This window comes from Elaeis guineensis, chromosome 10 (genome assembly GCF_000442705.2).
Source record: "Elaeis guineensis isolate ETL-2024a chromosome 10, EG11, whole genome shotgun sequence".
In the NCBI taxonomy this organism is placed as follows: domain Eukaryota; kingdom Viridiplantae; phylum Streptophyta; class Magnoliopsida; order Arecales; family Arecaceae; genus Elaeis; species Elaeis guineensis.
The window spans coordinates 51521451-51593539 of NC_026002.2; the positions used below are offsets into that span (position 1 = coordinate 51521451).

The following is a 72089-nucleotide window of genomic DNA, read 5'->3' on the forward strand; positions in this document are numbered from 1 at the left end:
AGTAAATAGGTCGGCCAGATTCTCCCTTCCATCAATCTTCTAAAGGTCGATGTCACCTCGATTCATGATCTCCTAGATAAGGCGATAACAGTGCAGAATATGTTTGATGCGCTGATGGGATCTCAGCTCATTGGCTTAAGCAATGGCTCCATCAAGACAGGACCATCAATGGAGGGTGCCATTTCGAGCTCATCGATGAACTTTCGCAACCATACAGCTTTCTTCACAGCATCGAATGCCGTGATATACTCTGCTTCACAAACAGAGTCTGCCACAGTATTCTGTTTGAAATTTTTTCAATAGATTACTCCATCATTTAGGATAAAAATATAATCTGACACACTCTTACTATCATCGTAGTCTGACTGAAAGTTAGAGTTGGTGAACCCTACAAGTTCAAGTTAGTTTCACCATACACAAGCCATTGATCCATAGTATTTCTTAAATACTTAAGAATGGTCTTTACGACCTTCCAGTGGTTTTCTCCTAGATCAGACTAGTATCTACTCACTATCCCTAATGAGTATGCTACATCTAATCTTGTATATGTCATGGCATACATAATAGAACCCACTACCGAAGCATATGGAACTCTACTCATATGCTCTCTCTCTTGAGGAGTTGTCGGATAATCTTCTTTCGAAAGAAAAATTCTTTGGCCTATTGGAAGATAGCTTTTCTTGAAATTCTTCATACTGAACTGTTTCAGCATAGTATCTACGTACGTGGATTAGGAGAGCCCGAGTAGTCTCTTAGATCTATCCTTATAGATCTTCATCCCTAGGATGTAGGCTGCTTCTCCCAGATCCTTCATGGAGAATTATGACAAAGCCACACTTTTATTCTCTGTAATATAGGGACATCATTCCTGATTAAGAGAATGTCATCCACATACAACATAAGAAATACAATTATCAAACTATTTGCCCACATATATATACAAGGTTTCTCTCCATTCCTAACAAAGCCATACATTCTGATAATCTTATCAAAATGTATGTTCCAACTCTGAGATGCTTGCTTCAATCCATAAATGGATCTCTGAAGCTTGCACACCTTGGACTCATCTATGGATATGAATCTTTCAGGTTGTATCATATACACCTCTTCGTTCAGCTCTTCATTTAGGAAAGCTGTCTTCACATCTATTTGCCAGACTTCATAGTCCAGATATGCTACTATTGCAAGCATAATCTGAATGAATTTGAGCATTACCACAGAAAAAAATATCTCATCATAATCAATACCATAATACTGACGATAATATTTGGCAACCAAACAGATTTTATAGGTCTCCACCTTCCTTTCTGTGCCCTCTTCCTTTTGAAGATCCACTTATATCCTATGGGCTTTACCCCTTCAGGTGGGTCAACTAATGTCCATACATCGTTGACCTTCATCAACTCTATTTCGGATCTCATGGCTTTAAGCCATTTGTCAGAGTTAAATTTCTGTATTGCATCCATGTAGGTGATCGGATCCTCATTGTTCTCATTGAGTTTAACAGGATCTCCATCCCAGACTAAGAAACCAAGTATCTATCCAGCTGACGTGGTACTCTACCGGATCACCTTAAGGATGCTTGTTCATTGGGCTCTGTTGTGATCCAGGTGGTGTGCCCAAGGCCCAGGGGACCAAGGCTAAAGCCAAGGTCCATCATTCATGAGGGCTTCATGGAGGCTCTAGGGCTAGTTGGGCCCTAGGTTGAAAGGCTGTGAGCCTTTCGGGTTCTTGAGGCCTAGGTTATGTGGGCCTCAAGGGACCAACTCTTTATGGGCCAGGTCTGGGCCCAAGATAGGTGAGATTAGGTCAAGTCATGGGTGTACATGGGCTTGGGTTAACCTAATCTCCTAAAGAGTTGGTCAAGGGAGTTTTGGGTTTGGGTCACTTGACCCTGTGTTTATATATACATGTACTTGTATAGGTTTGATCAAGCCAAGAAATACAAGAACTCTTTCTCTCAAGTCTCTCTCTCTCTTCTCCCTCTCTCTACAGCTATTCTCCATGCCCCAGGAGCAAGAAACCCTAGGGTTTCTTGCCACCAGGTCCATAGAAGAAAAGAAAAGCAAAGGAGGCGCTAGCCCCTTCCCCCTTTGTGCCGCCAACTCTCTCTCCTCTCCCTCTCTTGCAGCCACCCAAACATCAGGTTCAGAACCTCAAATCTCTTGAGAAGAGGTTGGTACAAGTTTCTCTCAGATCTGGAGTTGATCTGAGATCGTTTGAGGCACGGGTGAGATCTTCATCAATAGATCTACAGGAAAGGTTGCAGTAGGATAGATCTGTAAGGTCTGTCTCCATCTACCTTCTTCCCTATCTAGAATATCCTGATTTGAGATCTATGAATTGGAAGACCTTGGTCCAAGCCTGATCTGGTTGGGTACTAGATCTTGAATTTTTTAGAGGTGATTTTAGAGGCATTCTTTATCTGGAACGAAAGGCTGATGAAGAAGACAGCAACCAGGCTGATTTCGTCAAGGGCCTTAGATCGAGTCCAGAAGTCTCCAGACTTGTTCGTTGCTGGTTCTGCTACACCCAAAGTCCATGGGAGGAGCCAGGATCATGCTCTAATAGTTGGTATCAGAGCCACGATGGTGAGGAAGCAGTTTCAAGCATGAAAAGTTGAAGATCCCAAGTGCTGAAAATTTTCAGCAAGGTACCATCAAGGTATATTCTACACTTCTTGATTTTATATTACTTGTTTGGCTTGGATCCAGTCATGGGCAGTAATATGAAGGTTGATGTCGAGAAGTTTGATGGCAAAAAAAATTTTTTCATGTGGAAAATCCAGGAGGAGGATCTTCTGGTGCAAGCAGATCTGGATCAGGCTTTAGATGAGAAGCCCGAGGGAATGATAGATAGACAGTGGGCATCGTTGGAGAAGAAAGCATGCTCGATGATCAGAGAATGTTTGGCAGATGCGGCGTTGTATTCAATGCTGGAAGAAAAGACCTCGAAGGGTCTTTGGTCAAAGTTGCACACCATGTATATGGGGAAGAATATGTCAACAAGCTAATGCTGAAGAAGAGGTTGTACAGTCTTCGAATGTAGGAGGGATCTGATGTGATTGGCCACATTCAGAGGTTCGACCAGTTGTGCACGGAGTTGATGAATATCGGGGTGAAGTTGGATGAGGAGGACAAGTCTCTGTTGCTTTTGTGTTCGCTGGCAGGATCATATGACTCTTTGGTGACTACATTGCTCTACGGCAAGGAGACTCTAGAATATGAGGACATGGTCTCGGTGCTGAGGTCTAATGAGCAAAGAGAAAAGTTGACCAAAGATCGGGCTCCCTAGGAGGGTTTGGCAGTAGGGGAAAGGACAGGTAGAGGCAGAGGCAGAAGTAAGTCCAGGGGGTGGTCCAAGTCCAGGAAGGGAAAGAAAGAGATGAAATGCTTCAAGTGCAATGAGTTCGGGCACTTCAAGCGAGAATATCCACTATGGAAGAGCAAGAAGGGAGAAAGAAGTGGCTCAGAATCAGTGAGTGCAGTTGCTGGGCAGCAGGTGGAGGATGATCTACTTGTGGTATCAGATGGTCACAGGCATTACACAGAGGAGTGGACACTAAACTCTGCGTGCTCACATCACTACACACCACACAAGCCTTGGTTTGCGACATACACCAAGACAGATGAGGGATCAGTGACTCTAAGCGACAATCATCCTTGCAAGGTGGCTGGGATAGGGACAGTCAGGGTGAGGATGTTTGATGGGATTATGAGGACATTGACAAATGTAAAGCATATCCCGGAGCTAGAAAAAAATCTGATGTCACTAGGCTACTTGGAGCGCAGTGGATACAGCTTCAGCAGTAGGGCTAGAAGTGGAGTATTAAACATCTCCAATGGAGCTATGGTGGTGATGAGAGGCAGGAGGTTGGACAATAATCTCTATCGCATGGAAGGATCTGTGGTGACCGGAGAGTCTGATGCAGTAGTTGCAGCACAGGACCAGTAGGGGGCTTACAGGATGTGGCACTACCGCCTAGGCCACATGGATGACAAGGGGCTGAGGGAGTTGAGCAGGAGAGGACTCATCTCTGATCTGGAGGATGGTGCTACAGGGGAGATCTGTGAGCCTTGCCAGATGGGAAAGCAGAGGAGAGTTCAGTTCAACATCAGTACAGCCCGCAGTGCAGCCCCTCTGGAGTTAGTACACACGGATGTGTGGGGACCAGCCCCAGTTTCAACTAGGAATGGGGCCAGATACTTCATGACCCTGATTGATGATTTCTCAAGGAAATTTTAGATTTACTTCATGAGAGAGAAGTCAGAGGTCTTCACCAAGTTCAAAATCTGGAGAGCTGAGGTGGAGAAGGAGCAGGGGAGGAGCGTGAAGTGTTGTAGGCCAGGCATCCCTCATGCAGTGAGTCAGGATAGCAGGTTCATGGCACAGCCTGGCAGGGAGCACTGGAGAGCTCTGAAGTGGATATTCAGATACCTGGCGGGTTCAGTTGGAGTTGGCATCTGCTACGGACAGCGAGGAGGTGCAGTGGGATACTCTGACATGTCCAGGGAGGCTCAAGGATTGATTGGCGGTTATGTAGATGCAGACTTCGATGGAGATGTGGATACCCGGAGGTCTACGACAGGCTATATCTTTAGCCTGTATAGAGGTCCTATTTCTTGGAGATCAAGTCTGCAGCCTATCACGGCCCTATCCACTACAGAGGCGGAGTACATCGGGCTGACAGAAGCAGCTAAGGAGGCAATTTGGCTGAAGGGTTTGTTGACAGAGATGGGCCTTACTCAGGAGGCCATTAGAGTGCACTGTGACAGCTAGAGTGCACTTCTACTAGCACAGAACTCAGTCTATCATGCAAGGACAAAGCACATCGACATTCAGTATCATCGGATCAGGGAGCTTGTGGAGGATGGCGAGGTGGAGCTGGTAAAGGTACACACCAAGAAGAACCCAGCTGATGCACTTACGAAGGTACTTCCACGGGATAGCTTTCAGAGATGTGTTGAGCTAATTCGGCTGATGGACAGAGTGGAGCTGGTTGAGGCCTTGGGACACCAAGGTGGAGATTATTGTGATCCAGGTGGTGTGCCCAAGGCCCAGGGGACCAAGGCTAAGGTCAAGGTCCATCATTCATGAGGGCTTCATGGAGGCTCTAGGGCTAGTTGGACCCTAGGTTGAAAGGCTGTGAGCCTTTCGGGTTCTTGAGGTCTAGGTTATGTGGGCCTCAAGGGACCAACTCTTTATGGGCCAGGTCTGGGCCCAGGATAGGTGAGATTAGGTCGAGTCATGGGTGTACATGGGCTTGGGTTAACCTAATCTCCCATAGAGTTGGTCAAGGGAGTTTTGGGTTTGGGTCACTTGACCCTATGTTTATATATACATGTACTTGTATAGGTTTGATCAAGCCAAGGAATACAAGAACTCTTTCTCCCAAATCTCTCTCTCTCTTCTCCCTCTCTCTTCAGCTATTCTCCATGCCCCAGGAGCAAGAAACCCTAGGGTTTCTTGCCGTCAGGTCCATAGAAGGAAAGAAAAGTAAGGGAGGCGCTAGCCCCTTCTCCCTTTGTGCCGCCAACTCTCTCTCCTCCCTCTCTCTCTTGCAGCCACCCAAACATCAGGTCCAGGATCTGAAATCTCTTGAGAAGAGGTTGGTACAAGTTTCTCTCAGATCTGGAGTTGATCTGAGGTCGTTTGCGGTGCGGGTGAGATCTTCATCAACAGATCTACAGGAAAAGCTGTAGCAGGACAGATCTGCAAGGTCTATCTCCATCTATCTTCTTTCCTATCTAAAATATCCTGATTCAAGATCTACAAATTGGAAGACCTCAGTTCAGGCCTGATCTAGTTGGGTACCAGATCTTGGATTTTTTAGAGGTGATTTCAGGGCGTTCTTCATCTGGAACGAAAGGCTGATGAAGAAGACAGCAACCAGGCTGATTTTGTCAAGAGCCTTAGATCGAGTCCAGAAGTCTCCAAATTTGTTCGTTGCTGGTTCCACTGCACCCAAGGTCCATGGGTGGAGTCGGGATCATGGTCCAATAGGCTCCAGGTTTGATCTCATCAAAACTGATTCAGATTCAATCATTGATGTCGGTTCTTCTATCTGTCGAACTTCGTCAAGCTCGATTTTAGAGGTACTTATTCCTTCACTAAGAATTTTTTTTTCAAAAAATATGCCTTACTGCTGACAAACACCTTTTGTTCAGCAAGCAGGTAAAAGTAATATTCCCTCATTTCCTTAGGGTACCCTACAAAATTATACTTATCGGACTTAGGATTGAGTTTGTCAGTTTGTAATCATTTAATATAAGCTGGGCAACCCCAGACCCCAAAGTAAGAGAGGTTCAACCTATTTCCTGACCATACCTCATATGGTGTCTTACTAACTGGCTTGCTCGAAACATTATTGAGCATAAGATAGGCTGTTTCAAGTGCATATCCCTAAAAGAAGATTGACAGAGTTGCAAATCCCATCATGGATCGAACCATATCCAACAAGGTTTGATTTCTCCTTTTTGAGATGCCATTATGCTGTGGTGTCCCTGGAGGGATCCATTGAGAAAGAATCTCATTCTCTCTTAGATATGTCAGAAATTCACTAAAAAGGTATTCACCTCTTCGGTCAGATCGAAAAATTTTAATATTTTTTTCAGTTTATTTCTCTACTTTATTACGGAACCGTTTGAACATTTCAAATGATTCAGACTTGTGTTTCATCAAGTAGACGTACCCATACCTAGATAGGTCATCTGTGAACGTGATAAAGTAGCTATACCCTCCTCTGACATATGTGCTCATGGGTCTACGTACATCGGTATGTATCAAACCCAGCACATCACTAGCTCGTTCATCTTTTCCAGTAAAAGGTGACTTGGTCATCTTTTCAAGCAAACAAGACTCACAGATAGGTAACGATTCATAATCATATTTATCACGAATTTCTTCTCGAGCCAACCTATTTATCCTGTTCTTGTTGATATGACCTAGCCAACAATGCCAAAGGTAGGCATCTGTGACATCATCTATTCTAGGATGTTTATTTGAAATGTACATTACATTAGGCTGAGATACAATGTAGATACCATTGTTCAACTGTCTACATAAAATTGTAACACTATTCAAAATGATATCACAAAAGTTTTTCTTTATTGATATTTCATAATTTGAATTGGCCAAAAGGCCTACAGAAATAACATTCGAAAGAAAACTAAGACTGTAATGACACTTATTAAGAATAATATACTGAGACTCGAATACAAGCTTGATGATTCCTAAAGCTAGAACTGGAACTGATCTTCCATCTCCAATATTTAAGAATTTCTTGCCTTCTCCAAATCTCCTAGTGACCTGAAGATCCTGCAATGAATTACAAATATGAATAGGGCTTTCAATATCCAATACCCAGGTCATTGTATCTATAAGAGAGAAGTTACAAGATGTTATCACATAAGTACCTTGTCCAGCAACTGATTGCTTCTTCTTCTTTGGCCTGTTCGGGTTAAGGAAAGCGATATATTGAGGATAATTTCTCTTCCAGTGACCTTGCTTCTTACAAAAGAAGTACTCTGCCTAACTTTGATCAGTCTTAAACTTGACTTTCTAGGACTGACTCCCAGCACCAGGCACCTTCTCATTCTTCTTCTTTTTCTCTTTCTTAAAGGGACGACGACTATCCGAAGAAGATCCTCCCACTAGATTCACTGTCTCTTTGTGGAGCTAGTGATCTTTCTCAAAAGTCTGTAGCAACCCCAACAGACCGTGGTAGTTGACTATAGGCTTCGTCATTCTAAAATGATTGAAGAACGGCAGGTAGGACTTGGGAAGAGAGTTCAAGATCGCATCTTTCCCTAGCTGTTCATGCAAAGGAAAGTCAAGTTTGCTCAATTTTTCAATCTGCTTGATCATGTATAATACATGATCGGTAATAGATGCATCCTCCCTCATTCGGATATTGAAAATGATGCAACTAGTCTTGTGCCGCTCAACATCATCAGGGGTACCAAAAAAATCCCTCAACACTTGAAGCATTTCCTCTAACTGAGCTTCTTCAACTTTCGACTGAACTCGTCATTCATGGAGGCCTGCATGATGCAATGAATTATGGTACGGTCATTGAGTCACTTCAAATAAGTATCTTAGACAGCTCCTTAGACGTTAGGAGCAGGCTCCTCAAGTGCTGGATCCATTATCACATAAAGGATCCGCTCGTGCTCTAAGACAATCTTTAATTTTTTATATCAATTATCGAAATTTGATCCAGTAAGCTTTTCACTATCCCACAGTAATCGGAGTGACAAGTTTAAGGCCATATCTGCACACACAAAAAAATAACAAAGCCTAATTAGTATATGAATTTATTAATCCTAAAGACTTAGACTTTAGTCTAAAGGTCCTCCCACTATTTTATATGAATTGGTAGTCTCTACCTCCAATTTGAAGAATTATCTTAATTTTTTAGTAGGTACTAGAATTCGCACAGACTACATATAGGCCCGAGGATGGCTCGATCAATCCATATGCACTTATGGGTAGGTTCTCAACCAATTATTTCTTCAAACAACTTCTAGTATTTAATTTAGCCTCAAATTTTATTTCAGTAGATGATGAGCCTCCACTGAAAATTTTAGTTAGGTCAAATCATTAACATGAACCTACTCAGTGATTCTATTTAATGAGTGATCATGTCCGAGGATGGCTCGGTCAACCCAACCATCATCAGGTAGTTCATCAGAGTCATCATATGATAAATGATAATTCCATCATTCAGAGAGAACATCAGACGGATGGTGCCTGCAATGTCAATCAGAAATAATGGATCCATTATCACTCACCTTAATAGGAGGCTATGATCTAGTTATCACCATAACCAACTCATTTTAAGGATCTAATAATTTAAAGAATTTATTCAATTTAAAGAAGAGAGAAAAGAAGAAAAGATCAATCAGTAGACCATAATCTTCTCACTGACTTCACCAAGTCACTGAATCAGATTAGGTTATGCTGATTGAACTGGCACCTAGATCAGTCACACTGATCAATCTTAATGGCATGGGCTAACTCAAATCACTTAGCGATCTAATTATAATCTAGTTCACCAATTTGGTCAGATAAGTGAGATCGATGGGAGAGTCTGCTAAGCTTGCCTTAGACACCATCGAAATGGCCAGGTAAGCCGCTCTTAATTAAAAATCTTCGATCGAAATGCCAAACTTATCTTAGATACCAATTGGTTAACTAGTTTCAATTTGACCAACCTAATGATTCGGATTCAACCACTGAGCCACAATCAAGGTCCATTTGATCTAATCAAAGACATGGACTTGACCATCTACAACTATTGTACTAGAAAAATATTAATTAATCTAATTCAATATTTGGTTAGACTTAATCAATTTTCCTACATGGTCAATCAATTCTTTGATTCAACCTTAGGTCTAACCCAATTAAAGAGAAGGACCTAATTTGAGCTAATCCATGCCTTATATTTTATGTAATACCATAGATCTAAATCATAATTCTAAATCCAATCAGCTTGATACTTAATTCTCAATTAAGTTTTACATCAATATGGTTAAGGTTTCAAAAATAATTTTTCATGTAAACTTTTTACATCAAGTCATAATTTTTTTTTAGATCAAATCTAATTTTTTTATGATTTTAGATCAAAATAATTTTGACTAAACAAGATTAGATGTAACTAACTATCTTCGTAACTTGCATCATATACAACAACACCTAGAATTTTAAGATCTAAGATTTTGCAAGAAAGTAAGTTTTTTCATTTCACTTTCTTCTTCATGGGACCTCATAGTGGCACCCCTACACACCATGAAGAGCACCCCATTGAATGAGAGGAGAAGGTCATAAAATCCTACTTGCTCCTATGACCGGACGGCCTAGTGATTACCCAATCCAAGTACTTTGCTACTCAGAATAGCTAATCTAAATAAATAATAATCAAATCTAAAAATAAACTAATTTATATCTAATTTAAATCATTAATAATTAGATCTAATAACAAAAAATAAGATCTAAAGTCATATTATTTCATATCAAAATAATCTGGCTCTGATACCAGTTGAAGAAAATTTACAGTAGTGCAGTACATGCAATTAAAAAATTTTATGTAGTAAAAATAATAGATTAAATAATTTAATTTTAATTATATATATAAGATTTAATCTTAGACTACCATATCAAGATCTTTGATATAAAAAATATATGCTTTAGATCTAAAAATAAAAATCACATGAATCTCATCGATGCTGAAATTCTATATTTAACTATTAGATCTACCATAGGAATCAAAATAAGTTAGAGATCATTACCAAATAAATTTTGATCTTAATCCCCTCTAATCCAATGGTTGGAGAGGATGTTTCTCAGATCCCTCATAATCACACAAAGTTGTCTGGCCTCTATGGATAAATTCACTCGAAGACTGGCGTAAATCAGGGGCTCGAAGATGCTAGTTTGCGAACAACTTTGATAGCTGAACTCTTTCTTCTTCTACAAATACCTTGGATACTTTAAAGTGATTGGAGATCTAGAGGAGGAAGAGAGGAGGAGGAGAAAAGGCTCTATAAATAAAAAATCTATAAGAGAATTGATCATGGGACGTCCAAGAGAGGGGTCCCCTTTTTATAGACTAGGAATTAGGACTTTCCAAGAAAGGATGCCATGAATCAATACCAAAACCCCTTTTTGGCATCTCCAAAAATTCCAAAAAAATTATTAAGATGTGGAGAAGAAATTTAGAGTCTGACATGCTAAAGTATTCCTCAAGAAAAATAAGAAAAATAAGAAAAAAAATAATATAGCTTCAACAATATATCATATACAAAAAATCTCTTTCCTAGTCTACATCTTATCTCCAATTCGGATCGCATTCGAATTAGGCAAGAGATAATATTATAACTCATCAACTATAGCCGACTACCCTTATTGGATTCTCTCTCATGATGCTAAAAATTACAACTCAAATCCAATTAGGTGTGGAGAAATTGGCATGGATCCAGATGTGGCACAAAAGATAATGATAGAGTCCTAATCTGACTTGGACTCTTCATTTCTAATTCAATTCTAATCCAAATCAAATTTTGATTGAAACCACTGATAGAAATGAACCTAATATAATTAAAAATCTAAATATCTCATCAAATTCTTAATTCAATTAAAAATTAGCTAAGTCTAAATCTCGATCGAATTAGGATCAAATTTTTTTTGTAATCAGATTTGATCATATCAATCCCAATCTGAGTCGAACTGAATCTAATTCAATTAGACTTGTTTCAAAGCTCTTTACTCAATTAAATTGAGTCAATTAGTAATCTAATTACTAATTAATTCTCTATAAATGATAGAGTTTCAATCTCAGTGGGACTCTCCCATAGAGTTCTAATCCAAGTAGGACTCTTCACCAGAGTCACAATCTAATTGAACTCTTCAACTATCAGATCTGATCAAATCATCTAATACGTGTGATCCCATAGGTTCAAACCTAAGTCGATAGTGTAGGAATAACTTTCTATACCAATCAATATAACCATCTAGCAATGATGATCCGATGATCGGATGGGTCGAAGTGTTGCAAAGCAATATTCTAGAACCTACTGACGTATGGTTACCGTATAATTCATCTCTTTGACCTAAATGCTTAAGATGACTTAGAATTTAACTGTCAACCCTAATTAAGTCAACCACATTATATTTTAACTTTTCAAATCTATCTCATGGATTATCTTGATCAAGATTTTGCTAAATTGAAATACACTGATGCATATCTCCTATCAATTTAGAGGGATCAATTCTATCTTGATTCACACACCAACTTGATAAGTACTTGACTGCACCTAATATCCTTCTATCATTAAGTTAGAAACTTAGATAGTCTGATATTAAAGTACAGTGAGTTACTTACAAGTCACCGTAGTGGTCTCAAGTCAGAGGGACACTTATATCCATACCCTTCACAAGCTACTCTTGACAGTAGAGTGCTCGACATATGGTCACGTTTGATGTGAATATATTCTTACATTCTATCTGTATGCCATAATAGTGTCTCCACACTCTTTGATTAAGAGGACAACCAACTCATATGGCGCACAACGACCTACACTTGATATCGCTATCATCCTAGTAATAGCGTATCATTTGATCACGAATAATTTTAAGGACTTAATGATAAATCCTCCTTTGTCGATTAATATATATAGTCCTAAGGACTTCATTACAACACAGGAGTTCAAAGATGGTCAATTTATAATAAAAATACCAAATAATTTTTATTAATAAAAATTCATATACAGTTTATAAGATGAGACAATCATCTAATGATTGGCTTTGGGACACATTTTCCAACAACCAAAAGGTCTCTCTCCCTTCTCCTCACCTCCCCTCCTTCCTCTCTTCTCCTTCACATGCCCAAAGGTTGGGCATCCCATCTTCCACACTCCAAGAGTAGAGGTGCTGTCAATCTACAGCAAAGAACATAGAGAAAAAGCTGCAAATCAAGGAGTTGATCTCACAGTCCAGATCAAGGAGTTGATCAAGATTCTCAAAGCTGAGATTCTACTTGGAGAAGAAGAATTTATTATGAGGAGATCAGTTTGAGATTGATTCTAGTGGATATCCGTAAAGATCGGACACATGTGCAGCTTGAGCATTTATGAATCTGTGATTATCGGTAGCGGTGAATATCTATCCATGCTAAGATATTGAGATTTGATCTAATACTTATTTTAAATTTTAGATTATATATTTATTTTCTCCTGGGCCTTGGGTAGGATTAGATTTGATCTTATACATATGGGATTAAAGGATTCAACCCGTTTGTTTTCTGCTGCAATCAAAAAGAGTTTTTTAAAATATACACATGCTACCTACCCGATTTTTAACAATGACTTGGTGAAGTCAGTGGAAGGATTATGGTTTATTGATTGATCTCTTCTCTTCTCTTAATTCATAAATTAAATTCTCTAAATTATTAAGTTCTTCAAATGAGATAGTTATGATGATAACTAAATCATAGCCTCCCATTAAATTAGATGATAATGGGTCCATTAGCATGATGATCATTGGAGGCCAAAAGGTCGGGTGCTCATCTACTATTGCAATTATCATTCATAATATGATGACTTAGTCGAGTCTCTCTAGCAAGTGGTCAAGTTAGCCGACCAAAGTCGGACTTGATCATTTGGTAGTTAGTTTCTTAAGTATGATCATGTTAATGGTTGGACCTAACTAAGATATGCAGAGAAGATCAAAATCAACTGAAAAGTTATCTGGGGCTAAATCAATTATTTAAAATTATTTAATAAAATAATTAGTTAAAAAATCTACCCATAGATGCACATGGGTAAGCCGGTCAAAGTCAGACTCGTGTGTAGTATGTGTGGATTCTAGTATCTACTAAAGAATTAAGATAATTTCTCGAATTGAAGGTAGAGGCTATCGATTCATATAAAATAATGAAAGAATCTTTAGACTAAAGTCCATATCTTTAGACTTAATTAATTTATATACTGATTAGGTTTTGTTTTTCTTTATGTAGTCATGGCCTCAAACTTGTTGCTCCGATTACTATTGAATAGTGAGAAATTGATGGGACCCAACTTCGATAATCGGTATCAAAAATTAAAAATAGTCTTAGAGCACGAGCAGATCTTATATGTCCTTACAGATCCGGCACCTGAAAAGTCTGCTTCTAATGCTCGTGGTGCAGTTCGAGACACTTACTTGAAGTGGCTCAATGATCACATCATGGTACGTTGCATAATGCAAGCTAAGATGAATGATGAGTTCAGCCAAAAATTTAAAGAAGCTCAGCCAGAAGACATGCTCAAGGTGTTGGACAAGTCTTTTGGTACTCCCAACGATGTTAACCGGTACAAGACCAATTATGCCATTTTCAATGCTTGGATGAGGGAGGGAACATCGATCACCGATCATATATTGTACATGATCGAACAGATCGAGCATTTGAGCAAACTCGACTTTTCATTACATGAACAGCTTAAAAAGGATGCGATCCTGAACTTCCTACCCAAATCCTATTTATCATTTCTCAGTTATTTTTGAATGATGAAGCCTGTAGTGAACTATCACGATCTGTTGGGGTTGCTACAGATTTTTGAGAAAGATCACTAGCTCCACAAGGAGACAGTGAATGTAGTGGAAGGATCTTTTTTAGGTGGACGTCGTCTCCTTAAAAAAGAGAAGAAAAAAAATAAAAAGATGTAAAGTGCTGAGAATCAGAACCAAAAGCCTAAATTTAAGGTCGATCAAAGTCAGGCAGAGTGCTTCTATTGTAAGAAGCAGGGTTATTGGAAGAGAAACTATCTTCAATATATAGCTTTCCTTGACCCAAACAGACCAAAGAAGAACAAACAATCGGTTGCTGGATAAGGTAATTATATAATAATACCTTGTAACTTCTCAATTTTTAATACAATAATCTGGGTATTGGATACTGGTAGTCCTATTAACATTTGCAATTCATTGTAGGAACTTCAGGCCAGTAGGAGATTTAGAGACGGTGAGAGATTTCTGAATGTTGGAGATGAAAGATCAGTTCTAGTTCTAGCTTTAAGAATTATCAAGCTTGTATTCAATTCTCATTCTATTGTTCTTAGTGATTGTCATTTCTGTCCTAGTTTCTTATTGAATATCATTTCTGTAGGTCTTCTAGCCAAAGCAAATTATGAAATTTTAATAAAGAAAATCTTTTGTGATATCATTTTGAATGGTGTTCCTATTATGCATGGACAGTTGAACAATGGTATCTATGTTGTATCATGGTCTAATGTAATGTACATATCTAATAAATGCCCTAGAATAGTTGATGTCACGGATGCCTACCCTTGGTATTGTAGACTAGGTCATATTAACAAGAACAGAATGAACAGATTAGCTTAAGAAGAAATTTTTGATAACAATGATTATGAATCGTTACCTACCTATGAGTCTTGTTTACTTGAAAAGGTGACTAAGTCACTTTTTACTGAAAAAGGCGAACGAGCCAGTGACGTTCTGGGTCTTGTACATATTGATGTATGTGGACCCATGAGCACTAGTACCAGAAGAGGGTACCACTATTTTATTATGTTCACAGATGACCTATCTAGGTATGGGTATATCTATTTGATGAAACACAAGTCTGAATTATTTGAAATATTTAAATGATTCTATAATGAGGTAGAGAAACAAACTGAAAAGAATATTAAAACTCTTCGATCAGATCGAGAAGGTGAATATCTTTTTGATAAATTTTTAAAATATCTTAAGGAGAATAGGATTCTCTCTCAATGGACATCTTCTGGAATGCCGAACATAATGGTGTGTCAGAAAGAAGAAATCAAACCCTGTTAGACATAGTTCGATTCATGATGGACTTTTCTAGTCTACCGATCTCCTTTTAGAGATATACACTCGAGTCATTTTGCTATGTACTTAATAGGGTTTCTAGTAAATCTGTAAGTAAAATACCACATGAGATGTAAACAGGATGTAAGTCAATGCTCTCTTATCTTAGGATTTTGGGGTGTCCAGCTTATATCAAACGTTTGAAAATGGACAAACTCGGAGTCAGATCTGACAAATATATTTTTATAGGATATCTTAAAGAAACTAAAAGATATTATTTCTATCTTGTTGATGAATAAAAAGTATTTGTTAGCCTTAGGATAGTCTTTTTAGAAAAAAAATTCTTTGAGAAAGGAATTAATGTCTCTAAGATTGAACTTGATGAAGTTCAACAGGAAGAATCGACACAATTTAGGGAACCCACAGAATCAGATTTAATGATGTCAAACCCGAAACCTATTGTAGAGGCTCCATTAAGGAGATCTGATAGAATATCGCATCAACCAGACAGATACTATGATTTCTTGATCTGAAATGGAGATCCTGTTGAACTCGATAAGAACAATGAGGATCCGATCATCTATATAGATGCAATGTAGAGGTCTGACTCTGATAAATGGCTTAAAGTCATGAAGTCCAAAATAGAGTCTATGAAGGTCAATGATGTATAGACATTAGTTGACCCACCTGAAGAAATTAAACCCATAGGGTGTAAATGGATCTTCAAAAGGAAGAGGGGCGCAGATAGAAAGATGGAGACCTATAAAGCTTGTTTGATTGTCAAGGGTTATCGTCAGTGTTATGGTACTGACTATGATGAGATATTTTCTCCTATGATAGTGCTCAAATTCATTCGAATTATGCTTGCGATAGTAGCACGTATGGACTATAAAATCTGGTAAATAAATATGAAAATAGCTTTTCTAAATGGAGAGCTAGAAGAAGAGAAGTATATGATACAGTCTGAAGGTTTCACATCTGCAAATGAGTCCAAAGTGTGCAAGCTTTAGAGATCTATCTATGGATTGAAGCAAATATCTAGGAGTTAAAATATACATTTTGATAAGATTATCAGAACGTATGGCTTTGTTAGGAATGAAGAAGAATCCTACATTTACAAATGGATAAATAACTCTGTGGTTGTATTTCTTGTTTTGTATGTGGATGATATTTTGTTAATTGAAAATGACATCCCTACATTACAAGAAATAAAGTACTGGTTATCATCTCAATTCTCTATAAAGGATCTAGGAAAAGCATCCTACATCTTTGGGATGAAGATCTATAGAAATAGATCGAAAAGGTTGCTTGGATTGTCTCAATCCATATACATAGATACTATGCTAAAATGGTTCAGCATAGAGAATTTCAAAAAAGTCTATCTCTTGATAGATCATGAAATTTTTCTCTCGAAGAGGAATTATCTGATGACTCCTCAAGAGAGAAAGCGTATCAGTAGAATTTCATATATTTTGATAGTGAGTTCTATAATATACATCATAATATGTACAAGACCAAACATAGCATACTCACTGAGGATAGTGAGTAGATACCAGTCTGATCCAGAAAAAAATTACTGGAAGGTCGTAAAGATCATTCTTAAGTATTTGAGAAATACTAAGGACCAGTGGTTTGTTTATGGTAAAACTAACTTGAAACTAGTGAGGTTCACCGACTCCAGCTTTCAGTCAGATTATGACAATAGCAAGAGTATGTCGGGATATATTTTTATCCTGAACGGTAGAGCAATCTGCTAAAAAAATTTCAAGCAGCATACCATGGCTAACTCTGTTTGTGATACGGAGTATATCGCGGCATCTAATACTATAAAGAAAGCTGTGTAGCTATGAAAGTTCATTGATGAGCTCAGAGTGGCACCCTCCGTTGATGGTCCTGTCCTGTTATATTGCGATAGCATGAAAGTTATGGCTCAAGCTAAAGAGCTGAAGTCCCATCAGCACACCAAACATATTCTAAACCGCTACCACCTTATCCTAGAGATCGTGAATCGAGATAACGTCAACTTTCAAAAGATCGACGGAAAGAAGAATCTGACCAACTCATTTACTAAAGCTCTTGAAATCAAGAAGTTTGATGATCATAAATCAAAGATGGGTATACGATACTATACTGATTAGCTTTAGTTCAAGTGAAAGTTGTTGAAAATTGTGTCCCAAAGTCAATTGTCAGTCTGTTGACAATTGTACTCATATTTATAAATTATATATAAATTTTTATTAATAAAAATTATTTAAAATTTTCATCATATTTTGTCCATCTTATTTGAACTTCTGTGTTGTGATAAAGTCCTTAGGATTATATTTAATCGATAAAAAAAGATTTATCGTTTGGTCCTTAAATATGTTCGCGATCAAATGATATGCTGTTAATAGGATGATAGCAATATCAAGTATAGGTCGTTGTATGCCATATGGGTTAGTTGTCCTCTTAACCAAGGAGTGTGGAGACACTGGTGTGGCATGCAGGTGGAATGTAGGAGTACATTCGCATCAAATATGATCAATTATCGAATACTCTGCTGTCAAGAGTAGCTCATGAAGGATATAGATATAAGTATTTCTCTGACCTGAGATCACCATAGTGACTTATAAATAACTCACTATACTTTGGTACTGGACCATCTGAATTTTTAATTCAGTGATGGAAGGTTTCTAGATGCGGTTAAGTACTTGTCAAGTCGGTGCGTGAGTCAAGATGGAATTGACTCCTCTGAATAAATAGGAGCTAATACATCAGTATATTTCAATTTAGTAAAATTTTGGCCAGGATAATCCATGTGATGCATTTGAAAGATTCAAAAATATAATTATGGTTGACTATTTTAGGATTAACAGTTAAACCCTAGGTCACCTTAAGTATTAGGGTCAAAGGGATAAATTATATAGTAACTATATGCCAGTAGATTCTAGAATGTTGCTTTGCAATCTTTTGATCAATCCAGACGTCGGATCCCATTGCTAGATGATTACATCAATTAGTATAGAAAGTTATTCCTATGCTACCGACTTAGGTTTGAATCTATGGGGTCACACATATTAGAAGATTCGGTTTGATCGGATGGCTGAAGAGTCCAATTGGATTGGGACTCTAGTGAAGAGTCCCACTGGACTGAGACTTTAGAGGAAAGTTTCATTGGACTGGGATTCTACTGTTAATAAAAGATTTATTAGCAATTGGATTGCTAATTGACTCAATTTGATTGAGCAAAGAGGTTCGGATTAAGTTTAATTGAATTGGATTTAGTTTGACTTAGATTGGATTTGATTTGATCAAGCCTAATTGCGAGAAAAATTTGTTTCTAATTTGATCAAGACTTAGGTTCAGCTAATTTTTAATTGGGTTAGGAATTTATTGAGATGTTGGATTTCTAATTAAATTAGATTTCTTCCTCTCATTGGGTTCAAACTAGATTTGATTTGATTTGGAATCAAATTAAAAATGAAAAGTCCCAACGAGCGGGGACTCTCTCTTCCTTGCACATACCCTGAACCCATGCCATTTTCTATATGCAAAAATAGGTTTTGCATGTGATTTTTTGGATGTGAGAAAGGAGGAAATAGAGAGAGTGGGTGGCAATCTTTATGAGTCATTGTTCTTATCTCTTTCTCGATTTGAATTCGATCCGAATCGAGGATAAGGAGATAAGAAGGAAAGAGATCTGTTTAAATTGAAAAAATGAGTGGCACCAAATAATTTTTTTCCTTTGTGCGTTGAGGTTTTTGTTGGCATGAGAAAGATTTGATTTCTTTCTCATGCCATAACATAATTTTGAAAAATTTTAGTCGCCCCATATGGATGTGTCGTGGAGTATTTTGGCTCCCTCCTCTTGATCCAAAACCCTAATGCCTAAGTATATAAAGAGGGTCCAATAGTTGGATGCCCCATATGTGAGATTGGTTGAATTTTGTTTCTCCTCCAAAGCTCTCTTCTCTCTTCCCTTCCTCCATTGATTCTTCTTCCCCTCTGGAGCATCCAAGAGATCAAAGGAAGAAAAAAAAGATCAGCTTTCAAAGATTCTTGTGAGCTAACACTCTGAAGGAGCCTGATCAGCATCCATTTTTCGTGTGGATGATCTGTAGAGGTCGGATGCCTTTGTGTAGCTACGAGTGATCTGAAGGAACTCCTATCCACATGATATATTTACGGAGATCAGCAACCTACACTTCGATAATGAGTTCTGAACTCGTTAGATCAAGATTGGTTGGATCTAAAGGTTAGATCTAATTTAGAGCATTGATATGATCAATGCTGATTTTTATTCTCAGATCTTAAACTCATATTAAATCATATCATAGGTCTTGACATGATAGTTTAGATTAGATCTTGTGCATGTAATGTAGATTAAATTATTTATTCTAACAAGATCTGCTGTGAAAATTTTAAAATTGCATGCATAGAACTGCCTGTCTTTCCTTCAGTCCTATCAAAGGGAATCAATGCAAAATATTCTGAAGATAAAGTGGATCACTATGATAATGTTGATCCTGACTTGATGAGTTACTTTGAACTCCAAAGCATGTGTGTTGATTCGGGGTGCCCATCTACCAATAACATATATTTCTTAGTATCCAATGATAATGTTGAACATAAATTAAGATTGTTAGAGAGTGATGATGACATAATGTACATGTTGGAGTTACATTCATAGTGGAGAGTCTTTTGTATTGTGATCTATGTGGAGACTGGTAGCTATCATTGAATATTAGAGGGGGCTCCACAACGATCCAAGAGGATGAGTTTAGGACCTAAGAGAGCCAAGATGAGATCGTTGGTACGCAGAATATTATGAAGTTTGTGGACTTAATTGATAATGAGGAAGCTGATGAAGTTCCTGATGATAAGGCTAATAATGAGAATGATGGACAAGAACAGAAAGTGAAGCCTGATAATCAGGGAGGTGATGGTAATAATGGTTGGGTTGATGATGATGAAACAAATGTTAGGATGACAAATGAAGATGAAGATGACTCCACTTAGTTGAATGGGGTCTTGAAAGTCCAAACGATGATGATATCTTTAATACTAGGACTTATGGCTTCGCTCATAAAGATTATTCATCTGTACCCTCTTCTGATCATTTTGATGCTGTAAGGTCATCAACAGAAGGGGAACACATCTCCTTAGATAATTTTTTGAGGACCCTCTATATAATGAGGAGTTGAGAAATGTGCATGGATCTTTCGAAGATGAGAGTGAGTATGATCCAAAATTTAATAAAGAAGTAGATATGACAATCCAGACTGATAATTTGGGATGAAGTTTACAAATACCACAGTTTTTAAATCTGCATTGATGAAGTACACAATATGGAGATCAATTGACATGAAGTTTAAGTTAAATGAATATAATTAAATATCAGTTGTCTGCAAGAATAAATGCGGGTGGCGAATATATACTTCTAAGATTAGGGATGAACTCACATTTTAGATCAAGATATTTCACCTGACTTGTGTTTGCGAGAGAACTTTTTCTAACTCCCAAGTAAAGTCTTGTTTCCTAGCTAAAATATACTTGGATGAGTTTAGAACAAATCCAAAATGGGATGTTTCAGCCATACAAGCTCATGTTAGAAAGGACACTATTGTAGATGTCAGTAGGAGCTAAGTCTATAGAGCCAAAAGGAAAGCCACAGAGATCATTGAAAGAGATGAAAGGCTACAGTATGGGAAGCTGGGGGATTATGCAGAAATGATTGGGATGAAAAATGTTGGAAGTCATGTCATTTTGCATTAATTGTGAAACTTCTCATGAGGGTCAGTAGCTTGTTTTTAAGAGGATGTATATCAGGTATCATGCCCAAAAGGTGGGATTCTTGTCTGGATGCAGGCCTATTATAAGTCTAGATGGATGTTTTCTAAATGCAAGATTTGGAAGACAACTGCTCTCAGTTGTAGATAGATAGTAATGACAATGTCTTCCTAGTGGTAATGGCTATTATAGAGCAAGAAAATAAGGACTCATGGAGTTGATTTTCTTCGTATCTTTGCAGAGAATATAGATAGGCTGGATGACGTTGATCTAGTATTTATTTCGGATAGATAGAAGATATGTATTCCTTTTAACATCTCTTTGATATATTTTACTTCATTTTTTTGATTTACTTACATAAAAAAGTACTCACATTCTAGGGTCCCTACAATTGAGGAGCTATTTCCTAGGGGTGTCCATAGATACTACATGGGACACATGTATACCAATTTTAGGACATCTTTCAACAAAAAAGTTGAAAAATGCGATGTTGAAAGCAGCATGTGCAACCACCTCATGAGAGTTTGAAAGAAAAATGGAATATATCCAAAAAATTGATGAGAAAGCTTGGGGGTGGCTTAAGAAGATCCCCCTCCTACAATAGTCCAAGGCTTTATTCAATAATAGGGCCAAGACTGATTGCCTCAATAATCTAAATGAATCATTCAATGCCATGATCATGGAGGCTAGAAACATGCATATTCTATCAATGCTTGAATGGATTAGAATTTACCTGATGAAGAGATTCAACATCAAAAGACTAGGTATGGAGATATTGAAGCGAAAATTTAGTGCAGGGGCAAAATGGTAATTTTAAAACTTTTTCAAAATTACTATTTTACAGCAGAATTATTAATTAATCTCATTAATTAATACTAATTAACCCTACACTAGGATCTAAATATGATACAATAGCATGCATTTAAATTTAAAATTCAAATTTGAATCAGTAAACGTTTTACAATACTGTGTTCAGAACACATCACCTTTTGCGGGTAGTCGATCACCGCAATCTGATCACCGTCGGAGGGCTCTGATCGTCACGTCACAGCCACCCAACTGTCTGGCCTCTGCAGATCGTCCACACGAAGCTCCCATCTGATCAGCTCCTCACGAATGCTAGTTCGTGATTTCATCCTTTTGATGGTAGATGTTGATCGAACTCCTTCGATCGATGTGTGCCGACTTCTCGGATGCTCCAGATCATCTACACAGTTACTTGAGAGGCTGATGGATCTCTCTCTAAAATTTGGTGGACTCACAACACTCGTGGCACACCAATCTCACTTCCCGAACCCTAGGTAGAAACCCTAGGGTACACACCAAAAACCCTGCGCCCAATTTTCTCTCTTTTCTTTCTTTTTCTCTCGGAAGGTTTTGGACCTTCACCTTACGCAGAAGCCTTCCTCATGCCCCAAAGTTTCTCTCCTAATTTTTCTACGCACGTCCCACCTTTCTCCTCTTTTTAAAACAACGTCGAACGTGTCTTATCCGCGTGAGAGGATAAAGACAAGAGGTTACACATTTGAATTCAAATCAAATTTGAATTCAAACGAAAACCAACTTATCCCTATCCTTTTGGGCGTGAGAAGAGAAGGGGTGTGGCTCTTTGTGCGTGGAAAAGTTTCACGAGAAACCTTTTCTTGTGTAAGTAATGTGGCGCACAAAATGGATAAGGATGAAAGGGCAAGTGATAAGTTATCCATTCAAATTCAAACATGCTTTGAATTTGAATGGCTAACTAATTAATTTATCCATCCATATGGCACACAAATGAGGATGTGGGGAAGGGTTTTACGTGAGAAAAATTTCACGAGAAGTTTCTTCTCGTGAATTCAAATGGGTGCAAGGAAGTTGGGTGACGCAGGGAATTTAAAACAAGGTGGTTTGATTCAAATTGAGCCAACCTAGTTTAAAATAGGTTGAGCACAATTAGACCAAATTAAACCCAACATAATTAGGCTTAATTAGGCTTAATAAAATCCTAATCAAATCAGAAATTAACTAAACCTAACCCCTGATCAAATCAGGGACTAAACCACCTTAGCGATTAGGTCAACATTTAACCTAATCGGGTCAATCCAAACTGAATCCAATTCAATTGGACTTGATCCAAAAATAATTACTTAATCAAATTGAGTTAATTAATGATTAAATCACTAATTAAACCTCTCATAAATGTTGAGTCCAAATCTGATGGGCAATCAGGCATCAGAGACCATCGATATGAAACCCTGATCAAAGAGTCCAAATTTCAAATTCAAAATTCAAAATTCAAAATTTTGACCCCGGTACCCAAAATGTATGGAACTCATGATTAGAGAATCCTAATTCTCAATCATAGAGTTCCAGATAGATAAGACTCATAATCAGCCATCAGATCAGAAAGGAACCTCTAATGTGTGTGACCCCACAGGTTCGAACCTAAGCCGGTAGCACAGGAACCAATTTCTGTACTAATCGAAGTGACCATCTAGCAATGGTACCCGATGATCGGATAGGTCGAATAATCGCAATCGCAACATTCAGAACCTACGTGAATATGGTTACCGTATAATTCATCCCTTTTGACCCCTGTGTTTAGGATGACTCAGGGTTAAACTGTCAACCCTAATGATATCATCCGAATCGTGCTCAACTCAATTAGTCCTGTGACTCCTCACTAGGACTACCCTGGCCAAGGTTTTGCTAAATTGAAACACGACTGTACACAGCTCCTAAACTGGAGTGGTCAATCCCATCTTGACACACGCACCGACAAGTCAAGTACTTGACTACACCCAGCAACCTTCTGTCACTGAATTAAAAATTCAGGTAGTCCAGTGCCTAAGTGCAGTGAGTTGCTTGCAAATCACCGTGGCGGTCTCAGGTCGGAGGGACATTTATACCCATATCCCATCGGAGTAAATCTTGACAGCAGAAATAGCTCCGGAGTTGGTCACGTTCAGTGTAGATGTACCATTACATCTCACCTGTATGCCATACCAGTGTCTCCACACTCTTTGGTTATGAGGACAACCAACCCATATGGCACACAACGACCTATGCTCGATAAATATTATCGTCCTTGGTAACAACGTATCATTTGGTCGCGAACATGTTTAAGGACTAAACGACAAATCCTCTTTTGTCGAGTCTAAATAGTCCTAAGGACTTCACCACAACACAGGAGTTCATTAGAAGATGAAACATTTGTGATGAAAAAGTACCAAAATAACTTTTATTTATTTATAATTCATGTACTAATACAAAAGGAGCACAACCATCAACAGGCTGACGATTGGCTTTGGGACACTATTCCCAACAATCTCCCACTTGGCCTAAAGCCTATCGGTGCAGTATCTAATACCCATCTTCGACTTGTAGTCGTTGAACTCCTTCACCGCAATGACTTTAGTGAATGGGTCGGCCAGGTTCTCCTTCCCGTCGATCTTCTGAAGGTCGACGTCACCTCGATCCACGATCTCCCGGATGAGATGGTAGCGGCGCAGAATATGCTTCGTCCGCTGGTGTGCCTTTGGTTCCTTCGCCTGAGCAATGGCTCCAGAGCTGTCGCAGTAGAGCAGAACTGGACCAACAAGGGAGGGTGCTACTCCGAGCTCGGTGATGAATTTCCTCAGCCACACCGCTTCTTTGGCAGCATCTGATGCAGCAATATACTCCGCCTCGCATACTGAATCAGCCACAGTGTGCTGCTTGAAACTCTTCCAGCAGACTGCCCCACCATTAAGGGTAAAAATAAATCCTGACACACTCTTGCTATCATCTCGATCAGACTGGAAACTAGAGTCTGTAAACCCTATAAGTCTCAAGTCCGATTCACCATATATAAGCCACTGGTCCTTAGTATTTCTCAAATACTTCAGGATGGTTTTAACAACCTTCTAGTGATTCTCTCCTGGATCAGATTGGTATCTACTCACTACCCCTAGTGAGTATGCCACATCTGGTCGTGTACATGTCATGGCGTACATGATAGATCCCACTGCCGAAGCATATGGAATCCTACCCATACGCTCTCTCTCTTGAGGTGTTGTCGGACAATCCCTCTTCGAGAGAGAAATTCCATGGCCTATCGGTAGATAGCCTTTCTTGGAATTTTCCATGCTGAACCTTTTCAGCATAGTATCAATGTACGTGGACTGGGATAAGCCAAGCAACTTTTTGGATCTATCCCTATAGATCCTCATCCCTAGGATGTAGGAAGCTTCTCCCAGATCCTTCATGGAGAACTGTGACGATAGCCAAATCTTTATTCCCTGTAATGCAGGGACATCATTCCCGATTAAGAGAATGTCATCCATATACAATACAAGAAATACTACTGCTGGACCATTAGCCCACTTATAAATGCAGGGTTCTTCTCCGTTCTTAACGAAGCCATACGTTTTGATCGTCCTATCAAAATATATGTTCCAACTCTGAGATGCCTGCTTAAGTCCATAAATGGACCTCTGTAGCTTGCACACCTTAGACTCATCTGTGGATGTGAACCCTTCAGGTTGTATCATATACACCTCTTCATCCAGCTCTCCGTTTAGGAAAGCTGTCTTCACATCCATCTGCCAGATTTCATAGTCCAGATGGGCAGCTATCGCAAGCATAATCCGAATGGATTTGAGCATTGCCACAGGAGAAAACGTCTCGTCATAGTCTATACCATAATGTTGACGATATCCCTTGGCAACCAGATGGGCTTTATAGGTCTCCACCTTTCCGTCTGCGTCCCTCTTCCTTTTGAAGACCCACTTACACCCTATGGGTTTTACTCCTTCGGGTGGGTCAACCAATGTCCACACATCGTTGACCTTCATGGACTCCATTTTGGATTTCATGGCCTCTAGCCATTTCTCAGAGTCAGGTCTCTGCATTGCATCCATGTAGGTGATCGGATCCTCATCATTTTCATCAAGTTCGATAGGATCACCATCCCGGACCAAGAAACCATAATATCTGTCCGGTTGATGTGGTACTCTACCAGACCGCCTTAAGGGTGCATAATCAATGGGCTCCGGATCTGATCTAATCAAATCCAGTTCAGGTTCAGTAACATGTGTCAGTTTTTCCACCTGTCGAACTTTGTCAAGTTCGACTTTAGAGGCAACAGTTCCTTCACTAAGGAACTCCTTTTCTAAAAAGATTGCCTTAAGGCTGACAAACACCTTTTCCTCATCAGCAAGGTAGAAATAATATCCTTTGGTCTCTTTTGGGTACCCTATAAAATTACACTTGTCAGACCTAGGTCCAAGCTTGTCTGTAATTAAACGTTTAACATAAGCCGGACACCCCCAAACCCTAAGGTGCGAGAGTACTAGCTTACATCCTATCCATATCTCATATGGCGTTTTGGCTACAGACTTACTCGGAATTCTATTTAGAAGGTAACAAGTCGATTCGAGCGCATATCCCCAGAGGGAGATCGGCAGACCAGCAAACCCCATCATGGATCGAACCATGTCTAACAGGGTTCGATTCCTCCTTTCAGACACACCATTATGCTGTGGTGTTCCAGGAGGAGTCCACTGAGAGAGAATCCCATTCTCCCCTAGATACGTCAGAAACTCATTGGAAAGGTATTCACCTCCTCGATCAGATCGAAGAGTTTTAATACACTTCCCAGTTTGTTTTTCTACCTCATTTCAGAATAGTTTGAACATTTCAAATGATTCCGACTTATGCTTCATTAAATAGACATATCCATACCTAGATAGGTCGTCTGTGAAGGTTATGAAGTAGAAAAATCCACCTCTTGCACTTGAGCTCATGGGTCCACATACATCAGAATGTACCAGACCTAAGAGTTCACTGGCTCGCTCACCTTTTTCAGTAAAAGGTGACTTGGTCATCTTTCCAAGAAGACAGGACTCACAGGTTGGAAGTGATTCACAATCACTAACTTCAAGAATTCCTTCTTGAGCCAACCTGTTTATCCTGTTCTTATTGATATGACCTAGCCTACAGTGCCAAAGGTAGACTTCTGACACATTATCTATTCTAGAGCGTTTACCGAATTTTTGAACCACATTAACAGGCTGTGATAGTAAGTAAATTTTATTATTTAATTGTCCAACAAATATTGTAACACCATTCAAAATGATATTGCAAATATTTCTTTTTATTAAAAAATTATAACCGTACATGGCCAAAAGGCCTACAGAAATAATATTTAATAAAAAACTTGGACAATAGTGACATTCACTCAGAATTACATTACGAGAATTGATTACAAGACTCATGATTCCTAAAGCTAGAACTGGAACTTTGCTTCCATCTCCAACATTCAGGAACCTCTCACCTTCATCAAATCTCCTACTGACCTGCAGACCCTGCATCGAATTACAAATATGATAAGGGCTTCCAGTATCCAATACCCAGGCAGTAGTATCACAAATCGAAAAGTTGCAAAGAGTTATCATATAATTACCTTGCTTCTTCCTTGGCCTGTTCGGGTCCAGGGAGGCAATGTATTGAGGACAGTTCCTCTTCCAATGCCCGTGCTTCTTGCAAAAGAAGCACTCCGCCTGGCTCTGGTCATGCTTGCGCTTCTTGGTCTGACCCCGTGCTACTGTCCCAGCATGAGATTGCACCTTCTTATTTTTCTTCTTGTTCTTCTTCCCCTTCCCAAAGGGTTGACGACGAGAAGAAGACCCTCCCACTACATTCACCGACTCCTTATGGAGTTGGTGATCCTTCTCAAAGTTCTGCAGCAACCCCAACAATCCGTGGTAGTTTACTGCAGGCTTTGTCATTCGAAAATGAGTAAGGAATGGGAGGAAGGACTTGGGCAAGGAATTAAGGATCGCATCCTTACCGAGCTGCTCGTGCAGAGGAAAGCCCAATTTGCTTAGGCGCTCAATCATCTCTGTTGCTCCTAGATTGATTTTGATGACTACAAAACAGTTGGAAGGGATACAAATAATTTTTATGTGAAAAAGACCTTATGCTCTACAGGGGCAAAATCGTAATTTCATCAAAACTCTGATTTGATAGCATCATCGTGTAGAACAAATGATATGTAATCTATTGGTGAAAGTTTCATGGTTTTTAGACTTATATTTTTGGAGTTATGAAGGTTTGAAGTTCATGAGTCGACTCATGAGTCAACTCATGAAACTATGAGCTGATTGGCACGCAAAGATTAGCCATGGCACGCTGGTTTTCTGGCTTGGCACGACCTGTGAGTCGACTCATGAGTCGACCCACAAGGCATGAGTCGACTCATGAGTCGACCTCTGCTGTTTTGGGCCAAAAAAATCCAGAAACCCAATCTCTGGACTTTGCAACAGAGGTCGACTCATGAGTCGACCCCTGAGGCATGAGTCGACTCATGAGTCGACTCATATGACGGGATTTGCCTGTAACGGCTAGTTTTTGGCCAGATTTGGTTGCTTTTAATGCTCACTTTTTGTGCTCTAACGGCTCTTTTTCTGCCTAGTTTGTTTTCCCTTGTCTCTTAAGGCTATAAAGGTTTCAAAAGGTGAAAAACAAAAAGGAGAGAGATCCAAATATCCAAGAGGCATTCAAGTGATTTGAAAAGAGAAAATCAAGAGCATTCAAGAGGGCATTTCAAGTGCATTCAAGAGAGAGTTTCTCAAGCCAACTTCTCAACCTCATTTAAGAGCTCATTTACAGCCTTCAAGAAGCCTTCAATCAAGCTCACCAACTCCTCAAGCATTTGCTTCATCTCTCATCCACTTTGAGGAAATCCAAGAAGGGCTTCTTCATTTGAGTAAAGCGTATTTATTGTTATATTCGCTCACTTAAGGAGCTATTCTTGTACTTAATTTGTGCTCTAAACTGAGTTTATCTTGTGAGCAATTGTTTTTGTTTTGGAGGGTTTCCAAAACAAGGAAAGGTTGATCCGAACCTGAAATCGGAGTGTGTGGGTCGGCTTGTACCCGGGAAACAAGTGGACTAGCTTGGGATAGCTAGTGTCGGAGTTTCCGACGGTTGTATTCGGGTTGAATACAAAGTTTAGTGGATTGGAATTCCCAAGTAGGAGCTTGGGGAGTGGACGTAGGTGCAAGGTTGGCACCGAACCACTATAAATCATTGTGTTTGTGGCATGCTTTATTGTTTCTCTCAATTCTCCATTATATCCTTGCATTCTTGTTTTAAGTAATTAATCTCAAACCAAAGTATCTCTCTTCATTCATCAAGCTTTTGATATATAATTTTTACAAGTAATTAGTTAAGCCTAAAATTTTTAAAACCCAATTCACCCCCCCCTCTTGGGTTGCATAGCTGGGCAACAAGTGGTATCAGAGTCTGGTGCTCTAGCCCTTCTTTGATCTAACAATCAAAGAGCCAAAGATCTATGGCAACCCACGTCGGCACTTCTCTAGCCGAGGGGCAATCTACCAACCGACCTCCACTTTTCAATGGGTCTAACTACACCTATTGAAAAGCTCGGATGAAGATTTTCATACAAGCACTAGACTATGATATGTGGAGTATCATAGTGAACGGTCCACACACACCCACCAAGATAATAGATGGTGAGGAGTCAACCAAACCCGAAAGAGAATGGGATGAGGTTGATAAGAAATTGGCACAGTTAAATGCTAAAGCTATGAATGTTCTTTACTGTTCACTTGATGCAAATGAATTTAATCGCATTTCTACCTGTGCATCTGCTAAAGAAATATGGGATAGGTTAGAAGTAACCCATGAGGGAACAAATTAAGTAAAGGAGTCTAAAATAAACATGCTTGTACATAAATATGAGTTATTTAAAATGGAGCATGATGAGTCCATAACTGCTATGTTTACTCGCTTTACTGATATAATTAATGGTTTGAAGAGTCTTGGCAAATCTTAGACTAACAGTGAACTTGTAAGGAAGATTCTCAGGTCATTGCCAAGAACCTGGGAAGCCAAGGTGACTGCTATCCAAGAAGCAAAGGACTTGAACACTCTACCTCTAGAAGAGCTTCTTAGATCCTTGATGACTCACGAGCTTAGCATGAAGCAACATCAAGAGGATGAAGTCAAAAAGAAGAGAACCATTGCCCTCAAATCCACAGCCTCTCCTGATGAAGAAACTGACGATACAGAAGATGAAGAACAGGATGAAGAAATGGCACTCATCACCCGAAGATTCAAGAAGTTCCTAAGAAAGAGGAAACAGGGGATGAGAAAGAGACCTTTCACAAAAAGGGAACAAAGCAAAGAGAAAGAAAAAGATCAACCCCTTATATGCTATGAGTGCAAGAAGCCGGGGCATTTCAAATCCGAATGTCCACAATTGAAGAAAGGTCCCAAAAAGTTCAAAAAGAAGGCAATGATGGCCACATGGAGTGCGAGCGACGACTCAAGCTCCGATGAGGAGACCTCAACAGAACAAGCCAACCTGTGCCTTATGGCACACGATAATGAGGTAATTTCTGAAATCCCTAGTGATTTTACTTTTGAAGAATTGCATGAAGCCTTCAATGATTTAATTGATGAATTGAAGAAACTAGGAATGAAAAACAAAGAACTAAAACTGAAAAATCAGTCTTTAGTAAAACAAGCAGAAAATCTTTCAGTTGAAAAATCTACTTTGCTTCAAGAGAACCAAAGCCTAAAGAATGATATAAATAAGCTGAAACCTATAGTAGATAAATTCACCTTAAGTTCAAACAAACTAAATATGATTCTTGAAAATCAAAAGGCCGTATATGATAAGGCCGGACTTGGCTATAACCCCTTAAAGAAATAAAAATTTCTGAAAAATATTTATGTAAATTATTCAAGTAACAAGCCTACCAATACTACTTGTTTTAAATGTGGTAGAATAGGACATAAATCTTACACTTGTGCAAACATAACTGTAAAGAAAATATGGGTTCCAAAAGGAACCATCTTGACTAACCAAAAAGGACCCAAGAAAGCTTGGGTACCTAAAACAAAATTTTGATATTTGTTTGCAGGTGTGTCTAGCATCCCATGGAGAAAACAGGAAATGGTATCTGGACAGTGGATGCTCGAGACACATGACTGGTGATGAATCACAATTCATCACGCTTGATGCTAAGGATGGAGGGATGGTCACCTTTGGAGATAATGGCAAAGGAAAGATCATCGGGATAGGTAACGTTGGTATCACTCCCTCCAAATATATTGAAAATGTTTTGTTAGTTAAAGGTTTAAAGCATAACTTACTTAGCATTAGTCAATTTTGTGATAAAGGGTATAAAGTAGTTTTTGAATCATCTGTTTGTATTGTGACTAGTCCTATTAATGATGGCATCAAATTTATAGGACATAGACATGGCAATGTTTATATGGTAGATCTAAATGATTTAGCCAAATTAGACATGCAATGCCTAGTATCCTTAAATGCTAAAGTTAATGAGACTAGTTGGCTTTGGCATCGTAGACTTGCTCACATTAGCATGCATTCTCTTTCAAAATTAATTAAGAAAGAATTAGTTCATGGCTTGCCTAAACTGAATTTTAAAAAAGATAGGATTTGTGATGCATGTCAATTAGGTAAGCAAACTAGAGTTTCATTTAAATCCAAAAACATTGTTTCAACTTCTAGACCATTAGAGCTTTTGCATATGGATTTATTTGGACCAACTAGAACCACAAGTCTAGGAGAAAAACGATATGGTTTTGTAATAATAGATGATTATTCACGTTTTACTTGGGTTTTCTTTCTGGCACACAAAGATGAAACTTTTCATATTTTCACTAAATTTCATCGAAAAGTCACTAATGAAAAAGGATTTTCAATTCAAAATATTAGAAGTGATCATGGAACTGAATTTGAAAATCAAAACTTTGAAAAATTTTGTGATGAGAATGGAATCGGCCATAACTTCTCTGCTCCTAGAACACCCCAACAAAATGTGGTAGTTGAAAGGAAAAACAGAACCTTAGAAGAAATGGCCCGTACCATGCTTTGTGAAAGCAACCTTCCAAGATATTTTTGGGCGGAAGCTATTAACACAGCATGTTACATTCTAAATCATGCTTTAATTAGATAATTTTTTAAGAAAACCCCCTATGAACTTTGGAAAGGAAGAAAACCAAATATTGCATATTTTCATGTTTTTGGTTGCCGATGTTTTGTATTAAATAATGGTAAGGAAAGATTTGGTAAATTTGATGCAAAATCAGATGAAGCAATCTTTCTGGGTTACTCCTCTACTAGTAAAGCTTTTAGAGTTTTTAATAAAAGAACTTTAGTAGTTGAGGAGTCCATTCATGTTGTCTTTGATGAATCTAACGATCTTCCTTCAAGGAAGAATGAGGGTGTTGATGATGCAGATCCATTAATAGAAGGTATGAAGGAGATCACTCTGAAAGATTCAGCCACTCCAGAGGACAAGGAACAAGAAGACAAACAAGATGAGATAGGTGAGGAAATTCAAGAACAACCTCAAGGTACAATTGACCTACCCAAGGAATGGAGGTATGTTCACAACCACCCTAAGGAGTTAATTATTGGTGATCCTATGCATGGTGTAAAAACTCGCTCTTCACTTAGAGATGTGTTTAATCATTGTGCTTTTGTATCTCATTTTGAACCTAAAACTATTGAAGAAGCTGAAAAAGATCATAATTGGATTAATGCAATGCAAGAGGAACTTAATCAATTTGAAAGAAATAATGTTTGGACTTTGGTTTCAAGACCTAAAAACTGTTCAATAATTGGCACAAAATGGGTCTTTAGAAACAAATTAGATGAGCATGGTAATGTAATTAGAAATAAAGCAAGATTGGTTGCTAAAGGATATAATCAAGAAGAAGGGATTGATTTTGATGAAACCTTTGCACCAGTAGCTAGATTAGAAGCCATTAGACTTCTACTTGCATATGCTTGCTTTATGAAATTCAAATTGTTTCAAATGGATGTTAAAAGTGCATTTTTAAATGGATTTATTGCTGAAGAAGTTTATGTAGAACAACCCCCTGGATTTGAAAATCATGCCTTTCCTAACCATGTCTTTAAATTAAATAAGGCATTATATGGATTAAAACAAGCACCTAGAGCATGGTATGATAGACTAAGCAAATTTTTACTAAGTAATGGTTTTTCAAGAGGTAATGTAGATACAACCCTCTTTATCAAAAGAAATCAAAATGATATGTTAGTTATACAAATTTATGTTGATGACATAATTTTTGGATCTACTAATGAATCCCTTTGTCAAGACTTTGCTAAGCTTATGCAGGGAGAGTTCGAGATGAGCATGATGGGAGAACTCACCTTCTTCCTCGGACTCCAGATCAAACAATCAAAAGAGGGAATCTCCATCACCCAAAGCAAGTACACCAAGGAACTACTCAAAAGATTTGGAATGGAGAACTCCAAACCCATTGGCACACCAATGAGTCCCTCATGTAAGCTTGACAAGGATGATGAAGGTAAATGTGTAGACTTAAAATACTATAGAGGCATGATTGGATCATTATTATATTTAACTGCAAGTAGGCCTGATATCATGTTTAGTGTTTGTTTATGTGCTAGATATCAATCTAATCCTAAAGAATCTCATTTGAATGCTGTTAAAAGAATCCTTAGATACTTAAATGGTACTCAAACTTTAGGGTTATGGTACTCTAAGGACTCACAAATAGATTTATTAGGATATTCTGATGCTGACTTTGCTGGATGTAAACTAGATAGAAAAAGCACAAGTGGAACTTGTCAATTTCTTGGAGTTAACCTAATCTCATGGTTTAGCAAGAAACAAAATTCGGTAGCACTGTCTACGGCTGAGGCCGAATACATTGCAGCCGGAAGTTGTTGTGCTCAAATCTTGTGGATTAAGCAACAACTCGAAGACTTTGGAATTAAACTTAATGAAACACCAATAAGATGTGACAACACAAGTGCCATAAATCTATCTAAAAATCCTATTCAACACTCAAGATCCAAACATATTGAAATAAGACATCACTTCATAAGAGAACATGTTCAAAACAAAAATATAATTCTTGAATATGTTTGCACCGAAAATCAATTAGCTGATATCTTTACAAAGGCCCTTAGTGAGGATAGATTCTGTGAAATTAGGAGAAATCTAGGAATTCTTGATCCATTTGCCTGAATTATTTTTCAAATTCCAATGATTTATGGTCAAAATCTCCTAAGACCTCAATTTCCAACACCTTTCTTGGTCCCAAAAGCTCAAGTTTTTTATTCTAAAAACTCATCTTAGAGCTAAACTCCTTCTCCCCAAAATTCAAATTTTTCTGGAATTTATTCACATTTTTCCTGATTTTCTGAACTTCATGAGTCGACCCCCATGAGTCGACTCAATGGCAAACTTGTAATTCCCAGCAACTTCCAACGAGCTGAAGGGTTTATATGTTGAATTACTGTTCGTGAGCCGACCCTCACGCTCGTCTTCCTCCTTCAGAAATCCATTCTCCCTTCTCCCATTTGCTCCATTTCCTAGGCTTGAGCTAGTGGAACTCCTCCCGCCTCCTCTCCACCGCAAATAGCCACTCCGGGAAAGGTTCTTTTGTGACCTCTTCCCTTGTTCTTCACGGTTGGAGCGTGCCCTAGCACTCCACCGTCCCTCTCAAATCCACTCATTCTCTCCTCCAAAACCTCAAATCACTCTCTTATAATCCTTCCTCCACTCCTTCACTTGCTCCTCAAGTCTCCTCGCCTGCTATTGAAGAAGGTATGGCACCAAAAATGAAACTTCCCCAAAGGAGAAAGTCTGTCCGAGAACTTGAAGAAAGTGTCAGAAGGAAAAGACAAGCGGCACAGTCCACCTCTGCTCCTGTTCCAGATTCAGTTCAAGGTCCTTCACAGTCTTCTCAAACTCCCAGTAAGAACCCTCTCTCAGATAGAAAAGTAGAAACCAGGAAAAATATTGACTTTCGGTTCTTTGAAAGTGAGGGATTTTCTTTAGCAAGTAAGATCAAAACTCAGGGATGGAGCTTTTACTGTTCACTCAAAGAAGTCACCCTTGTTGACCTTGTTAGGGAGTTTTATCAGAATCTTATTTATGGAAATGGGTCTGTAACTTCTACTGTGAAAGGGGTTGATATCTGTCTGGATCCTGTCATTTTAGGGGAGATTTTACACTTACCTAGTGAAGGTTATGCATACATGAAACTCCCCGTGAAAGAAGAAGGTATAAGTGTTATATTTGGAAGAACCTACCAAGGGAATTTGAATAAACTAGAGGCCAAGATTTTACCTATAGAAATGAGAATCTTACATCAAATGGTCACAAAACTTTTCTTCCCTAGGAGTGGTAGGCACGATCTTCTGTCAGGCAGGGACATATGCATTATGTTTCACATTATCACAGAAACCCCCCTAAACCTCCCAGCACTTATGATAGAGGCCATGAGAGAGACTCTGAACAGATCTAAGGCACATTTGCCTTATGGTATGGCCCTGACTAGAGTTTTCAGGAGGTTTGGAGTTAGTTGTGAGGGGGAGGCTCCCACCAAACTGTCTCATGTTGATACCTTCAACCTACACACCTTGCATCGAATGGGGTTCACAAAAAGTGGTGGTGGTTGGATCAGGGGAACTGAGGAAAGAACAGAAGAAAGAGCAGAAGAGAGAGCAGAAGAAAGAGCTGAGGATACAGCAGAAGTCAGAGCTGAAGAAGAAGAAGGTCCATCATCTCCTGTTCATGGCTTCAGGGCAGCTTCACCAGATATACAGTTCTTTCCGGATCCAGAGGCTGGCCCTTCTGAGTTTACCAGGATACCCACAGCTGTGCATCAGCCAGAGAGCAGAGCACCTCCGCCAGAGTTCACACTGTCCGATTATCAGATTGAGCGGATTGCACAGCGTATGGTCTCTTTGATGTCGAGTCAGATGAGCAGTACTTCATTTGTACCAGGGGCTACTTCTACTGATCAGACTTTGACTCCCCACATCTCCACAGTATATCAGATGATGGCAGATCAGTCCATGAGGATTCAGCAGCTTGAGGACACTGTTCTGAGATTGACTGGCAGAGTTCTCGAGTTACAGGGGCAGGTCTTCGATTTGGCACACCCTCAGCCTCAGGAGTCTACGATTGAGGTCACTGATCTCACTGCAGAGGCCGGCAGACTTAGAGGAGCTCTTGAGGGCGGTTATGAGTTACTGAGGAAGGAGATCAGAGGATCAAGTGAGCAAGCTACTACTCAGTTCACTGCACTTCTCCAGGCTGTCTCCAGGGCACTGACTGTACTTGACTCCATCAGACTTACCCTTTCAGTTCAGTCCCTAGCTTCTCAGCGTTCTCAGCCACCCAGTTCCTCCCGTTCGCCTGCTCGTGCCAGTTCTTCCTCTCGTGCCAGAGGCAGAAGGGGTCGAGGATGCATCTCAGATCCAGATCCATCTGATCCTTATCACATTTCTGATGATTCTGATCATTGATCATTTCTAGATCCTAGGTCTTAGTGTTTAGTCCTCTCTAGGATCTGTATTTTTTTGGGGGCCATGTATTGACATGAGCTAGTTGACTTTGTATGTTACTTTTTATGTTACAATCTATGTACTGCAACAATTATGGCTTTACTTTTGGAATGATGATTATCTTACTTTGGTTATATATATTCTCTTTTGTGAAATATTGTCTTCTCTTTATGGTATTATCATTTTATGATTGCTGTTAATAGTTGCTTCATTAAGGGGGAGCAAACCCTACAAGAAGAGAAATTAAAGAATGCTTCAGAAAAAGAACTTAACCTTGTTTGATGATGTCAAAAAGGGGGAGAAATTAAATACAAGAAATCCATCAAAAGCAAACACTACAAATTATGAGAAATAAATACATTGACAATTTTAAGTACAAATGCTAAATATACTGCAAATAAGTACCTTTTAAAATTACTCATACTCTGATTTGCTGTAAACCATTGAACATGCTTTTATAGGCTTTCAAATTCCAAACCTACTCTGATATATTGAATACATTACTCTAATACTTTGACATTTTTTACTACTCCGATACATTACTCAATTTTACTCTGATACATTGAAAAACTGTTTTTATTACTCTGATACTTTGCAAAATTTTTCTCTGATACTTTGTAAAATTGTTTTCCCTACACTGATACATTGCAGGATTTTCATTTCTTTTGCTCTGATACATCTTAAGCTTAAATGATCTATTACTCTTTCCAAATCAACTATTCAATATGCTTTGGCACACATGACTAGTTTTGAGAATTGAGAAACTTTTTCAAAATACAGTTTGCTCTGATAATAAAATCAAATTTTCTGCTCTAACACCAAAACAATAATCCAATGAGCATATCTTCCAATCTTTAAGCAAATGGGCAAACTACTTTTGCATATAACCATTTGTTTCACATGCCAAAAGAATCATACTCTTTTCAAGCATATGCACCTAAAATGCAATCTTTTGAAATTCATGATTCATACAAATGCTTTTGTTCAAATATTTTGTCATCATCAAAAAGGGGGAGATTGTTGCTCCTAGATTGATTTTGATGACTACAAAACAGTTGGAAGGGATACAAATAATTTTTATGTGAAAAAGACCTTATGCTCTACAGGGGCAAAATCGTAATTTCATCAAAACTCTGATTTGATAGCATCATCGTGTAGAACAAATGATATGTAATCTATTGGTGAAAGTTTCATGGTTTTTGGACTTATATTTTTGGAGTTATGAAGGTTTGAAGTTCATGAGTCGACTCATGAGTCAACTCATGAAACTATGAGCTGATTGGCACGCAAAGATTAGCCATGGCATGCTGGTTTTCTGGCTTGGCACGACCTGTGAGTCGACTCATGAGTCGACCTCTGCTGTTTTGGGCCAAGAAAATCCAGAAACCCAATCTCTGGACTTTGCAACAGAGGTCGACTCATGAGTCGACCCCTGAGGCATGAGTCGACTCATGAGTCGACTCATATGACGGGATTTGCCTGTAACGGCTAGTTTTTGGCCAGATTTGGTTGCTTTTAATGCTCACTTTTTGTGCTCTAACGGCTCTTTTTCTGCCTAGTTTGTTTTCCCTTGTCTCTTAAGGCTATAAAGGTTTCAAAAGGTGGAAAACAAAAAGGAGAGAGATCCAAATATCCAAGAGGCATTCAAGTGATTTGAAAAGAGAAAATCAAGAGCATTCAAGAGGGCATTTCAAGTGCATTCAAGAGAGAGTTTCTCAAGCCAACTTCTCAACCTCATTTAAGAGCTCATTTACAGCCTTCAAGAAGCCTTCAATCAAGCTCACCAACTCCTCAAGCATTTGCTTCATCTCTCATCCACTTTGAGGAAATCCAAGAAGGGCTTCTTCATTTGAGTAAAGCGTATTTATTGTTATATTCGCTCACTTAAGGAGCTATTCTTGTACTTAATTTGTGCTCTAAACTGAGTTTATCTTGTGAGCAATTGTTTTTGTTTTGGAGGGTTTCCAAAACAAGGAAAGGTTGATCCGAACCTGAAATCGGAGTGTGTGGGTCGGCTTGTACCCGGGAAACAAGTGGACTAGCTTGGGATAACTAGTGTCGGAGTTTCCGACGGTTGTATTCGGGTTGAATACAAAGTTTAGTGGATTGGAATTCTCAAGTAGGAGCTTGGGGAGTGGACGTAGGTGCAAGGTTGGCACCGAACCACTATAAATCATTGTGTTTGTGGCATGCTTTATTGTTTCTCTCTAATTCTCCATTATATCCTTGCATTCTTGTTTTAAGTAATTAATCTCAAACCAAAGTATCTCTCTTCATTCATCAAGCTTTTGATATATAATTTTTACAAGTAATTAGTTAAGCCTAAAATTTTTAAAACCCAATTCACCCCCCCTCTTGGGTTGCATAGCTGGGCAACAATCTCGATCATATACAGTACATGATCAGTGACTGAGGCCCCATCCCTCATCCAAGCATTGAAAATAGCACAACTAGTTTTGTGCCTTTCAACGTCGTCAGGCGTGCCAAAGGAGTCGTTCAACATTTGAAGCATCTCCTGTGGCTGGGCGTTCTCAAACCTTCGGCTGAACTCGTCATTCATTGTTGCCAGCATAATACATCGAACGGTGGTGCGGTCATTGAGCCACTTCAAGTAAGTGTCTCGGATCACTTTACTAGCGTTCGGAGCTGGCTCCTCAGGTGCTGGATCCGTTACTACATAAAGGATCCGTTCATGCTCAAGGACGATTTTCAATTTTTGATACCAGCTATCGAAATTGGGTCCCATGAGCTTGTCATTATCTAATAATGACCGGAGCGACAGGGTAGTGGCCATAGCTGCTTAAAGGAAAACGAGACCTCTATTAGTACATAAATTAATACTAAAGACTTGGACTTTAGTCTAAAGTTTTTCCCAATATTTTTACGAACTGGTAGCCTCATCCTCCAATTCGAGAAATTACTTTAATTCCTTAATGGGTACTAGAATCCACACAGCCTACACACGAGCCCAACTTTGGTTGGTCAACCCATGTGCATCTATGGGTAGGTTCTTAACCAGTTGTTTCTCTAAACAACTTCTAGTAATTTATTTTGCCCCAGAACCTAATCAGTAGGCTTTGGCCTCCACTGAAAAGATCTGGTTAGGTCCAACCATTAACATGACTTAATTTAGTGAATCGGACCAATAAATGATCAGGCCCGACTTTGGCCGGCCAACCTAACCACCATCAGAAAGACTCAATCAAATTATCATATTATGAATAATAATTCCATTAGCCAATGAGCACCAGGCCTTTGGGCCTCCAATGATCATTGAACTAATGGACTCATTATCATTCACTTAATGGGAGGCTATGACTTAGTTATCATTATAACTTAATCATTTTAGGGACCTAATAATTTTGAGGATTTTATTAAAGAATAGTAGAGAAGAAATCATCCAGCCAATTTCAATCCTCCCACTGACTTCACCAAGTCAGATTAAAAAGGATTTAATTAAAGCTGGCATTAGGAGCACCTAAATCAGTCATACTGATTTACCTAATGACATGGGTGAGCTCTAATCACTAAGTGATCTAATCAAAATCTAACTTACCAGATTGGCCAGGTAAGTGAGATCAGTGGTGGAGATTTGCCATTAACTCGTCAATGATCGAATCAATGCGAGTAGCTCCCGCTTAAGAACCACTGGTCAAAACTGCCGAACTTACCTTAGACACCAACCGGTTCATTAGTTTTAATTTTGATCAACTTAGTAAATAGAGCTCCACCGCGTAGCCATGAATTAAGTCCATCTTGGTCTAGTTAAAGACATGGACCCATTCAACTACAACTATTGAAGTTGAGTCTAGAGTATCCTTGACCTAATCTAATTCAACTTTTGATTAGATTTGACCAATTACTCCAATTCGTCCATTTTTTAAACTAACCTTAGGTCTAACCCAATTATGGACCTAATTCATCTAACCCATTGACCCAAAAATTTATGCAATTGTCTTAGGTCTTAATTCACAATTCTAGACCTACTAGACAACACTTAATTCTTTTAATTAAGTACTTGGGCTGATGGGTCAGGGTTTGGCATTTCGAAAATAATTTTCAAATTTGAAAGATTTTATTTTCTGTTCACCAAATGTGTTAACTCATTTCACAAACGGGTCAGCATATTTCATAAACAGCAATTCTATTGCTCATTTCATAACAGAAAATAACTCAAAATAAATCATAAATTTTCTTTTAGATCTAATCTAACACATTCATGATAAATTTCTTAATTAAGTCCTTTCGCTGCTTCATCGGCATGGGATATAATTGCATCGGCACCCCTACCGCCATAGGAGACCCCATCGAATGGGAAAAGAGGGCCTTTAAACCCTACTTTTCTCCTATGACCGGACGGTCATGGTAACCAACCCAATTAGATTACTTGCTACTTGGATCATGTATATCTAAATATACAAATTTCAAAATTTAAATTTTTGAATTTCAAATTTCAAATTTTAAATTTCAAATTTGAGATTTCAACCAAATTTCAAATTTCAAATTTTCAATCTTTGAATTTTAAATTTTGAATTTTGAATTTTAAATTTCAAATTTCAAATTTCAAATTTCAAATTTTAAATTTGAGATTTCAACCAAATTTCAAATTTCAAATTTTGAATTTTGAATTTCAAATTTCAAATTTCGAATTTCAAATTTCAAATTTCAAATTTGAGATTTCAACCAAATTTCAAATTTCAAATTTTGAATTTCAAATTTGAAACTTCTAACAAATTTCAAATTTCAAATTTCAAATCTTTTTGAATTTCGAATTTCGAATTTTGAATTTCAAATTTAAACTTATAGATTACACCTTAATCTACGCATGCATATGTATATCATATTCTAGAACCTGCTCTGATACCAATTGAAGCGAAAATTTAGTACAGGGGCAAAATGGTAATTTTAAATTTTTTTTAAAATTACTATTTTACAGCAGAATTATTAATTAATCTCATTAATTAATACTAATTAACCCTACACTAGGATCTAAATATGATACAATAGCATGCATTTAAATTTGAAATTCAAATTTGAATCAGTAAACGTTTTACAGTACTGTGTTCAGAACACATCACCTTTTGCGGGTAGTCGATCACCGCAATCTGATCACCGTCGGAGGGCTCTGATCATCACGTCGCAGCCACCCAACTGTCTGGCCTCTGCGGATCGTCCACACGAAGCTCCCGTCTTATCAGCTCCTCACGAATGCTAGTTCGTGATTTCACCCTTTTGATGGCAGATGTTGATCGAACTCCTTCGATCGATGTGTGCCGACTTCTCGAATGCTCTGGATCGTCTGCACAGTTACTTGAGAGGCTGATGGATCTCTCTCTGAAATTTGGTGGACTCACGACACTCGTGGCACACCAATCTCACTTCCCGAACCCTAGGTATAAACCCTAGGGTACACACCAAAAACCCTGCGCCCAATTTTCTCTCTTTTTTTTCTTTTTCTCTCGGAAGGTTTTGGACTTTCACCTTGTGCAGAAGCCTTCCTCACGCCCCAAAGTTTTTCTCCTAATTTTTCTACGTACGTCCCACCTTTCTCCTCTTTTTAAAACAACGTCGAACGTGTCTTATCCGCGTGAGAGGATAAAGACAAGAGGTTACACATTTGAATTCAAATCAAATTGAATTCAAACGAAAACCAACTTATCCCTATCCTTTTGGGCGTGAGAAGAGAAGGGGCGTGGCTCTTTGTGCGTGGAAAAGTTTCATGAGAAACCTTTTCTCGTGTAAGTAATGTGGCGCACAAAATGGATAAGGATGAAAGGGCAAGTGATAAGTTATCCATTCAAATTCAAACATGCTTTGAATTTGAATGGCTAACTAATTAATTTATCCATCCATATGGCGCACAAATGAGGACGTGGGGAAGGGTTTTACGTGAGAAAAATTTCATGAGAAGTTTCTTCTCGTGAATTCAAATGGGTGCAAGGAAGTTGGGTGACGCAGGGAATTTAAAACAAGGTGGTTTGATTCAAATTGAGCCAACCTAGTTTAAAATAGGTTGAGCACAATTAGACCAAATTAAACCCAACATAATTAGGCTTAATTAGGCTTAATAAAATCCTAATCAAATCAGGAATTAACTAAACCTAACCCCTGATCAAATCAGGGACTAAACCACCTTAGCGATTAGGTCAATATTTAACCTAATCGGGTCAATCCAAACTGAATCCAATTCAATTGGACTTGATCCAAAAATAATTACTCAATCAAATTGAGTTAATTAGTGATTAAATCACTAATTAAACCTCTCATAAATGTTGAGTCCAAATCTGATGGGCAATCAGGCATCAGAGACCATCGATATGAAACCCTGATCAAAGAGTTCAAATTTCAAATTCAAAATTCGAAATTCAAAATTTTGACCCCGGTACCCAAAATGTGTGGAACTCATGATTAGAGAATCCTAATTCTCAATCATAGAGTTCCAGATAGATAAGACTCATAATCAGCCATCAGATCAGAAAGGAACCTCTAATGTGTGTGACCCCGCAGGTTCGAACCTAAGCCGGTAGCACAGGAACCAATTTCTGTACTAATCGAAGTGACCATCTAGCAATGGTATCCGACGACCGGATAGGTCGAATAATCGCAATCGCAACATTCAGAACCTACGTGAATATGGTTACCGTATAATTCATCCCTTTTGACCTCTGTGTTTAGGATGACTCAGGGTTAAACTGTCAACCCTGATGATATCATCCGAATCATGCTCAACTCAATTAGTCCTGTGACTCCTCACTAGGACTACCCTGGCCAAGGTTTTGCTAAATTGAAACACGACTGTACACAGCTCCTAAACTGGAGTGGTCAATCCCATCTTGACACACGCACCGACAAGTCAAGTACTTGACTACACCCAGCAACCTTCCGTCACTGAATTAGAAATTTAGGTAGTCCAGTGCCTAAGTGCAGTGAGTTGCTTGCAAGTCACCGTGGCGGTCTCAGGTCGGAGGGACATTTATACCCATATCCCATCGGAGCAAATCTTGACAGCAGAAATAGCTCCGGAGTTGGTCACGTTCAGTGCAGATGTACCATTACATCTCACCTGTATGCCATACCAGTGTCTCCACACTCTTTGGTTATGAGGACAACCAACCCATATGGCACACAACGACCTATGCTCGATAAATATTGTCGTCCTTGGTAACAACGTATCATTTGGTCGCGAACATGTTTAAGGACTAAACGACAAATCCTCCTTTGTCGAGTCTAAATAGTCCTAAGGACTTCACCACAACACAGGAGTTCATTAGAAGATGAAACATTTGTGATGAAAAAGTACCAAAATAACTTTTATTTATTTATAATTCATGTACTAATACAAAAGGAGCACAACCGTCAACAGGCTGACGATTGGCTTTGGGACACTATTCCCAACAGATATATGGTGGACCCATTTATCCAAACATACAGGACAAACTAGAGGTTTTAAAACTGGAATCTAGGAGCTTCGGTGCCAAACCTACAAGTAGATTGAATTATGAGATGGATAATGGATATGAAAAATATGTAGTTGATTTGGTTACAATGTCTTGCTATTGCTGGATTTAGGACCTCACTGGAATCCCATGTAAGTATGGTGTGGCAGCCATTGTCAAGAATTTATAGCAGCCAAAGGACTTTATCCATTCATATTACACCAAAAATATTTATCTGGCCATATATCATAAGATAATTCATCCAATGCCAGGCCAAGATGACTAGATTGAATCGGACTGTCTACTCCTATCCCTCCAGTTATACATAGGTCTCTTGGGAGGCCCAAAAAATTAAGAAGAACAGATCCAGAGGAGCCATGGAATCCTCATAGGGTATCTAAAATGAATATAAGGGTAAGATGTTAAAAATGTCATAAAGAAGGGCACATCTCAAGAGGATATGAAGCAAATATAGCTGAAGAAACTGCTTGGCACAAGAGGATGAGATTGCCAAAAGAAAAGAATGTAAGACATCTTGTAAAGCTAGATAGACCAACTTATATTATATTAAGTACAAGTTTACTTATTCTATTCTATTATATGTAAACTATCATTAATATTATATTATCATTTTGTAAACACAAGAAAGAGCCTCTCAAGAAACAAGTACCTCCCACTCCAACAGAGGGACTACACCATCTTCTATGGTATAATCAAAGTTATCTCTTTAGTAGTGATTTAACTATATGCACAATATTAACTTGATCAAGGACAATGCCCGAACCAAGACAATGATTAATATTACAGCCTCCAAGATCATATGAAACAACAGTATGGTTTAAATCAAATGTACCATAAGGAAGATCCTATTTTGGAGGTCATTCTGTAACAAGAAAGGGGAGGTTATGGAGGCTCTACAAGAGGCTCTTCAGGAAAGAGTTCATCGGGTAGAAGCTGTTTAGGAAGGGATTTTGCTCAAATTAGACCCAGCATAAGAAGTGGCAGAGGAGCTTCAGGAAGTGGCAATGGAGCTTCAAGAAGGGAAAGAGGTTTGGCCATTGAAGCTTTAGGAAATAGTTCAGGATGAGGTAGTTCAATAAATACAATAGGCAGACCACCAAAGTTTGTACCAGTTGGTGGGAAATGGAAGAAAACAGTATGATATGTTGAATGTAATGTTGAAAGCAATGTTTCATGTTGAAAACACGGTAAATTAATTTGTTATGTTGACTGGAGAAGGAGTTGTATCAATTGTTATTATTGAAATATTGACTGTGTAATGCTGAAACTTGATGTAATAGATGAAGTGTTGGTTATGGACATATATCAATTGTTATTATTTAATTTCTTTTATGAATATGTGGTAAACTTATTTAAGACAGTAATGTATCAATTGATTATCAACAATGTACTAGTCATCCCTTGTTTGAAATGGATGAAGCTTGGTTATGCAGTGTTATCGATTAATATGAAAGTTGATTATCAGAAAATGGTATACTTAATGTGTTACGAATTGTGTCTTGTTTGGAATGGATAAAACTTGGTTATCAGTTGATATGTAGTTGATTTTAAAACTATAATTAACCCTATCAATTAATATGAAAGTTAGTTATGTAGTGATATGAAAGTTAGTAATCAAGAAATGCTTCACTTAATATGTACCAAATTGGAATGAGATGCATTGTATCTGGAAATGACTTGTTTGGAATGAAATGCATTATGCCAAATGGAGGTGTATTGTGCCAAATTAAAATATATTATATCAAATTAGAATATATTATGCCACTTGCTAAAGCCTTTGAAATTTATCCAAAATTTTGAAAGTAATTTCAGTCCCATGTCTACATATCGGAGGGTCAACCCACTCAAAGTAGCGGTAGTGGTCATCAATCTGCAAAAGAAACCAAAAAAATATCTTTCGAAATTGAGAAACTTACACCGTATGCAAATTAAGAAAAAAAATCGACGAACCTACACTGTATTTGGAGCAACTATGGATTCTTTTTCTGAAATTTCCTATCATCCAGAATGTTCTAATCATGGTTCATTTTCTACTATAATAATAAATCCGTCTAGGACCGTGATTGCTTGAGGATGATAACATGGAGGCTTCGGTTCGACAGAAAAGCGCTCGGTTTGGTAAAATAGTTGACGGAGGATTTGGAGGAAGAACAGGACACTCAAATGCAAGAAAACAATCCTAAAGCTCTTTTTACCGTAAAGATCGGTAATAGAGCAATGAGATATCTGACGGAGCTGACCCAGGTGGGTTAAGTGCTACTTTTTAAACCGCAAGGAGTTTAGTGAAATCGGACCTAATCCCAGATAGGAAAACTGTAATTAACTCTATTTTTAATTATTTGAAGCAATTAAATTGTTCATTCAGGTTTGAACTATGCTTAAACTCAAGCTTCAACCGAGCTTGAATCAAGTTCAAATTAATTCATGCTGGATTAATGACCATCAAGTGAATCAATGAATAAATCAAGCTTGATATTAGAGTTCCACTAATCTCACATATCATGCCAATTCTCAAAATTTACATCAATTCTCACATGGAAGGAGAATTTTTGATGACAAAACTGAATTCCTGTGTCATTATTTTAAGAAAAGAAAAAAAAGGATAATTACCCGAGTCAACAAGAAATGATTTGTGGAATATAAAGTGGTAGCCTATGGAGTCTCGTTGAGCCCAGTCGGCTGTTGTGTTTTAGGTCCTTGACAAGCTCGAGAAAGAATGTTCTTCTACTTAATTGAGGTTTCCTTGCGCTTGTCCCTCTTCATCTTCTTCTCCTCCTTGGCAAATCAATTAGTCGACATACCTCACTGCTGATTTATGCAAGCCAATTTTGGTGACCAATCGGCGGATCCATCTTTCACCCTTCTAACGCACCAAAACAATTAGTCCTCGTCTTGGCTAAAGTGTACAAACTGATTTCGGCTTCCACGCGAGTAAAACCTCGTTATTGGTTCCAAAGCAACTGCTTCCACGCTCGGACAACACCCCGCGTTTTGTGGAAAACCATTATTTAAGCAAAGAAGAAATCCAGTATAAGTCAAATTATTCAACCCAAAACATCCATCAATCATGACAGCTAAATAATTAGAGGCAGGCAACTTCTAGTCATATTTCATGCACCTAATATTGTAACATGCAAGCAAACTCTGATGACTTAAATTGTCGTTATGTAAAAGTAGCTTCTTACCTTAATTCACGCGCTACGTAAAAAGTAGATGTACAATTTCCTTGCAAAATGCACATTGATGTAGTACAAGGGTAAAATCTAATCATATTTTCAAGCAACATATGACAGTAAAAGTCTAGACTACATTCAGCAGCAAGCAAGAGTTGCATATCATCACGATTAAGGATCTTGTGGTAGGCCCTGCAGAATAACCCACCTGAAACCCAAGTTGCAGTCTGTTGCTTTTAGCCCCGCCCCTCGGCCACTCCCCTTGCCCCTCCTACCGTTTCCATTTCTCCTCCGCCGCCAACGGTCGCCTAAATCACCTCTATCTCCTCCATCGCTCCTTTTTTTTCTTTTCTTGCCTCCCTCTACTCCAAAAATAGACATTCTATAGTATTAAAGTATTTATTTTATAAATAAGATATTGTTTAAACATTAACTGATAGGAGGCATTTAAACGAGGTCTAACAACATAATTCAGCCTATACGTGGATATGTAAATATAAAGGCCATCAGGTGCTCATGGACAGCTCAAACTTGATACCAGGTTAAATAAGCTAGCTTGAGCTAGTCCTGGATTGTTCAAACTAAATTGTTGGCACCCCCACCAATAAATGCAGGTGCCATCAAACTTATTGCTCCATAAAAACGACAATAAACAGTATGTTGCTGAAATCAAGTATTTGATCGACAATTTCAAAAGCAAGCGATGTTCATCGGTCACTTGTTTTAAGAGAGTCCGCAATACCAAATCTGGAGGCACCTGCCGACAGAGTTCTATAGAACTAGCTAAAACATCAAACCTCAGCGCTCAGTCTTGTGGAGACTCGCCGCCTCTAGGAGAGACATGATTACCGTCATCCCTCTCGTCCCTAGGACTTGGACTCTTCCCATTAGTCTCGGGGCTCCGACTCCTCCGGTTCATAGGAGGGCTCTCTCTCTCCTGGCTCATGGGGCTCCTGCTGTTCTCCTTCCTAGGGCTCTCACCATAATCTGACCCATTCCGCTCAGCTTCCCTACGTTCCCTAGGTGGAGGGCTCATCCTCTCTTGTGGGCTCTGGCTACCATCAGGTGACAAGCTGTGCTTCCTCCCCTTCATTGGAGACGGACTCCTCGACTTTGGGCTCCTGCTGTATGTCGGGGACCTTGATCTCCTCTCACCGCGTTCTATGCTGCCGCTGCGCCCATTTCTTCGAGGTGCAGGAGACCTGGACCGACTGATCATAGATGGCACAAATATTAGAAAGGGTCACAAACTGTACCTTAGCAATATGAAATATGAATGGCATTCAAAATAACAAGCTCTTAACCATAAGTGCCAGCACAGGCAGATCATACAAAATATCCTAAAAAAACTCAAGAAACAAACCGTAACTTAATGAAGATACATTGATGAGGCATACCTAAGCAAGGGATGTAGCACATGAAACAGATTTTTTTGAGGATGATGCCATCATGATGTTTGTACCATACTTAAGTCTAACTAGAGAGCATATTCTCTATCAACATCATGCTTCTTGGTAAGCACAATGTAAATGTCTTTGCCAGATGACTTAAAAAAATTCAAAAGCATAATTATCTGGCAGTAAAACACTATACCAAAAGAAGAATCCATTACCAAACCTAAAATATTAATTACGGGGAGGAGACTGTAAACATCCATCATACTTTAAAATCGCATGTTGCACAACCTTCCCCCACCTCTCCCCACCAACCAAAACCACTATAAAAAAACAAGGAAAAGAAAAAGAAAATAAAAGGATAAGGGACGAAAAAGAAACAAGCAGTAGATCTGGAAACCAAAACCACCATAAAAAAACAAGGAAAAGAAAAAGGAAATAAAAGGATTAGGGACGAAAAAGAAACAAGCAGTAGATCTGGGAAAATAAGTCTACTGATATTGGGGCATCCTTTTCTCCCCTTTTGGGAGAAAGAAACAGATAGCCTGAAGTAAAAATAAACAAACAAGCAAGAAAGCAGGTAAGCACCCATGCACAAACATGTGAAATACACATAAATAAAAATAAATATTTCCCCAAATGATAAAAAGCCTGAGCATCTAAAAAAGGAAGTATGCATTTTCTTTCCAAATAATCCATGTTAAAAAGGTTGCACGCCTGATCAAAAAATTTTGTACCTAAAGGCCCGAAAATGAATAGCAAGTTCAAACGACTGCCCCATGCAAACTACACAAATGTAGTATAAGAACAAAAACAATACAAGGTTAAAAATTTTGACAAGGAAAAAGACAGTCAAAAAGCCAAATCATGAAAGAATTGGTTATCATAAGGATATATCAGCCATACAAGCTACATAATCTAAACATGCAAAGCACAAGGCATAACAAACAGTCCAACTCCCTATGTTGAATTTACCAACTATTAACATGAGAAACAGCATCATGCCCCTCATCTGAAACACTCATTCACCTTCATTCACAAGGATGTACAATCCTCAATTCACCACAACTTCATAACGTAATAAAAATCTGCTTGCAGTCCAAAAAAACTGCAATGTACTCCGATCAAATTAATGCAAATACTTGAGAACAGCACAAGGTTACTAGCAATTAATTTCGGATCTTGGTAATAACTAAAAACAATTTAAACTCCATTAACCACCAAAGAAAAGTCGTTTATAAGTTAAGGACCATACAAAATCTTATGCATACCTGTAACTACGGCTTCGACTGTAGCTGCGACTCCGGCTCCTACCACGGCGAGGGGTTGGAGAACGTGAATAACTTCGCTCATGCCTGCGACATCACCAATCGAACAGTAACCCACACTGGCATTGCCAAGAAATGATTCACCAAAAAAGAAATACAATCCAATTTTTTTGGGGGTGAGAAGCGGGAGGGAGACTACCTGGGATTCTTGGGACTATTTTGGCAGTTTCTTTCTATATGACCTCTTTCACCACAGCGATAACATTTGTTCTTCCAGTCCCCAGCTTTGCAGTCTCGAGCCCAGTGACCATCAATCCCACAATTAAAGCAACGGCCTGATCCAGGAGGAGGACCTCTTCCAATATATTCACGTGAACCCCTAGGACCACGTGGACCCTAAGAATGGTGGCAAAAGTTATCCAGGTAAGCCAGAGAAATACAAGTAGTGATATCAATGATCAGTTTAAGCATCCTTTCAGTTACATACCCCTCTTGCAAATTCAACTATCATACGACTTCCATCAAATTCTCGCCCATCTAAGCTGTATCTAGCATCATCCGCATCTCGAGGATCGCTAAATTCCTATTACAGTGGTGGGCAGACACCAGAAAAGGAACAAAAGGGGAAAAGCTCATATTTGAAGAAGAAGAGCATATTACTGCTGCTAGTAAACACAACATGCTAACAATAACAAAAGAAAAGGTCATGCAAAGAGTCAAGGTATACATACAATGAAGGCATAGTCACGCTTCATGTCCACATCTCGTACTCTGCGGAAATGGTTGCCAGAAACAATAAGGCCATCATGACTTAAGTAGCGGAGGGTATGTTACTTCGCCCCTCAGAAGAACAAAACACCACTTTGTGGTTGCAGCCAATTCCATAAAAACACGCAATAACACTACAGAAAGAATCGCCAAAGTCTCTTATAAACTTTGCAAGAATAGCCACCAATTCCACCAAGGGCACCACAGACCTCCCGGGTGGGCAAAAACCCAACAACCTTCAACAAGATCGTTCAAGTTAAAACATACGACACCTTTTTTCAACCTTCGCAAAATAAAAAAGAATAGACACATATACCCAAGCACAATATACTGGCCTGGCAAAGGACCATGTCTGATATCATCTCAGTGAATCACCTCGAGATCCACACTTACAACTAATTGAATGAACACATTTTCACAACAGAAACAAAAAGGTTGTCATCACAATATACAAACAGCGAGTATCGGAAATCCATACAAAGATGTGCCACTTTTTTAAACAAACATCTGAATAAGAAAAATGAATTCTTTTGTAAAACCATAATAAACAAAATACTGCTATGCCAAAAAATTACACAACGGTAAACAATGATTGGCATCTCAACTTAGTTGTGGATGAAATTTCAAATTACAGATGATAAACAACATGTGGAACCAATAGATATAGAAAAAGAGTCCATGGATTGGCAACCTTGTCAGGACATTTGGCAGCTAATCTGAATGGGATAAGACATGTAAACTTACAAAATGGGCATTAACAACGACATCACATTGGACATCAATTGAAACAATGCATGCACTACTGATACACCGTTGCCTATATTACCTTCCATATCTGCTAAAAAGGTCTTCAAGATCACGTGGACGAGTGCGAGATGACAGCCGACCAACATAAAGGCGTGTGCCACCATAGCGATCATCATAACGAGGCATTTTCGTACTGCAACAAAATAAAAGCAATAAACATGCACAAAATGAATATTCTGATAACCAGTTGTATGCACATATGCATATGAACAGTTGACTGCAATTCACATAAAATAGAAAAAAACAGACAGAACCAAAAGAAGGAACTTGGACAATAATTATCAGCTAAATGTGGAAAAAGATAATCTAAAGTTCAGATAATTAGATACCACACATCAGCTATTTAGTGAAGTTTCATAGTTGAATGAATAATTAATGTTAAAGGGTTAAATACATGCATCACATTGGTCTATTAGATAAACTCCTATTTATAATGTCATTTTCCTTACATCTCTGTTACTAGTTGTCTTTTAGTAGTACAAATTATAGTTTGGTACTGCCTTTACAAAGGCATCATATGAAACGTACTCTTTAGGAGTGTTTGGTTGCGTAATAAAATTTCTCAAAAAACTAAAACCATGAAGTTAGAAATTTAATTTTTGAGTATATTTTTCTAAATTCATGTTTTTCATTTCCTTGTCATGACATGTTTTTCCAACTTCAAATTCTCTTTTCAATAACCAAAAAGCTCGTTGAAAAGATTCCTTTTTTAAAAAGCAAAAATCTAAATCTTTTAAATAAAACATTAAAAAATGTTGGAAAAAAGAACAACTTTGAAAGAGTTCAAAGACAACCTTCCATATTAGGTGGCTCGATACTCATCTCAACCCTGATATCAAGGCCAACAACGTTCTTTATTGGTAAAAAAATCTGGTGCTAAGAAAAGGACAAGAGCCCGGGTCATATGGCGATGAATTGATCATTCGAAGGCACAACGGATCTCTGGTCAAGTCGCGTTAATTGGTTTATTACTAGAGTATTCTAAAGTGAAAAAAAAAAGGCCTGACGAATTAGACTAGAAGTCTGGAAAATAACAAGCGACGAAGGATTGCGAATACGCTCATCAAATTTCAGAAATTTCACACTGCAGATAGCCCCCTGCCTCCCACTCTCTCTCTCTCTCTCCAAACCCTAAGCTATCACAGATGGATTAAAAAAATAACAACCTGCAAGACATTGGAACTATTTCACCTCAAAACCATGACCTATTCGAGCAAATCGAACATAATAACTACAAAGACAAACCGAAATCAAAGAATAATGGGCGTTATGGCGGCGGAATACGAGATCGCATCTAACAGAGAATCAAACGGTGGGAGAAACCTCGCAAATCCATTATAATCCCTACTCGACGGCAGAAGAGAGACGAAAATTCCAAAAAATCGACAGAAGATTAGATCGAAAATTCGAACAAGAGAAACCCTGACTCCGGAAGCGAAAGAGGAACCGCACCTGAGAGATGTCCGAAGAAAAAGGGGAAACCCTAGCCGCTCGCAGGCAGGCCGATAGGGGCTTCGTTATCAGTATTATAGGACCGGGTGTGGAACGGATGGCCCAGATGTTCTTGACTGGATCAGCAATGCGCGCGTTTCTCGTGTGCAGCTTTCACACAAAATAAAACTTGTATCGGTCCTTCCGTGTTTGGGATATAAAATTGCTAGTTTTCGCTTTGTTTTGCCGTGGGGCGGATCTGCGGGTTGCACACACGGTTCGGATCCTCTGCGTGTTTTTGCACCGCAAACCCATAATCCAACGGTAAAAGAGGATGGCGTGCGGGAGGTGAGAGATGGACGGATGGATGGTCGTGATCCATGGGGAACAAAAAAAAAGAGTTTTTCCGGTGCCTCGCCCACGGTACGGCATTTATCTACAAAGTTAGGCTGCCTTGCGCTTCCATGCACCCATCCGTAGTCCAACGTTTGTAGATGCCTTTTTTTCTTTGTTCTCTTCCTGCGTGAATTATGGTGGGAATGCCCCTACTGAAATTTTAGACCCGGAACCTCTTCAAAATATAGAGGAACCAGCTTGAAATGCCATGCACGTAATGTGATCTTTTTTTTGAAAAATATTTTATTTATTGATTTACTAATATCTATTTTATATATATTTTAAAAATAATTTAAATAATAAAAAATATTGTTGGGTATAAAATACCCCAACAACCGAAGCTCGCACCAGGAGTGACCCTCCGAAGATTCTGCCAACTTCCGACCTTCGGCGACATCTTTCCGAACCTCTCTGACGTCCGAACCTCCGGAGCATTCCCGAGTTCTGTCGATGGATAAACCCCCACCAGCGTCGACCAGATTCTTCACGACAAACGGACTCCTACGGGAGCCGGACTTCGCCCCTGACTTTAATTGCAGGTAAACTTCGTCCGGACTCCTACGGGAGCCGGACTTCGCCCCTAACTTTAATTGCAGGTAGACTTCGCCCGGACTCCTACGAGAGCCGGACTTCGTCCCCGACTTCAACTGCTGGAAGACTTCGTCCGGACTCCTACGGGAGCCGGACTTCATCCCCGACTTCAACTGCTGGTAAACTTCGTCCGGACTCCTACGGGAGCCGGACTTCATCCCCGATTTCAACTGCTGGTAAACATCATCCGGACTCCTACGGGAGCCGGACGTCGCCCCTGACTCTAATTGCAAGTAGACTTCGCCCGGACTCCTACGGGAGCCGGACTTCGCCCCTGACTTCAATTGCATGTAGACTTCGTCCGAACTCCTATGGGAGCCGGACTTCGTCCCTGACTTCGACCACAGGAAGACTTCGTCCGGACTCCTACGGGAGCCGAACTCCGAGCTCCTACTGCGAGCGACCCACTCCGAGTTTCCGTTGCAAACGATCTACTTCAAATTTCTACCACGAGCGGTCCATGTCGAATTCCCACCGTAAGCCTTCGCTCAAGCTTCCATTATGGACGAATTTCTTTCGAATTTCTGTTGCAGACAGGCCTTGGCCGAGCCTCCTCAACAAATGGTCCCTGTCCGGGCTTCTACGAAAATCGGACTCCAACCGAGACCTGGACCCCCTGGCAGGCCGCAGTAAGGGCCACGACTCTGCTCCACTTCCTGCAACAGATTCCGCGTGGTTCCATCACTCCCTGACAGGCCGCAGTAACGGCCACGACTCTGCTCCACTTCCTGCGACGGATTTCGTGCGGCTCCATCACTCCCTGGCAGACTGCAATAATTGCCACGATTCTGCTCCACCTCTTGCGACGGATTCTGCGCGGCTCCACCACTCCCTGACGAGTCGCGACAACGGACGCCACTTCACTCTCTGCAACTGACTTCACGTGGCGAGCCATGGTGACAACCACGACTCCCCCCGTTACTCTTCATAATAAACTCTTTCTGGCTCCGAGTGGCCCACGACTAGACAGTTACAAACATCACTATCAATCTGTTGCTCCTTCTTCCTATAAAAAGGGGACCCCAGATACGTTATTCTCTAAGCCCTAATTTCTATTCCAAAACTCTGTTAAAATTTTCGTTCGAGCACTCCATTCTTGTTGAGGCAGAGAACTGACTTGAGCGTCGGAGGGTCTTGCCAGAGCAACCCCACCTCCGGTTTAGACTTCTTTTGCAGGTCCCGACGGCGACCGTGACTCCTCCGACTCCAGCTTCTCCGGCGCAGGCGGATTTTTGCACCAACAGGATTGGTGCTAGAGGAAGGGTTGTGCCTTCGCAGTACTCTTGTTCTTAAAGGAGCACTCAATAGAACCGCCTCTGGTCATCTTTTCCGGCGTCCTCTCCTCCTTCCCCCATTAGATCTTCGTCCGATGCCTTCCCGCGAAGCATCCACACGGCGACCCACAGCCTCCGCGGCCAGATCTCAGGCTCCGGCCTCGCCTCCAGTTTTTTAGGCCCCTCATCCTCCGGCAACGGCCGCCGGCATGGAGCGGTCGGACAATCGGCCTCCGACGGATTTCGCCAACACCATCTCGGAAGAATCCCGGTAAGGAGCGACCGGCGTATTGGCTGGACCTCCCAAGCGGCAGAAGATTGAGGAATCCATAACTTTCACTGAAGAAGATGCTCGAAGAGTTCAATTTCCTCATAACGACGCTGTTGTAGTTTCCTTGAATATAGCTAATAACGACATCCGCCGCATTCTTGTCGACAATGGAAGTTCGACCGATATTTTGTTTTACGACGCCTTCTCAAGAATGTCCACCCTTGACAGCCATTTGGGGCCGATTAGCTCCCCTCTAGTAGGGTTCACCGGCGATGCTGTCCCGATGGAGGGAGTGATAACTTTGACTGTAGCTGCGGGTCGATATCCAAAACAATCCAGAGCTCTGGTGAATTTTCTGGTGGTGAAGGCACCGTCAGCCTACAACGCAATCCTTGGTCGGCCTGGCCTCAACGCTCTCCGAGCCATCGTGTCAACCTACCATTTGAAATTAAAATTCCCTACCAACCAGGGGGTCGGAGAAGTCAGGGGAGACCAAGCCCTGGCCAGACACTGCTATAACATAGCCTTGCAAAGAAGTGACCAATCCGACCCCTGTCCAGTTGATGGGCTGGACGCCCGTGATGACCTCGCTGAGGAGAGAGGCGGCCCGATCGAAGATCTGGTTTCGATCCCTTTGAACGACGGGAATGCGGAGCATGTGGTGAAGATTGGCTCCAACCTGGGAGAAGAGGTGCGGGCGCATCTCATCGATTTTCTACAAAAGAACACGGACGTTTTCGCTTGGGTCCCAGCAGACATGCCGGGGATTGACACGGAAGTCATGGAGCACCGTCTGGCCGTCGACCCAAAGCATCGACCGACGAAAGAAAAAATCCGAGGTCATGCACCGGAGAGGCAGAAAGCGATAGCCGAGGAAGTGGACAAACTCCTGAAAGCCAGATTCATTAGGGAAGTCAATTATCCTGACTGAATTTCTAACGTTGTCCTAGTCAAAAAGGCAAACGGCAAGTGGAGGATGTGTATAGACTTCAAAAAGCTGAATAAAGCATGTCCAAAGGACAGCTACCCTCTACCCAGAATTGATCAACTGGTGGATGCGACCTCGGGCCATGAGCTTCTCACCTTCATGGACGCATTCTCCAGCTATAATCAAATCAGGATGGCGTCAAAAGACGAAGAAAAGACCGCTTTCATTACTAACCGTGGCCTTTACTGTTACAGGGTCATGCCTTTTGGCCTCAAAAATGTAGGTGCGATCTATCAGCAACTGGTGAACAAAATCTTTAAGGAGCAGATCGGCCGCAACATGGAGGTCTACGTGGACGACATGCTCGTGAAAAGCAAATCTTTCATGAATCACGTCACCAACCTCGAGGAGACCTTCGGTGCCCTCCGAAAATATAAGATGAAGCTGAACCCGACTAAATGTGCTTTCGGAGTGATCTCGGGGAAGTTTCTGGGCTTCATGGTGTCAGGGCACGGGATCGAAGCCAATCCAGAGAAAATTTATGCCATCCAGGAAATGGCCGTCCCGAAGTCGATAAAAGAGGTTCAATACCTTACAGGGAGAGTAGCAGCCCTGAATCACTTCGTCGCAAGGTCGGCCGAACGGTGCTTACCCTTCTTCCAAACCCTCAAGCGATCGAAGAACTTCTGTTGGACCCCTGAGTGCCCACAGGCATTCGAAGAGCTAAGAAGCTACCTCGGCTCACCTCCGTTGTTGGCAAAGCTCGAGCCTGGAGAGGAGCTATTTTTGTACCTGACGGTCTCCCCTATGGCTCTCGCAGAAGTCCTTGTTAAGGAAGAGGCGAAAATTCAACGGCCGATCTACTACGTCAGTCGCGCATTGAGAGATGCCAAAACCAGGTATACTAAATTAGAGAAACTAACTTACGCTCTGTTGATTGCCGCCCGGAGGCTTCGACCCTACTTTCAAAGGCACACCGTAATGCTGCTCACCGACCAGCCGATCAAGGCGATTCTGCACCGGACGGATGCCTCCGGGAGGATGGCGAAATGGGCGATCGAGCTCACAGAATTCAACATCAACTATCGACCTAGACCAGCAGTGAAAGCCCAGATATTGGCAGATTTTATAGTGGAGTGCACTATCTCGGAGGAGGCCAAATCTGAACAGGGCGAAATTGACGGCCTGGAGCCCCGACCGAACTCCCCCAAAGAAGAAGCAGACCCCTCTGGTTGCTTTTGGGCCCTCTACGTGGACGGGTCTTCCAACATATCGGGAGCAGGCGCGGGCTTGATCTTGATCAGTCCAGAGGGAATCGTCGTGGAGTACGCTCTGCGCTTTGAGTTCCCCGCGACAAACAATGGAGCAGAATATGAAGCTCTGATCGCAGGATTGAAGATCGCCAAAGAGTTGGGAATAGATCGGCTCCAAGTTCACAGTGACTCCCAATTAGTAGTGGGACAAGTCAACGGAAACTACGAAGTACGGGAGGACAGCATGGCTAAGTATCTTGAAAAGGTAAAGGAGCTCGTCCCCACCTTTGGTAGCTTCCACATCAGGCAGATTCCAAGAATGGAAAATACCCGGGCCGATCTTCTCTCCAAGCTGGCTACGCTGGCTCCAGCTGAATTGCCCAAGGGTGTTCTCTTTGAAGTTCTGAAGTGCCCAAGTACGGAAGAATCATGGCCCATGATGGAAATTGATCACGAGTCCAGTTGGATCGACCCACTGATGGCATATCTCAGGGACAGAGTTCTCCCTCATGAAGCAAAAGAAGCTCGAAAGCTCAGAAATCAAGCCTCCCGATACATCCTTTATGAGGACAAGTTGTACAAGAGATCATACTCTTTGCCCCTTCTAAAATACCTCCGGCCTTCGGAAGCTGAATACGCCTTGTGGGAGGTGCATGAAGGAATCTGCGAAAGCCATCTGGGGGCTAGATCTTTATCCCATAAGTTGCTCCGTCAAGGATATTACTGGCCGACAATGCATCATGACTCGATTGAATACGTCAGAAAGTGCGACCGATGTCAGAGATATGCCAACATCCAGAGACAGCCCGCCACCGAGCTTACACCCTTGAGTGCCCCATGGCCTTTTGCGCAATGGGGAATGGATATCCTTGGATCCTTTTCTGTGGCGTCGAGGCAGAGGAAGTTTCTCCTGGTAGCAATTGACTATTTCACCAAGTGGGTCGAAGCTGAACCACTGGCGAAAATCACAGAAGCTAAAGTGCAAGATTTCGTCTGGAAGTCAATCGTTTGTAGGTTCGGCCTGCCAAGAACCCTAATCACTGATAATGGGCGGCAGTTCGTGGGAGCAAGATTCACTGAATTCTGTGAAGATCTAAATATCTCCCACAACTTCACATCAGTAGTCCATCCTCAGGCGAATGGCGAAGCTGAAGTGGCCAACAGAACCCTGCTGCAGGGGATCAAGACAAGGCTCGAAAAGGCAAAGGAAACTTGGGCAGACGAACTCTATCATGTACGTGGGCGTACCGAACTACCCAAAGACTGCCCACGGGGGAGACCCCCTTCGCTCTAGCCTTCGGAACGGAGGCTGTTATCCCAATTGAGCTTAAACTCCCATCGGCACGAGTCGTAGCATTCAACGAACATCACAATTCGCAAGGTCTTAAAGCCAACCTCGACTTACTGGAAGAAAAGTGGGAGGTAGCTCAAGTTCGGATGGCGGCCTACAGACAGAAAGTCGCCCGCTATTATAATTCTCGGGTCAAGAATAAAGTCTTTAGAGTAGGAGATCTAGTGCTTCGACGAGCCATTGTCTCGCAACCTCAGGACCGAGGGAAGCTCGCCCTAAATTGGGAAGGCCCATACGAAGTCAAAGAAGTAGTCCGGCCCGGAACTTATTACCTCAAGGAGCTCGGAGGAGCAGACCTCCCGCGACCATGGAGCTTGAAAAACTTACGAATGTATTACTGATAACTTTATTTTAAATAAAAGTTTCATATCTACATGTCTCCTCTCTTGGCACAAGCCTATATCGACAGGACAGTCAAAACAAACCGTGTCGGGAGCAGGAGGAGAACTTCATCTCGACAAAACTGAAGGCCCGGTTCTCCTTAGACTGGATGGGGGGAGAGGCCAAACAGCGCCCATATGTGCCCCCACAGCCCTGTTAGGGACAGGAGGAGAACCTCGCCCTAACTTGAGCAAAGTCGAAGGCCCGGTTCTCCTTAGACCGGATGGGGGGAGAGGCCAAACAGCGCCCACATGTGCCCCCACAGTCCTGTTAGGGACAGGAGGAGAACCTCGTCCTAATTTGAGCAAAGTCGAAGACCCGATTCTCCTTAGACCGGATTGGGGGAGAGGCCAAACAGCGCCCATATATGCCCCCACAGCCCTATTAGGGACAGGAGGAGAATCTTGCCCTAACTTGAGCAAGGTCGAAGGCCCGATCACACTTAGATCGAATGGGGGGAGAGGCCTCGCAATGCCCATATGAGCCCCCATAGCCCCGTTAGCGACAAGAGGAGGACCTCGTCCTAACCTGAGCTAGAACCGATTACGTCAAAAATAGGGAAAGAATCCCATCCTGACATCAATTAAGGTCTGGTCATTCAAGACCGGATGGAAAAAAGGGGACCTTCCCAGCGGCCCCTTCACGGTCCCGCAACCCCACCAAGAGCAGAGAGAAAACCCCACTCGAAAAAGAAAAAGGAGAAAGGGGAGGGGAGTTAAAAAGGAAAGTGACAGACTGCATCAGCGACGAATGGAAAACAAACGGCATCAAAGATGCAAGGAACCTCGTCCCAACAAGGATTGGGGTTCTTACCAAAAACTCCGACCTTCAAGAAAGCCCTCAACGCAAGCCCGAGATAAGATGACTTCCTCAGGGTGACAAGAAGCTCGGACCTCCGAGCTCGAACTCTGAAAGAGGGCGTCAAACCCGAGCGGCCCCGGGCAAACCTGTGGCCATGGACGAAAGGACGGGTCGATACGACAGCAATCGGGTACCTCCGAACGGCATCGATTTCAAGCAAGGCAGAAGCTGAAAGAAGCTCGGCAAGCGACAATTCAACACATGAGTAAAAGAGATAGCGACAGATTCCCTTCTCATATTATTTATTAAATATGCATTACAGAGCCATTAAGGCTGAAGAAGAAGGATGACTGAAAAAATGAGCCGACGCAGCAACGACCAGCGACCTCCGGACGACGTTAAAAAAAAAAAAAGAGAGAAAAAGAAAAAGAAGGGAATACAACAATAACAATGATAAATAAAAGAAGTTCGGCAGGCAGCAATTCAACGCAAAGTGCGGATGAAGTAACAAAATCTCCTTCTCATTCTTGATTAACAAAGATGTACGTTACAAGGCCCCGGGGGCCGAGAGAAAAAAAAATATTACTACAAGACTCGAAAGGAACACGTTGGAGACCACTTCAAGCTCTCAACTTCTCCTTCCGGTTTCATCCTTCTCGACAGCATTTTCCAGTGCGTGTGATAAATCCCTCAGCTCTCGCTCCCCCACCTCGTTCTGCTCCATCATCGAAACCCCAGCCCTAGGGGGAAAAGGGGGGGATAGAATTCAAGGGACAGCGACGGCAACGGCAGCGGCGACGACGGCCTGCATCAAGAAGAATCGGAGGCACCCGGGAGGCCGTGATGGCGTCGGAGGCATGCACCACCACCGCGTGCTCCACGACAACCACCGTCCTAAGTACTCCGGCAAGGTCGGCATGCGCTACTTCCACCGTCCCTGCAACAAGTTCTACTGCCCTGCCGTCAGCGCCGACCGCTTCTGGTCCCTTGGCCCCGACGACATCAAAAATTTTGCCACAGCTTGTGACGACAACTCTGCCTCCTTGACCGGTGTCACCCCGTTCAACTACTCCAAAATTCTCAGGCAGAATACGCTCACTGGTTGTCCCCATTATTAAATCTCTGTTGTTGAAGGAATTCTCCCTCGAGCCCCCTTTGAGGCGATGGGAACCCTCAGTGACAGTTCGACAGTCGGAGAATTCGCAGGCCGCTATTTTGGTCCGTGGCATCCTCTCGAGGTTGGCCTCCGGGGCAGAAGCCCCGACGGGAGAACCCCCCGAAGGAGCTCGAAAGACTGAAGGCGGCGGGGAGCCGGTGGGGATGGCAAAAACTGGTGCGAAGAATGCTTGGAGTCAAGAAGGGCACCGGTGGGAGTGGCTAAACTCTCAAGCGGAAGAACGGCGCCAACTCTCAGGCGAAGTGAAGCCTCAGGAGGGAAGGAGGGGGCTTAAATAAGCGACGGGGCCTGGTGCAGTTATGGTGGCGGATATCCCTAAGTCCACCAATGCCCACCACGTGTCCCACTCACCGCGGCGTAGGGCTGACCGCTGGCGGGACCATTATGGTGTGGCACTTGGGACTACGCTCCGATGGAAATTTCGAAAGGACCCTTTGGATCACCTCGGTTGGAAAAAGGCTCCGGCATGCGCGCATTAAATACCAAAATATCTGAGGGCGATCGTGCATAGGATTCAAGGGGATAACTTCGGCTGTAAAATTTTTTTGTACTTCCTCCATTCGAAACTCGAACTCGAAAGTAGGGGGACTGGTGTTGGGTATAAAATACCCCAACAGCCGAAGCTCGCGCCAGGAGTGATCCTCCGGGGATTCTGCCAACTTCCGACCTTCGGCGACATCTTTTCGAACCTCTCTGACGTCCGAGCCTCTACAGCATTCTCGAGTTCTACCGATGGATAAACCCCCACCAGCGTTGACCAGATTCTTCACGACAGACGAACTCCTACGGGAGCCAGACTTTGCCCCTGACTTTAATTGCAGGTAAACTTCGTCCGGACTCCTACGGGAGCCGGACTTCGCCCCTGACTTTAATTGCAGGTAGACTTTGCCCGGACTCCTACGGGAGCCGGACTTCGTCCCCGACTTCAACTGCTGGAAGACTTCGTCCGGACTCCTACGGGAGCCAGACTTCATCCCCGACTTCAACTGCTGGTAAACTTCGTCCGGACTCCTACGGGAGCCGAACTTCATCCCTGACTTCAACTGCTGGTAAACTTCGTCCGGATCCTATGGGAGCCAGACTTCATCCCGACTTCAACTGCTGGTAAACTTCGTCCGGACTCCTACGGGAGCCGGACGTCGCCCCTGACTCTAATTGCAAGTAGACTTCGTCCGGACTCCTACGGGAGTCGGACTTCATCCCCGACTCCAGCTACAGGAGGACTTCGCCCGGACTCCTACGGGAGCCGGACTTCGCCCCCGACTTTAATTGCATGTAGACTTCGTCCGAACTCCTACGGGAGCCGGACTTAGTCCCTGACTTCGACCACAGGAAGACTTCATCCGGACTCCTACGGGAGCCGAACTCCGAGCTCTTACTGCGAGCGACCCACTCCGAGTTTTCGCTGCAAACGATCTATTTCAAATTTCTACCACGAGCGATCCATGCCGAATTCCCACCATAAGCCTTCACTCAAGCTTCTATTATGGATGAATTCTTTTCGAATTTCTGTTGCAGACAGGCCTTGGCCGAGCCTCCTCAACAAATGGTTCCCGTCCGGGTTTCTACGAAAATCGGACTCCAACCAAGACCTGGACCCCCTGGCAGGCCGCAGTAATAGCCACGACTCTGCTCCACTTCCTGCAACAGATTCCGTGCGGCTCTATCACTCCCTGGCAGGCCGCAGTAACGGCCACGACTCTGCTCCACTTCCTGCGACGGATTCCGTGCGGCTCCATCACTCCCTGGCAGACCGCAATAATGGCCATGATTCTGCTCCACCTCTTGCGACGGATTCTGCGCGGCTCCACCACTCCCTGACGAGTCGCGACAATGGACGCCACTTCACTCTACGCAACTGACTCCACATGGTGAGCCATGGTGACAACCACGACTCCCCCCATTACTCTTCATAATAAACTCTTCCTGGCCCCGAGTGGCCCACGACTAGGCGGTTACAAATATCGCTATCAATCCATTACTCCCTCTTCCTATAAAAAGGAGACCCCAGATACGTTATTCTCTAAGTCCTAATTTCTATTCCAAAACTCTGCTAAAATTTTCATTCGAGCACTCCATTCTTGTTGAGACAGAGAACTGACTTGAGCGTCGGAGGGTCTTGCCGGAGCAACCCCACCTCCGATTTAAACTTTTTTTGCAGGTCCCGGCGGTGACCGTGACTCCTCCGACTCCAGCTTCTCCGGCGCAGACTGATTTTTGTACCAACAAATATATTTTATATATAGTATGAATTATAAGTTATTTTATTTTTTTTTTAAATTTAGGATTCTCCGATCTTACTTCTTTTCTGGATTTTTTTTTTAGGCAATAGGTGTTCTTTATAATTTAATTTTTTTTTTGATATTTATATATATTATTATTGAAAAATTGGAGCAATACTTGAACTCAACTAATGTGTACTGGACTCATTCAGACTCACATATATCTATTCCTATTTTTTATTTATCTTTTTCTTAAAAAAATATATTTATGATAGTCAATTTATTTGGTTATTCACTGCATGTGCACAATTTTTTTCATATGAAATTAGTTTAAATTTTTAAAAAAAATTATTGTTGATATTTCATAACTATAAAAATGAAATTAGTAATACAATATGATGTTCACTATATTAACACATTAATCTTAATTACTATTATAAAACATCATAATATTTTTTTTTATGGAATGGGAGGTTATACCATCCAAATTTTATTGAAATTCAAGCAGTTGGTTATTTAAAGAAAAGATAAGTGAGTCAAGCTGAGAAAGTTTGATTACATACTGGTTACAGCTTGCATATTGATCAGACGTTCAAGTTACAGATTACAGACTGCTGATAAGTTTCAGATTCCGCATTGACAGGTTATAGGTTTCAGATTTTCAGACGCTGAAAATCTGAAAGAACAAGATGTTAAAGATTAAACTTTGTATCACCAGTTGTGGGTTCTAATTTCTAATTTCAGAACTATGAGAAGGCAATTTGGATGGCTGGTGCAGACTTGTCATGATAATTTCTAGCTTTTCTTTTCATCATTTAGACAATGATCTCTGCAGAAAGCACCATCCAGAATTTACAACAGGCACCCTAGGGAACAAAGCAAGTGTTCCATCAGCGCCTATCTTCGCAACCCAGTGGCGTGAATCCAGTGTTTGAGCATTGTTTCCATGGTCTTTCCATAGGAAGTTGCTTCGAATCTAAATATCTTTTTGTTTCATTCTTTCCACAGGCTCCACATGATCGTAGAAGTTACCCAGCAATTTGCCTGTTTGGAGGTTTGTTTGTCTAGATTATCCATCCATACACCCACGAATTCATGGATGTTATGTGGCGGTGAAAGGAGCGAGAGCTGTTGAAAGATCGCATTCCGGATGCGGGAGGAGAATTAGCATGCAAGGAATTGATGGTCTACACTTTCATCTACAGAGATACATAGTGGACAGTGGCTAGGTGCAGGGAATTTTCTCTTCTGAAGATTGTCTGCGATGAGGTTTCTATACTGAAAGGCTAGCCATATGAAGATTTTGACCTTAGGCGGTATAGATAAGGACCATATGGCCATAGGTAACTTTGAGATTATCCCATTGTGGATGAAGAAGTTGTAGGCACTGCTAACTGAGGAGATACCATTTGCTCGCCATATCCAGTGCAAGACGTCCTCTTCTGATGCTAGATGAATAGTTGAGAGGAGCGTTTGTTAGCGGAGAAACTCTCTTCTTGCTGCTGTGCTGAAGGGGTTATGGAACATGCCCCACCTGCTGCTAATAGAATGAACTCATGGACGGAGATTGTAGGAGCGAGAGTAATTTTGAAAAGGTTTGGGAATAGGTCTTTTAAATAGTTCCCTTCAAACCAACGGTCAGACCAGAATATGGTCCGTTTTCTATTTCTGACTGTATTCTCGATGCAAGCATCAAAAAGGGCAAATCTTTAAAATGCTCTTCCATGCCTAGGACACTTCCATAGGTCGCAACATTAGAATGAAGTGGTCGCTCCAATGGTGATAATGTTCATTTTGGATGAGCAATCTCCACGGCTTCAGGGGTTCATTTGCAAATCGCCACCATCTTTTAAGAAGAAGGCATTTGTTGAATAGTCTTAAACTGAGTATACCCAAACGATCTCCCAGCTTGCTAAGCAATGACCTTAGTTGTATTGCTTTTCACCTCTCCATGCATAAATAGTCTCTTCTTCTTTTATCAATGTACGTGGTTGGTAGTGTTGCAAATTTGCAACCCAGTATTACTGCACATCGCCTGATTTGGTCCTATGGCACATTTATGGCATACAAAGCGCTCTTATCAAAATTTATTCTTAGCCCAAACAAGATTTCAAAGGTGTATGGCACATAAAGCACTTTTATCATAATATGTGTTGCTGCTCAAAATCAGTCGAGCTTGAAGAGAGGGTGACAGAGCCTCGCGCAAGGTTGCTGGTACTGGAGTAACCTGTAAAATAAGTTCAAACCAGAGGTTGTGGCTCCGACAAAGTCCCTCCAATGCTCAAGTCAAGTTTAGAGAATAATGAAATAGCAATGAGCTCTTTGAAAGAGATTAATTGGCTTATCTAGTCCTCGGAGCTCTGATGGTTTATATAGAAGGCTGTTGAACAGCTGGTTGCACAGCTGTGAAATCGTACAATTCCGAGATTGTAGGACCGTTGGACATGCCATTGTGGATGACATAATTCAGCCTTCAATTGCTCTTGTGAGATTGGGAGAGTCAGCTATGCCTGAGTTGATCCACTCAAAGTGGACAGCCATCACGCATATCGACAAAATAAGTCGATTGAGGCAATAGGGGTGGCTCGTATGCTAAACGGACCATGTGGGTGCCTCAGCTCTACATAACGGTTGGTGGTTGTAGCGGTGGCTCGACAACTTGAAGTAGCCTACGACACCATACTGATTCAAGCACTTGCGATAACCGTCGATCTAAGGCACTTATGGTAACCATCGTAATACTATTTCCCTACTTCTGAGTCTGAGGGTCAGACGAAAGGAATACCCTAAAAGTGTCTCGGATCAAGGGGCATACGTGCCTCTAAATTGATATATGTCTGCAGCATTTAAAGAGAATGACGTCAGCTTAGCGCAATTAATGCAGACGGCTATGAGTGATGGGACCATTCAGATGATGGTTCTTTTGGAAATTTAATTATCCAGCAGTGCCTTTACGTTTCCTCTCCACTTTAAATTTGTACTTCAAGGATGTCAAAAGGTGATAGCAACCTTCTCCTACTCTGATCGTCTATTGCAATTTCTAGAAGTGAGATGGATCCCTAATGTATGAAGAGGCTTGAATTGATATCGGCCCACAGGAGGCAGACCAGAGTTCTGCCCGTTGGCCCACCAACTTCGATGAGGGGTGATATCTAGGATTCGATCATCGAATCGAAACCTGTGGTTAAAAAAAATGAGAATCTCACTCCAATCATCGAACCTGCGATTCCTTTGCTAACGATCGCAGCGGTCACACTCAAAGAGACATTGTCAGAGAAGACATTGGTGGAGCAAGCACAAGGAGAGGATATGAGCAACCGCCTGTCAGAAGCTTCAGTGAAGGAGAGACGAGCAAAGGGTGCGACCGATCTTCTCAAAGAGATGCCGAAGGTGGGCACGAAGACCAATGAGTCTCAAGAATCGGTGATGGCTGCCCAATGTACCCCTATGGCTATCCTGTTGTGAATAGTGTCCCAAAGTCAATCGTCAGTCTGTTGACGGTTGTGCTCATTTTTGAATATGTACATGAATTATGAATTAATAAAAATTATTTTGATATTTTGTCATCACAAAATGTTTCATCTTCTAATGAACTCCTATGTTGTGGTGAAGTCCTTAGGACTATTTAGACTCGACAAAGGAGGATTTGTCATTTAGTCCTTAAATCTGTTCGCGATCAAATGATACGTTGTTATCAAGGATGACAACGTTTATCAAGCATAGGTCGTTGTGTACCATATAGGTTGGTTGTCCTCTTAACCAATGAGTGTGGAGACACTGGTATAGCATACAGGTGAGATGTAAGGGTACATCTGCACTGAACGTAACTAACTCTGGAGCTATTTCTGCTGTCAAGATTTGCTCCGATGGGATATGGGTATAAATGTCCCTCCGACCTGAGACCACCACGGTGACTTGCAAGCAACTCACTGCACTTAGGCACTGGACTACCTGAATTTTTAATTCAGTGACGGAAGGCTGCTGGGTGTAGTCAAATACTTGACTTGTCGGTGCGTGTGTCAAGATGAGATTGACCACTTCAGTTTAGGAGATGTGTACAGTCGTGTTTCAATTTAGCAAAACCTTGGTCAGGGTAGTCCTTGTGAGGAGTCACAGGACTGTTTGAGTTGAGCACGATTCGGATGATCTGATCAGGGTTGACAGTTTAACCCTGAGTCGTCCTAAACATAGGGGTCAAAAGGATGAATTATACAGTAACCATATTCATGTAGGTTTTGAGTATTGCGATTGCGACTCTTCGACCTATCCGGACATCAGGTACCATTGCTAGATGGTCACTTCGATTAGTACAAGAATTGCTTCCTGTGCTACCGGCTTAGGTTCGAACCTGCGGGGTCACACACATTAGAGGTTCCTATCTGATCTGATGGTTGGTGTAGAATCCTTCACATTTGGGACTCAGTGATCGAGAATCAGGATTCTCTGATCACGAGTTTCACATATTATGGGTACTGGGGTCATGAGTCCCATTGGTTGGGACTTTTTGATCAGGGTTACATATCGATGAATTCTGATGTTCGATTGCCCATTGAATTTGGACTAAGTATTTATGAGAGATTTAATTAGTAATTTGATCGCTAATTAACTCAATTTGATTGAGTAATTATTTTTGGATCAAGTCCAATTGAATTAGATTCAGTTGGGTTTGACCCGATTAGGTTAAGAGTTGACCTAATCGTCGAGATGGTTTGGTCCCTGATTTGATCAGAGGTTGGGCTTAGTCAATTCTTGATTTGATTAGGATTTTATTGAGCCTAATTAAGTATAATTTAGTTGGATTTAAATTAGTCTAATTGGACCTAAATTATTTGGTTCAATTAGGTTGGTTTAAATAATTAAACCACCTTGACCCAATCTCCATGCGCCACCTCACTTCCATTGCACCCATTTGAATTCATGAGAAGGAACTTCTCATGAATTATTTCCTCACGCCAAGCCCTCTCCACACCCTACTTTAATGTGTCATATAAATGGATAAGGATGATTGGTTGGCCATTCAAATTCAAAATAAAGTTTAAATTTGAATGGGCAATCAATCTTTGCACCTTATCTCTTTTTTTATGCCCCATTTATTACATGAGAAAAGGTTTCTCATGAAATCACTCCATACATAATTTAAGCCACGCCTCACACCTTTAGTGGATAAGGGATGAGTTGGTGTCCATTTGAATTCAAAATTTGATTTGAATTCAAATGTGCAATTACTCATCTTTATCCTTTCTTTTGGATAAGATGTTTGACATTGTTATAAAAGGAGGAGAAGAGTGGGGCGTGCAAGAAGAAGATTTTTGAAGAAAAATTCTAGGATGTGAGAAGTCTTGTGCGTGAGAAGAAAGTCCATATCCTTCCAAGAGAAAAAAGAAAGAAAAGAAAAAAAAGTGGGTGCAAGATTTTTAGTGAGTTCCCTAGAGTTTTAGCCTGGGGTTCGGGAAGAGAGAAAGTGAGCTATGAGTGTCGTGAGCCCACAAAATTTTAGAGAGATCTTCAACATTCTCTCAAGCATGTCTGTTGACGATCCAAAGCATCCAAAGAATCAATAGACATCGATCAAAGGAGTTCGATCAGCATCGGCCGTCAAAAGGGCTCTACAACGAGCTAGCACTCGTAAGGAGTCGATCAGATCAGGAGCTTCATGTGGATGATATGCAGAAGCCAGACAGCTGTGTGATTGCGTTGTGATGATTAGACTCTCCCGACGGTGATCAGATTGCGGTGATCTACTATCCGCACAAAGATATTGTGTTCTGAACACATTACAGTAAAGTGTTTACTGTTTGAATTTGAAATTTAAATTTAAATGAATGCATGCTATATATCATATTTAGATCCTAGTGTAGGATAAATTTATGTTAATTAATTAGATTAATTAATATTTTTCCACTGTAAAATCATAATTTTGAAAAAGTTTTAAAATTACCATTTTACCCTTGTATTGAATTTTCTCCACAAATGGTATTAGAGCGGGTTCTTAGATATGATATATATATTTGCATGCATAGATTAAGTTGAAATCTAAAAGTTTAAATTTAAAATTTGAAATTTAAAATTTAAAATTTGAATTTTGAAAGTTATTCGAAATTCAAAATTCAAAAATTTAAAATTTAAAATTTGAAATTTGAATTTTAAAATTTAAAATTTGAAATTCAAAATTCAAAAAATTTGAAATTCAAAATTTGAAATTTAAAATTTAAAATTTGATTGAAATTTTAAATTTGAAATTCAAAATTTAAAATTCAAAATTTAAAATTCAAAATTTGAAATTCAAAATTTAAAATTCAAAAAATTGAAATTTGAAATTTGAAATTTGTTTGAAATTTGAAATTCAAAATTTAAAATTTGAAATTTGAAATTTGAAATTTAAATTTTGAAATTGGTATATTTAGATATACTTGATCCAAGTAGTAAGTAATCGAATTGGGTTGGTTGCCATGGCCATCCAGTCGTAGGAGAAAAGCAGGGTTTAAAGGCCCTCTCCTCCTATTCGATGGGGTCTCCTATGGCGGTAGGGGTGCCGCTGTAATTATATCCCATATAGATGAAGCAGCGAAAGGAATTAATTGTAAATGTTCAATTATGAAATTTATCATGAATGTGTTAGATTAGATCTAAAGGAATATTCATGATTTATTTTGATTGAGTTATTTTCTGTTATGTAATTAGCAATAGGATTGCTATTTATGAAATGTGCTGATCTATTTGTGAAATGAGTCAACATATTTGATGAATAGAAAATAAAATCTTTCGAATTTAAAAATTATTTTCAAAATGCCAAACCCTGACCCATCAGCCCAAATACTTAATTAAAAGAATTAAGTATTGTCTAGTAGGTCTAGAATTGTGAATTAAGATCTAAGACAATTGCATAAACTTATGGATCAATGGGTTAGATGGATTAGGTCCATAATTGGGTTAGACCTAAGGTTAGCTTACAGAAATGGACTAAATTAGAGTAATTGGTCAAATCTAATCAAAAGTTGAATTAGATTAGGTCAAGTTTACTCTAGACTCAACTCCAATAGTTGTAGTTGAATGGGTCCATGTCTTTAACTAGACCAAGATGGACTTAATTCATGGCTACATAGTGGAACCCAATTTACTAAGTTGATCAAATTAAAACTAATGAACCGGTTGGTGTCTAAGGTAAGTTTGGCAGTTTGACCAGTGATTTTTAAGCGGGAGCTACTCGCAGTGATTCAATCTCTGACGAGTTAATGGCATATCCCCACCACTGATCTCACTTACCTGGCCAACCTGGTGAATTAGATTTTGATTAGATCACTTGGTGACTAGGGTTCACCCATGTCATTAGGTGAATCAATTTGATTGATTTAGGTGCTCCTAATGCTAGCTTTAATTAAATTTTTTTTTTAATCTGACTTGGTGAAGTCAGTGGGAGGATTGAAATTGGCTGGATATTTTTTTCTCATCTATCTTTTAATAAAATCCTCAAAAAATTATTAGGTCCCTAAAAATGATTAAGTTATATTGATAACTAAGTCATAGCCTCCCATTAAGTGAGTGATAATGAGTCCATTAGTTTAATAATCATTGAAGGCCCAAAGGCCTGGTGCTTATTAACTAATGGAATTATCATTCATAATATGATAATTTGGTTTGAGTCTTTCTGATGGTGATCAGGTTGGCCGACCAAAGTCGGGCCTGATCATTCATTGGTCCGATTCACCAAATCAAATCATGTTAATGGTTGGACCTAACCAGATCTTTTCAGTGGAGGCCAAAGCCTACTGATTAGGTTTTGGGGTAAAATCAATTACTAGAAGTTGTTTAGAGAAACAACTGGTTATGAACCTACCCACAGATGCACATGGGTTGATCAACCAAAGTTGGGCTCGTGTGTAGTCTGTGTGGATTCTAGTACGCACTAAGAAATTAAAGTAATTCCTCGAATTGGAGGTTGAGGCTACCAGTTCATAAAAATACTGCGAGAAACTTTAGACTAAAGTCCAAGTCTTTAGTATTTATAATTTATGTACTAATAGTGGTCTGGTTTTTCTTTATGCAGCTATGGCCACTACCCTATCCCTCCGGTCATTATTAGAAAATGACAAGCTCATGGGACCTAATTTCGATAGCTGCTATCGAAAATTAAAAATCGTCCTTGAGCATGAGCAGATCCTTTATGTAGTAACGGATCTGGCACCTGAGGAGCCGCCCCGAACATTAGAGGGACGGTCTGAGACACTTATCAGAAGTGGCTCAATGACCACACTACCGTTCGATGCATAATGCTGGCGGTAATGAATGATGAGTTCAGTCGTAGATTCGAGAATGCCCAGCCCCAGGAGATGCTTCAATTATTGAACGACTCCTTTGGCACGCCTGACGATGTTGAAAGGCATAAAACTAGTTGTGCCATTTTCAATGCTCGAATGAGGGATGGAGCCTCAGTCTCTGATCATGTACTGTACATGATTGAAATGATTGAGCACCTAAGTAAACTGGGCTTTTCCTTGCACGAGCAGCTCGGTAAGGATGCGATCCTTAATTCATTGCCCAAGTCCTTCCTCCCCTTTCTTACTCATTTTCGGATGACAAAGCCTGCAGTGAACTACCACAGCTTGTTGGGGTTGCTGCAGAACTTTGAGAAGAATCACCAGCTCCATAAGGAGTTGGTGAATGTTGTGGGAGGGTCTTC

The 72089-nt window shown here is 40.5% G+C and overlaps 1 protein-coding gene across 1 annotated transcript; it reads right to left on the reverse strand.

Annotated features, from left to right (window-relative positions):
* Positions 1-47671: 47671 nt before the first annotated feature.
* LOC105035690 (uncharacterized) lies at positions 47672-52945 on the reverse strand. Its single transcript, XM_010911337.3, has 7 exons — positions 52789-52945; positions 51356-51469; positions 50493-50532; positions 50249-50344; positions 49961-50157; positions 49765-49848; positions 47672-48310 (listed from the first exon to the last, which is right to left on the reverse strand). Exons 2-7 carry the CDS (start codon positions 51460-51462, stop codon positions 47905-47907), a joined length of 930 nt encoding a protein of 309 aa, XP_010909639.1. The 5' UTR covers positions 51463-51469; positions 52789-52945; the 3' UTR covers positions 47672-47904.
* Between the last annotated feature and the right edge of the window lie 19144 nt (positions 52946-72089).

Bases quoted from the DNA above. Each gene is read 5' to 3' on its own strand.
- LOC105035690 (XM_010911337.3), bottom strand. From the start codon at position 51,462: ATGCCTCGTTATGATGATCGCTATGGTGGCACACGCCTTTATGTTGGT. The intron at 50,345-50,492 runs GTATGTATACCT...CCACTGTAATAG, and splicing joins AGCGTGACTATGCCTTCATT to GAATTTAGCGATCCTCGAGA. The intron at 48,311-49,764 runs GTATGCATAAGA...ATCTATGATCAG, and splicing joins AGTCGAAGCCGTAGTTACAG to TCGGTCCAGGTCTCCTGCAC.